We start from the raw sequence: 70,067 nt of genomic DNA, 5'->3' as shown, positions 1-70,067 counted from the left end.
GCGCACACGCGACCACACGGCGCACACGCGACCACACGGCGCACACGCGACCACCTGGCGGCCACATGGCGCACACGCGGCCACATGGCGCACACGCGACCACCTGGCGGCCACATGGCGCACACGCAACCACACGCGGCCACATGGCGCACACGCGGCCACATGGCGCACACACGACCACATGGCGCACACGCGACCACATGGCGCACACGCGACCACCTGGCAGCCACATGGCGCACACGCGACCACATGGCGCACACGCGGCCACATGGCGCACACGCGACCACATGGCCACACGCGACCACCTGGCGGCCACATGGCGCACACGCGACCACCTGGCGCACACGCGACCACCTGGCGCACACGCGGCCACATGGCGCACACGCGACCACATGGCACACACGCGACCACCTGGCGGCCACATGGCGCACACGCGACCACATGGCTCACACGCGGCCACATGGCTCACAGGCGGCCACATGGCGCACACGCGACCACATGGCGCACACGCGACCACCTGGCGGCCACATGGCGCACACGCGACCACATGGCGCACACGCGACCACCTGGCGCCACGTGTTTGGGATGTTCCTGGGCGTCGACTTTTATAAAGATGTAGCCACTATGTGCCAGATCGAAAGCATGCATCTAAGAGGAAGGATGAATGACGTTCCCATACAACCAAACTGCATTTAAAGTGACAAGGGAAACACATTTTCTCCGAGATGACGTTTGCTTTTGACAAATCACAATTAGGTTTCTAATTCAAATCCACAAGTCTGAATATGGAGGCGGTTGTGGTGGATGGGTCAAACAAAAACAGGATGTTCACCCAGCAGACCTCTGTGAGAAACGATTAATTTTAATCTAGACCACTAATTTAAATGACGTAACAAAGTACTTATTTTATGCCAAACTATGATGTTTTTAATCAACCTAACCAAGTAGTTTGGTTTGGTTTCATTCACAACGTTAATCACGTGTTTTATACATTAAAATCACGCGGGACACGGTGGAGGCACAAAGATCCTGATCTGGGGTCGGCTTCTCCCGGCTGGCGAGCTGTCAATGAGCAGAGGAGGAGGGGCCAATCATTATGCCTGGATCATTTGATTCAAGAAAAACTGTTTAACACCATTTCAATATCATTAAAAAGTATATTATACATTTAGGGTTCCTACTGTGATCATACTTCATACAAAGCCAAATGTATCGTAAAAATAAAGCAATTATCGTAGGCTTGGCAACAAGGGCTGTGACGTGACCAATCACAACAGAGCGAGACAACGGACCAATCACCACAGAGTGAGCTAACGGACCTATCACAACAGAGTGAGCCAACGGACCAATCACAACAGAGGGAGCCAGCTGACCAATCACAACAGAGTGAGCCAGCGGACCAATCACGACAGAGGAAGCCAGTGGACCAATCTAGGCAGAGAGAGGAGGGTGCTATGACAGAGCGTTTCAGACAGGGGGGAGAAGAGGTGCAGCAGGACAGCCAGCATGAGAAAAAAACAAGCCAGGTTTTGAGCATTAATGCATTGTAAACACGTAACTTGTAACAGTTACTTGAAATAAAAAAATGCTCCCGAAAATAGCAGAACAGGTCCCGTTTAATGTTGAGTAGACTACTTTCTGATCACCACACAGCCACACGATGTTCGCCCTCTGTGTTTTCTCTGAGCTGAACCAGCTGCTGTTAACCTCAGCAGAACAGAACGATGAGGTCATCCGTTTCATCCCCAGGCCACCTCGAGAGGGGTGTTTTCACCAATCGTACAATGCTCATTTTCAACCAATGGGATTGGGCCAAAACATGTTCTGCTGTTAATCTTGTATTCCCTGGGTTGCTAGGTCAACTCCAGACTTTTTCTTTTGTCAGTTACAAGATTGAAGAAATTCTCTTCTAAATCAGAAACAACAGCTGACTATTACAACAACCGCAAACATTTGGTGAATGTGGAACGTTATAGTCCACCTAATCGCTGACATTTTGGTGACTTTATAGAACAGTGAGCATGCACACTTCCAGCATAAATGGAAACTGGGCTGAATGTGTGGTTATTACTTAAACACATTATAACTATATGGTTTGGCCACTTGGGGGCAGTGCAACAAGCTGTAATCACAATGTTCTATGCCTTATGAAGTTAATTTGGTAAATGTGTTGTTTATAGAGTTGTACATTTACAAAAGGTGCTGTGCAGATCATTTTTCCCATAATTTGACCCATTATAAGTAAAACATTATTGACTAACGCAGCTTTAAAAGAGTAAGTATTTAACAAACTGATTCTTTAGGAAACAAACAGCTACAATGTGTGAGTGTGTGCACTTTGGTGATGTCATAAAAGGGAGGTACAGCAGGAACCTCCTCTGTAATGTAATCCTCCACTGGGGCCTCTGGACAATCCTGGCAGATAAGTGGAAGGAGATGGAAAAGGAATGCAAAGGGATCCCAGTACAAGCAATGATCGCAGACCGCAAATTAAATGTTAACTTATCGTGAGCAACTGAATCCCATTGTCTCATTTACCCTTTATACCTGGTTTGAAGTCATAAAACAATTACATTTGTGGAACCAGTTAAGAAAACTTAGATGGCTTGCATATGATACAGAATTTAAACCAAATAGTATAGACTCTAGATTCAGGTATTGGACAAAGCAAGGTATTACTGCATTCTGCATAATAATTCAATTAAATTCAGTTTATTAGTCCAATATCACAAATTACAAATTTGCCTCAGAGGGCTTTACAATCTGTACACATACGACATCCCTGTCCCAGGACCTCACATCGGATCAGGAAAAACTCCCCAAAAATAACCTTTCACAGGGAAAAAAGGGAAGAAACCTTCAGGAGAGCAACAGAGGAGGATCCCTCTCCCCGGATGGACAGAAGAATAGTTGTCATGTGAACAGAGTTACAGAGTTCCATAAACACAGACCATGTCCTGGGTGTAGACCGGCCCGATCTGTTCGCAGCATGGTACGCAAGCACCAATGTTTTGAAGCGGATGCTGCGGCCACCGGTAACCAGTGAAGGTCTACAGGAGCGTGTTGTTGCTGTGATGTTGGCAGTCAGGGAGGGTTGACTGTCGAGTGTCACACCGAGGTTCCTGGCAGTCGGAGACGGGGCCACTCACTCTGTGAATCGTAACTGACAGTAGTTACGGTAAGCTACTTACTAAATACGCCAGGAAATAATAAAGCCTCATATTAGTATTTCGTTTGGTCTCATCATTGATATGTCGACCCTGTTGTGCTTTGTAGATAGGAAAATGACACCAAAAAAGAAGAAAAAATATCCGAAGTTTGTTCACCACCCAGAGGGTAAGTAGCTATCAAAAAGCCCGGGTCGTTGTTAGGGTTAGCTAGTAACGTTAGCAGGCTAACTACCCACACAGTGCAAACCTGCATCCTTTTGAGATGCATTCAGGAAACTCAGTGCAGGTGTAGTGCAGCAGGAAGCAGCAGCTTGACCACCAGGGCTTCAGGTGAGGTCTTACATTGAAAAAGGTACTTTGTTTTGAGTGTGTCAAAGCATACACCATAAAAAAAAGTCCCAGATTTCTGCTTAAATGGTTTTAGTAATTGAAAAAATGCCATTGGAAGTTGTAATCGCCATCAAGAGAGTAAAGCACACCATCATGCTGTAGCAATAAATGCATTGGAGAAAACACCAATTCACACCCAAATACGACGTGCAATGGCTAACTGTCTAATTAAAATGATAGATTTATTTGAAATGTTCTAATTTCTAGTGTCCCTACCATTGCTGAGACCAAACCTAGGCCCTGGCTTGACTGCAGCGTGCATGACCTGCGGGACACAGCGACCTGGTGACCCGTGTGTTGCTCAGACCCTCCAACCACCTGTAGGTACGCTCATCTCACCACCGTTTGGGTTTCTTATCACTTGTGTTGAAAGCTACTGGAGTAAAACCACCAAAGTAAATACATTAAGGTCTGAGTACCTTAATTAATGCAAAATCCATGTATCTTCATATGTTCCCCGTTTTAGGGCCAGGGTCAGTCTTCTGGATCTTACACAACTTACCAATTGGTTCCTCACCAGTTTCGTGATGCTCTGTCACACAAGCACTTTGTTTTGGTTCCACAGATAACTTGGATAATTTTTTTTATATCCATGTCTATAAATCATCCAAATTTCCTCGAGCTGATTTCTTTAGGAAGTTTACTTTGTCTGAGCGATAGTCCAGAACCTAAATCACTCTTAATTATGTAATGCAGAGAAGCAGCACATTGACACAAAGAAGAGGGAACCAGCTAGTGTCCATGCTTGTGAAGAGATTATCAAAAACAGTATTTCTGTTGATTGTCTTATTGATCAATCTTTTCAGCACTGATCAATTGCATAAGTTACATGCGTGGAGAAAGACTCCACTCGACATCAAAGGTCCTGTAGATTGGAGGCTGTCTGCCTCTGTTAAGGGTTTCCAATGTTATTTTTGGGGATCAGCAATTTATAATATGTATGCCAATGCACATATTTATGCGAATATCTTGAAGTCACGGTATATCCTAGATGGATAGATTGTGCTGTGACATGGAGTATGTTGTTATGGTTTGTCTCTGACCCCAAGTGCACGACAACAAGCACGGCTCAGATTAGCCGAACACACGGCGTAGTTTATTTTGGAGCACAACAAGTCACACAAATAACAAAGTGTCCCCTCAGTCCACGGGTGATCGAACATCAAACACAACAAAACCAAAAACTCGCTTGTAATCCAGGGGAAGGTAAAAAGGCTCTCACCAGGTAATCCACTTGAATGTTGAACAGAAAATAATCCACTCGAAATGACCACAGAGATAATCCACACGGAGGAGTACAGCGTGTCACTGTGTGACCGGGCTGAGGGGGGAGCCCGGCTGGCTGAGTCCTGACAGTTTTCTTTCTTTTACTTTGAGGCAAAGTATTTCTTTAATTAAGCTTCTTTTCTTTTAAGCATTAAAATATATATATTTTAAATGTTTTTTCTTTTGACATTGTCCCAGGTGTCCCAGGACATCACCCAGCAGCTGTGCTGCCCTCACCCGGTGTCGCTGCAGCTCTATTCTCCTGGAGCCGACCAGCAGCCCAGACACGGGCTTTGGAGACTCCGATGCCCGTGACCTGGCCTATCATACACATCTGCTGGAAACAGACAGCAAACAGCCTTCAGGTAGTCCAACCTCCTTTTGGTTAAGACATTCGGGAAGTGGGGTTGATACCGGGGGAAGTCCTGTTTTTATTTTGTCTTTTTCAAATGAAACCTAGTATAATAGAGGGGTAGTGTGAATGTGTTACCATGAGGCATATGGGTGTTCACTAGTATTTCATTTATTATGGTGACTTATTTTTTGTTGCCCTCAGACTGTCCCGCCAGTGCCGGTCACCTGACTCCTACATCTACCTGATCACCTGACCCCCATCGTATTTATACCAGCCTATCTCCACCTGCTCCTAGCCAGATTATCAATGTCTCTGTCTCTACTTCTGTTTGGACTTGCAACCCTCTTCCATAAGCCCATGTGTCATCACCCCACCAATAAATCACTGAACTCTTCTTGTCTGCCCAGACAAAATGTAAATGGGTCCCTTTACTTGAATGAAAATAATCATTAGTTGAAATTCTAATCTAGTACTCATCGTCCAGATGTAACTTTGACTCACACGCTTATAAAGAACATCATGAAAACTTACACTCAAAGCCACCAGGAAATTTAATTAATTTAATTTATTGTCGAAAGCACATTAGTTTGAGGTTTAGTTTCATCTCATTGAGAGAATGAACTCAAACAGAACTGCCACAGACTTGTTCACCAGTTACTGAAGATACCGATTTCGTTATAAATATGTAATGCTTTAATTCAAAATCACGTAACATTATTGTGCAAGGGCTCTGTCATAATGTAGTGCGTAACACATAAGTGTTTATTTTAAGATACTGACATTACCATAGTTAAAATACTCTCCACAGATGATAATGTATATTCTATTTTTGTTGTTGTTGTTGTCATTTTAAACATATCTACTTATCTGTTCTTGCCTTCTACTGGAGGGATACTTCAATTTCCTTTGTGGGGTCATTCAACTTCATCCTATTTTGTGTTATCTCATCTTGTTTTATTTTAGATTATTCTATTCATGCTCATCACTGAGGCCGGTTTATTATACCAGGCAATATCATATGGTCCAGAGCTGATGCTATACCTTGCTGATATTGCCTGGTATAATGTATAGATCTTCAGCTTTTTAAAATCTCAATTTATGGGAACACATTGTTAATTTACGATGAATTGAAACAGAACTTAATCTGCGTCAATGACTACAATGGTTGATCAGCCTTTTTTCAGCCTTTAGGAATGTGTCTCAAATACATTCTTTTCACAATGGGCTGAAAAACCTCAGACTGGGATGCTTTGAGTTGTTATTGCTGGCTATATGCCTCTAAAACATCTGCATTTCATAAAGTAACAATTGTGGTAAAAGTGAAGCACAATAACCAACACTAGGGACACTATAGTGTGACTCACCAGACTGTGTATAAGCCTGCCATTGGTTGTGTATTTCACAAGGCATCTCTTTGACATTAACTAAACTGACTTGGTACAAAGATTGACACTAGACACTATATGAGAAATCAATCAGATATTCTCCTGCATTTAAGGGCATTTTAGTTGTAGACGGAGGAGTTTCTAGGATTTGAGGACATTCTGGGCTGAAGGTATTTCATCCAAATCACCCTCCGTGAGTCTGTTTTGATGCTTTTTGTGCACTTAGGCACCTTATTTAGATTAAACGTATACACAAATTACCATTGTGAATAAATGCATCTTCATTGTGAATTAGAAAATGGTCGTTGGACCACCCATAACCTTATATTGTAAGTTGATATCCGTGCCATGGTGCAATAAACAGGACTTGATCCCTCACTGGCTTCCCAGCAGTCTATTAGTGTGAGGGCTTGGCTTTTGATTTCAAACCAGATAGGCCTCCTGGATACTATAATGTCTTTAGTTTTATACATCTTTTTTGTGGTTTACTAATCATCAAATTTGTATATGTAAGAAAACACTACAAAATCCTAATGTAAAAAAACAGTGCAAAATATCATCCCTTATTACATAATATGTACATACATACAGTATATTATAAACTCACTGTGTAAGGGTGTTTTAGTTTTCATTATTTTACTCATATTTATTACATTAAGTGAGATAATTGCATTATGAGTGCCTGAAGAGGGAAAGAAAACCGGCTCCACATGCGCTGCCTTGGACAATGTGCTTTGATTCAAAATTGGACAGAGAGCAACAAATCCAAAATAATTTCCACACACACATCCTGTTGTTTCCTGTTGTCTTCACTCTCCTTTTTATTTCCTCTGGAAGCTGTGAGGATGTGCAGCTCTTTAAACATACTGGATTTGATGGGATTACTGGGCATTCTGGAGTGGCGTGCAAGAGGAGACATTTCCATGTGTTCATTGCGAAGCAGAGGAATGCTGTTTGTACTGGTACATACAGCAGCGTATACAGTTAGCAAAGTCCTCTAGCCCTGCCTATGGCTGAATACTCCAGTGTGTCTAAAGAGAACCCTTCAAGGGCTTTTTCTATTACGCTAAACTGTAAACAGACCAGAGTTGGTTTTCAGTGACACCGACATCATAACTCCCGGCATTGTGGAATGAAAGATGCATATGTGGAGGATTTCAACAATACGAAGACTGTAAACCACATTACCTTCCGAGGCAAGGGACCAGCAGGCCCGTTCAGTAATCCAGTCCCTCGCTTTAAAGAAGCACACTGTGACTCCGCTGGAGGAGCCAGTTCATGAAGTTCCTAAGAAGAGGATCACCAACAAAGTCTACTACGGCAAATCATTGATGCTGCAACCAAAGCCCAACCCTTTTAATTAGAATATCCGTGACTTGGTGACTTCCAGTAGTAATATTGCACATGCACGGTTTTAAAAGGCTCTTAACTCTCTGATCCAGTGATGAGTTAGCTGTCTGAACCCTTTTGTTTTAGGGGAGTTGTCAGGAACAGGGTAACAACCCATTGAGCACCTCTGACTCAACTCCATACTGTAGTACAAGCGCCTGTCAGGGGAACGGGCTGCAACGAATACCAAAGCAGAAAGAGTCAGATAAAACATACACATTGTATTGAAAAGAATGACACTTTATATTTAAAGAAGTGAACTACTTGAACTGTTCTGTATCCCATAAGGCTATTCATGTCCAATGGCTCCCTAACTTCTTCAGAAAGGAAAGGTTCCACTCTCTTGGTTTAGAGGACGAGGACACAGTGTACTTTTCAAACACGCAGCATGCAGATGGAGGGCCCAGTGTTGAGGAGAAACATATGTATGACGTATAGTCACTGCTGTTTGTGCCTTTACATGTTTATCATTTATTATTATAAGTTTCCTAATGCTGTAGTCTGAAGGGCAGCCAGTCATAACACTCAAAGAGTGATATTTGATATTGTCACTCAGATCCAAATTCCAGAATGGAAAAAGCTGTTGTGTTGGCGGTCTTTCAGACACAAAGATGTCCGTGCCTGTGCACGGCCTTCAAAGTGTGCACATGTGTCAACAAGGTATAGAAACCTATTCAGAGCAATTCCCTAACTCCCAGTCGATGCGCGTGCACTTGGAGGAACTCACGTCGCATTAGAAATGTGAAATATTTTTACGTATTTGAGCAGCGTTGGAGCAGTCCAGTGACGAGCACCATAAGTAGGAGTTCACCAACACACAGGGCCCACAATAAACCCCATTGGGACGGAAGCTGGAAGAGGCCCTCTCCGGTTGACTGCTACCATCTAGTGGCTATACAATAAAAAAAGGCTGCTTTATGTGGTCTAAGCTGGGAGCACAAAGAGCAGACAGTCCAAGTCGTAATAACCACAGGACAACCAGTTCATGAACATGGAAGGAGCTTCACAAATGAAACCAATCGATGCACATACTTGTGATTAAGTGCAATTATTAAACAATGTACCACCTCTGCCTCTGCTTTCTTACAGTTGTGCTGTTTTCTGATTCAATGCATGCAGAGAACGTGCAACTCCTAATCAGTCATAGACGTGAGTCACGTCAGTCCAAACTTGCTTTTAAGAGACGCTGAAAGAAGAACAAGCAACCACGCTGCTGGAGACCCAGGCCGTACTGCTAGGCCCGCTGGAGGGAAGGGAGACACGGAAGAACCGGATCCAGGACTACGCATAGCAGACTGTCAGACTTGCCGGGAATCTGGTGCTCGGAAACACTACTGCTTTCGTCCACAGGGGCCGTCATAATCGACATAAAATGAAAGTTCCCTTTTACCTAAAAAATTGCCACATCAGGGCTCAAAGAGGAACAGGTTAAATGTTAGGGACAAAGGTCACTGTGTGGTCACACAGATGTCTAATAGGATAAAGTGCTGAAGTGATGACATTATGGATGTGACATGATTGGTTGGTGAAGGCGGTAAACCGAAAGATTCTTCCTGTTATTTCTGGAACGGCATTTCATTGAACTGGAATCTGTGCAGAAAGATCCAACACGGTCAGATTTGACAAAGCGGCTGAATATGCAATGAAATAAATCAGGAGTTGAGAATTAAAAGGCTTAGTTATGCTTTACATCTTGTGGGTTAATGGAAGAAGTGTGGACGGTTTTCCTGGCTGAGACTCAGAGGGCAGTAGATGCTCAACAGGGGGCTCGCTACAGGACGAGAGACCACGGCAGCCTGTGTATGAAGACACATCCGGGTTTGAAGTTCTGTTCCCTGGTGTTATATTTTTGGACCGTTTAAGGCTGCTGTGTGATAAGTGAATATCACAAAGTTTGCCTGCAACCAAGATCTGATACTAATAATTCCTTTGACAATTTAGTGAAGATATAAATGAGGGGTTATCTCTCCACAGTCTGATGATGGACAGCTGAGAGGATCTCGTCGTCTGTTATAAAACCTGTAAAAATTAAAAAAGATTTGGCGACTTTTGCACAAAAGCTTTGATGTAACATGTTAGTCTTCTATCAATGACACAGTCAAATAGTAAAATATAATGAGATTCAATCCCAGCGTACCACATCCTCTGGCCCCGGACCATCGCATCGGAAAAGGAACAAGTCCCCAGAGAAGAAGCTTATTCCTCTTTGCAGTCTTGGTATCAGGAAGATGGAACTTTTAAAGAGTTTTATCATCATTGTCTCCTATTATTAGCATTACTTTTCATGGGATACATTGTATTTTTTTATTACGACATGTAATATATATACAATAACAAAGGAATGTGGTCCTTGTGTATTGGCTTTGTTGGCATTACTTTATCATTGTTGTGGTTGCTTTGTTCAAAACGTGTGTGTGGAACAATAATGAAGAAGGAACCCTTTCCTTTGCTACAAACTGGGCTTGAACATTTGATGATGGCAACAACGTTTGGTACGATGGCGAATAAGTGTATATGTTTGCCAAAAAGTCATTCATAGACAAAGAAATGCAGTATTATCCTGCACGGTGATATTTAATTAAATGTTAGGCGTCTCTATTGTTGAGCAATAAAACCCAAATGACAGAAATCTAAATAGCTTCTCTCTCTCTCTCACACACACACACACACACACACGCACACACACACACACACACACATGCACACACACACACTCACACACACACACACACACACACACACTTTCACCAAACTGAAACTACACTTCCCAGATTGCCTTTAGCCTTGAGCCCTTAGCCTTGAGCCTTTCGCCTTTAGCCTTTCGCCTTTAGCCTTTAGCCTTGAGCCTTTAGCCTTGAGCCTTTAGCCTTGAGCCTTTAGCCTCGAGCCTTTAGCCTCGAGCTTTTAGCTTTGAGCCTTTAGCCTTGAGCCTTGATCCTTGAGCCTTGAGCCTTGAGCCTTTAGCCTTGAGCCTTGATCCTTTAGCCTTTAGCCTTGAGCCTTTAGCCTTAAGCCTTGAGCCTTTAGCCTTGAGCCTTTAGCCTTTAGCTTGGAGCCTTTAGCCTTGAGCCTTGATCCTTTAGCCTTGAGCCTTTAGCATTGAGCCTTGAGCCTTTAGCCTTGAGCCTTGATTCTTGAGCCTTTAGCCTTGAGCCTTTAGCCTTGAGCCTTGAGCCTTGAGCCTTTAGCGTTGAGCCTTGAGCCTTGAGCCTTGAGCCTTTAGCCTTTAGCCTTGAGCCTTTAGCCTTTAGCCTTGAGCCGTGCTAGAATAGTAATCCAAAGTGTGCAACAGGGAATCTGCACACATTTACTCACTTGTTTTGGGTTGCCCCTTCAGAAGACATTTTCCATTTTTTGTTAAACATGTTTTTTATGTTACCTGCTTTGCAGGGAGGCCTCAGTTTGAGCTCATGATGTCAGCAATTTTAACAACATTTATTATTTAAAATCTATTTGTAGTTTATATGAAAGACAAACACTTGAAGCGGCACAGCCCAGTGGAACAATGCCACACTCTTTATTTTGGTTTCATTAGTAATCGGTTACTTTTGGAACACATGACCTGTCAGAATAGAAACAGCTCTTTGCAGTGTACACAAACAATAAAATGTGGTCTGTCTGTAGCACTCGATAATGCACCCGTGTCCTGTTTTACATTACGCTTCATTTAGCTGACGCTTTCATCCAAAGTGACTTATAATAAGTGTGTTTAGGCCTGTGCCAGCATAGGACACCACCACACCTCCTGGGGAGAAGGCATATCAGGTTTTCCAGTCTAGTTTTAGGCATTATGCCCCCCCACGCCTTTTTGTTACGTGTTTGGGTGAGATGTCTAGAAGACAGATTAAACCAGTGAAACCTGAACAGGTAACCTAAAAGCTAGAATGTAGGGAGCGGTACTTCTCTTTTTATATTTCATTCTTATTTTTATGTTATATTGCAACCCATTGTTTAGAGCAGCAGTGCAGATGGGCCAGTGGACACCAGTGGGCCTCTACACACACTCAACTCCTTCCATATGGTGTGAGATTAACAAGAGAAGCATTGTTCCAGTGTTTTTGGAATAAAGTTAACGATAGTTCGTGTATTCCCCTCCTGTCCTTCTCGTGTTACACCACCGGAGGTAGGGCAGTGATTGGTCGAGCGGGCGCCCCGCCCCCGCCCCGTTGGTTGTACACGTCAGCAGTCATTAAGTTGTAACCAAGATGTGTCACATCCCGTCATCCTCTTCCTGGTAGAGGAGCGTGTTGACACTCAGCTCCTCGTCTGGGTGAGTCACATGAAGCGGCGGAGCTTCCGGTTTTTAACGTATCTTTAATTTAATGTGTGTTCGCTTTGTTCGACTCTTCTCTCTCTCTCTCCAACAGGTGGCAAAAACAAGCGGCTGCAGCGACTGCTTTGGCAGATGGCACGGCGCGGGTTCCAGGTGGGGAGAAGCAGCCGAACACCGCGTTGACGTCGGGCTGTTGGAACCGGAGTTTGGGAGCTTCGCCGCACGAGGAACGCAGTTTACAATGAGGGCGCGCGCGAGACGAGGCGAATGAAAGCCGTTTCTGTCCTCTTCCAAAAGCTCGTTTCACGGAGAGAAAATGAGGTTTCGGCTGCTCCGACGGAACCTGCTCGCGCTGCTGGGTGTTTCCGTTGTAGTCGTGACTCTCCTGGTGACCACGCGCGTGTTATTAGTTCCCGACATTGACGCGAGCGTCCCCAATACCGACGTCGGTGTGACTGGTCGGATCGTGCATTGCGGCGACGCGGCGAACTTCGACTTCAGTTCGCTCCCGGAGTTGACGAAGTCTGTTTACAACGCCAATTACAAGCAGTGCGTGCGCAACGCGGACGCGTTCCCAGGGGAGCCTGGACTGGTGCTGGTTGTGCAGGTCCACAACAGGCCCGAATACCTCCGGCTGCTCATCAGGTCACTGGAGAAAGCCGCTGAGGTCCACGGCTTCCTCCTGATCTTCAGCCATGACTATTTTTCAGAGGAAATAAACACCATTGTGCAAGAGATAACTTTCTGCAAAGTGCTGCAGATTTATTTCCCCTTCAGCACCCAGCTGTATCCTGGCGGGTTTCCTGGGAAGGACCCACGGGACTGCCCCCGGGACACATCCAAGGACAACGCTTTGAAAACAGGATGCCTCAACGCAGCCCACCCGGACTCCTACGGCCACTACAGGGAGGCCTTCATCACTCAGACCAAACACCACTGGTGGTGGAAGCTGCACTTTGTGTGGGAGCGGGTGCAGGTGATGCAGGGCTACAGCGGCTTTTTGATCTTCCTGGAGGAGGACAACTACATCTTGCCGGACTTCTTCCATTACTATAAATCAATGATAGAGTTCAGGAGGAGCAGCTGCCCGGATTGCGACATGCTGGCGTTGGGAAACCACAACGGCCTGGCTGATTTTACCACACTGTCCAATAAGGTGATGACAACCGGGTGGATGTCCACGAAACATAACATTGGCATGGCCATCTCTCGGGAGGTGTACTACAAGCTGATGGGCTGCAACAACGAGTACTGCACCTACGACGACTACAACTGGGACTGGACCCTGCAGCACCTCTCCGGAACCTGCATATCGAAGCCCATCAAGGTGCTGGTGGCGAAGGGCTCCAGGGTCCTCCATACGGGGGACTGCGGCCTCCACCAGAAGGAAAACTGCAGGCCGGAGTGGGCCTCGCAGAAGGCGGAGGAGGGCCTCATCGCGGCCAAGGACGGACTCTTCCCTCCATCTCTGGTGCTCAGCAGCGCGGAAGTGGCGGAGCACAAGGCGCACATGAAGAACGGAGGGTGGGGGGACGTTCGAGACCACATTCTATGCAAGAACTACGCCAAACGTCTTTGAGCTATGACTTTTACCAAAGTGTCCTTGGTATTCCACGGATGTGCCACTCCTAGGTAACATTCAGGGGTTTCAGAGGATTGGGTGGGAGGTCTTCCAAGAACTAGGACCCCCCCCCCCACACACACACACACACACACACACACACCAAATCTAAAAGGGCTGCATAGACATAGCTAGACTTCAGATTTAATTTGTTTTAAAGTTTTTTATTTTGAATCACCAAAGTTACACAGTTGCCAAAGACTCCCTTCAAATGTGGGTCCATAATGCAAGCTCTGTCACGTCGTTCAATCTCATGCCACCTGCTCTGTTTATCTCTGGGTGTCTTACGAGCCAAAACATTAGATTAGATGTATGGCACAGTGATGGGAAATAAGAGTCAACTATATCAGAATGTGCACAAACGTGTGGACATTTTCATTTTTTGGGATATTAATTGATTTACTGGGAACATTGCACACAGGATGTTTGTTTACGAGAAGATCGATGTGTTAGTGTGTGAATGACTTGCATTGATTTTATGAACTGCAATGCATTTTACGTGTGCTTTTTATGGTACGATTTTAAGTGCAACAACAAAAGGGCACATGCACTGTACAGACTTCAGAATTTAACACATGTATGACATGAGGGGGGAACTTGTAGTTTACGCTGTCTCTCTGGGGTAGACCGTTGACTTGTATTGTTTCCTGCACATAATGGGATTTGTGTTACTGAATGTAACCTTCACCATAACCAGGGTTGTTTCCTGTTGAGGCGAGGTCAGCTGACACCACTTACTTATCCAGTCTGCTACTCCCCACCTGTATCGACCCCTGGATTACGACGAAGAGGGCTGGCTTGATATTGATTTTTCTTTCTTTTTTTTTCTTCTTCCTCTCCTTTTGATTGGGACTCGCTATATTTGTTTTCTGATAAGTGAAAAGTGACCCTTTGGAGTCTCGAGGGTCATCTGTGATTCCGCATTTCTGTATTTGCACCTTCTTTCGTTAGAATATTATTTGGGGATTTTTTTATTTTTTTTTGTGCAATCATTCAATAGTTGGTGAAACTGAAGAAAATGTGATAAAGTTGCCTCTTTACAGTGTAAAAATGAGAAAATGAACACAAGTATATTGATGCCATTATTGCCTTAAATCTGACCAAAAGTGCCTTTTTTACTTTGTGCCTCCTTGGTTTAAAATAGTTATATTGTTAAAGGTGCACTGATAACATATGCATGTATCAGTGTTGGGGACTTGTAGTTAGCATCTTTATTGTGAGAGGTGGACATAATGGAATGTGAATGTTAATTTCACAAACATCTTCAAAGTCTAATTAGGATAAATTATTGCATCACTTAGGAAAGATGCGATCAGAAAATTGGTTTAATCTGATATCGGTTCACCTCGGGGTGCCTTTTATGGAGATTCCTGTTTAAGAAATATGAAGTGAATGTGACGATGAAATAAATAGATCTTCTATTATATGTTGAAAATCACAATTAATTCTTGTATAACGCTGCAAAAATTAGCCCGATACACCAAGTTGTGTGTGTGTGTGTGTTTTATGATTCTGTAGTTGGTTGAGAACGAGACCAACTTCTTTTTTTTCTTTTTCTAGCATATTGCCTTTTCTTTCTGATAATCACTTGAAATATCTGTTTGTTCTTCACGTAATGTTTGCCAAATGGGGGCGGAAATAAAGGCAGCATTTTTATCGTTTGTCTCATTGTGGATAAAAAAAAAGTGACACTTTTTTTTTTTAACAGTTCCCATATTTACAAATGTTGTCGATATTAACTTGTTACACCTTCCGATAGAGATTTCCTGTGAACTTCACTTTTATTTTATTCGCAGTTAATTCCATTGATTTCCAGTTAATTCCATTGTCAATGTTGAGGGTTTAGGCCATCAAGCAGAGACTCTGGATCTGTCAGGTTCTTTAGTTATCCTTCATTTGAGCTGTTCAGTCAAGGAAATCATTCTAAAAGTCAACAGCTACATATGAACACAACAAACCAAAATTCACAACTCTTGAGAATTACCCATAATAATTAATAATGAGTTATTACCATGAAACTGTGGAGGTACTAATGAGGGAATTACAGGACCCGTCAAATAGCGCATCACTAAGATAAGTAGGCAGAACGCCAGTCGGAATATCGGGAGTGAGCTGGCGGCCGCTAAAAGCAGTCACATCGTGCCGCGTTCACGGTCTTTAGAGCCGCTCCTGTGGTGTTTTCCGGACACACGTCATGTGACTGAACCGTGTGCTTTCATTGGCCAGCTCCATTCCGTGTTTATTTCCGGAAGTAAGTTGTTGTCAGTGTCAGACTTTCCATAAGGACTATCTCACATCAACTCTACAGCACCGGACCGACAGGTACACACTCAAACGTATACTTTATTTAAACGAATTCAATAATGTTTTGTTTATTATCGTGAAGTCTAACAAGTCAGTTGTCAAATCGATTAAATTCCTCGTGTTTACGTTTCCACAAGGATGTAGCTAGCGTTAGCCGTTAGCTGTTGCTCTCGGGAGCTTACGTAATATACTTTTGTTTACCACAGACAGACAGATAATTGTCAAACACACCAATCGTAGCCACTAAAAGCAACGCCAGCGACTTAGTGCCGTTTCCTACAGCTCGGTCGTGAAGGGGCCGGTAGCGCCTCATGAGAGCGCTAACACGGCCGCTAGTTGGAGAGATACAATGGCGTTAGCTGAGATCACACTAGCTAGCTAGTAAGCTAGCTGATGCTGCCTACTTATTAAATACTGCACTCAAATGAATGAACTTTTCGGGAGGTTAGCCGTTCCGTCGTACTCCAAAAGAAAATGTGTTACTCCCAGAAGTGCAGCTCATTCATTAACCGCTTGTCATCCTGTATTTTCCAGCCTCCTTAAGGTGTGTCCTCGTGCATCACAATGGCACATTGGTTTCACAGAAACCCACTGAAGGCAACGGCGACCGTGTCCTTTAATTTCTACGGCGTGGCAGGGAGCCCCGCTGCCAATAAGATATGCAAGTATGTCTTATCTCCATTAAATAAGTCGAGAACGGTGACTGACCATGACAGAAATGCCGTGGTATAAACGTAATTATCCTGTGTGTATCTTGTCACCATGTCCTCTCTACCTATGACGTAATGTCCTATGGCATGCCACTGTTACTGCCGTTTGACCAGTCACCTCTTTGGCTCTCACGAGGTGGCACTGCCTTGTTGGACATAATTGCTCTGAATGCCATAATGATCGGGATATTTTTAGAGCGTCAATTGATGGCTACTGGTTTGACACATTCAGTGACCTGAGGACAAACAGGGTGAGACTGCTGGAGATGTTCACAGATGTCACCTGCAACCCCGAGATCATGAAAAATGCCACGGACGTATACTTCTCCCTCCTCCAAGGTGCGTTTACACCCCCAAACAAGTCGTTGGGTGTTCTCCCCTTAAAATGTTTTACTTGTCAATACGATTTCTCTGTTATGTCCAACGTTCTGTTGACTCACTCAATGTAAGTCAACACAACTTTACTTTAATTCAGGTGGAGAGCCTAAAGTTACATCTGGAAACTTGGGAGACTAAATTGGAAAGGTGTTTAAAATGACATGCAGTAAATAATGATACTCAAAGTACTTTTTAAACTGACACTCAACTTTATTTGCATAGAAAATAAAGTTGAGTGTCAGTTTACAGAGTAGATGATAACAAATACGATAAACGATACAAAATTAAGAAATTTTATATATATATATATATATATATATATATATATACATACATATTATATTAAAAAGAAGAAATTTGGTAAAATGAAATAGTAATAACAATAATAATAAAAAAATGCAGTAAAACACTTAAAAGCCAGTCTGTAAAAATGTGTTTTAAGAAGTGATTTAAAAAAAGACTACTGGTTCTGTGAGCCTTATCTCGTAGCGACTGTGGTGGGCAGGGTCGTCCTTCAATCAGAGTATTGGCGGTTCGATACCCGACTTTGCTAGGGTCAAGCCCATGTCAATGTGTCCTTGGGCAAGACACTTAACCCCATCTGTGCTTATGGTGTGTGAATGTTAGTTAGTTACTCCTGACGGGCAGGTCGCACCTTAGCCACTGCCACTAGAGTATGCATGGGTGAATGATGACCAGTAGTGTTAAAATGCTTTGAATGGAAGACTACAAAAGCACTATACAAGTCCAGGTCCATTACCATCTCCTCAGGCAGGTCGTTCCAAAGCGCTGATGGCAAAAGCACGGTCACCTTTAGTTGTTCGCCTTTGGAACTGCCAGAAGGACCCAACCTGAGGATCTACGGCTCAGTTAGTCAGTTGTGGGTTGTTGTCATTTTACATCTAACCCATTGCTTTATTTTTCAATACTGATGATACAATAGGCTTTATCTCGTCCTTGGATGGAACTACTCAGGAGAACAAGATGAGGTTCATCCAGAACTTCAAGTGGACTGACACCTTACAAGGAAACACACCAAGGTAACAACCCGACTGAATACTTCCAGTCTCATTGGAAGCATTTCATGTAGCGTTCAAGGTTGCATGCCGTTGGTAAGTGAATGGGCTGCAGTTTTAAGGAATAATCATTCATATTTGAAATGCAGAGTGTTGCAAGTGTAAGGATATTCGCCAGAATGATGAATTCTGGGCAGAGCCGACTAGTAAATACGTGAAACAAACTTCAAGACACAGTAAAAACACTAGTATTTTTATTCTTACTAATAACTTGAGTGAAAATCTAGTGAACACACCGATTGACATCTGTCATCAGTGCTATCTGCTATCTCATTGGATCTAACCCTGTGTGAAGTTCCTCACATTACCCAGCTCTGGTTTAGCTTATTCCATTTTTACCAAAAAGGCTCATAAGACATACGCATGTGTTAATGTTTAATCTTGGCATTGTTGACTTGTGTGCCTGTGTAACCCACCGTTTCTCCATGCTCTCCTCCAAGTGCCCAGCAGGATGCGGTCTTTGAACTGGTCTCCATGGCCTTCAACGTAGCCCTCTGGTACACCAAGTTCGCCTCGAGACTAGCAGGGAAAGAAAAGTACGTTTAAAAAAACCCATTTAATTAGTTTTTGGTCTGTATTGTTGCACTCATGTATGTTAAATCAGCCGTATATTGATGAATGCTAGATTTTTGTTAACATTGTGGATTGCTTTGTTACTATGCTAAATCTTTGTCACTGTCATGTTTTCCTGTAGCGTGACAGAGGCTGAAGCGAAAGATGTTCACCGGAGCCTGAAAGTTGCTGCTGGTATATTCAAAACCCTCAAGGTGAGGCACATCTACAGACAAGTCAAGTCTTCCCAGAAAACCCCACTAACATATGGCTTTTGGCTTTTTTTTTTTTGGGCGGAAAAGGTTATAATTGGCATTAATTCCTTGGAAAAAAGGACTGTGCCATAGTCGCGAGTATGAATCAGCTCCAGCTTCGATGTTGGAAACACGACACCCCGCTAGGCACGTTAAGTTTTGCCCCATTTACTTTATGTGATGGCCGTTGTATTGAATATATATATATATATATATATATATATATATATATATATATATAATAAATCAAATCTTATAATTTTATTAACCTAGAAAACATAAAGCCTCCTTAAAGCCACAGGTATCCATTGACAGAAACAGTCATTTTCCTTATCATTGTAAAACGCATCACAATTGTATTTGTCAGTCTGTCCAATGTTCCACCAATCCCCTACTCTGGTTTGGTGGAACCCAACCCTTAATCACAGAGTTAGATGTGAAAAGAAATTGCAGTGATAGCACTCCCGAAGGCTTCCAGACCCCATTGACAGAAACAGTCGTTCTACCTCACTGATCAATGAAAACGCACTGCGTTCAAACTCGACAAACAAAATAAATCTAATCAGAACCGTCTTGGTCAGTCTTTGCACTGTTCCAACAGTTTGCCTGATCCAGCGGCACCTCGTGTTCCTTTACTTCCACTGAAGCACACATGCTGATGCAGACTCCTAAGACACTACGCAAAAAGCAAAAAAAAAAAAGCTAAAATAGAAGAAGAAAACAGATTTGAAACTTGTTTGCTTCAGGAGGTCCACATCCCTCGTCTCATCACCCCGGCCGAAAAGGGCCGAGACCTGGAGCCCCGAGTGATCGACGCATACATCATCCAGTGCCAAGCAGAGGCGCAAGAAGGTAAAGCCGCTCTGCATCCGCGATGTAACCAGCATTAGGGGGGCGGGGCTCGCTATGACGGTGGCAATATTTGTGTACTCTAATACTCACACACTAGCACATCTGAATTCAATACCGAGCGTCCCCTTAAGGAGTTAGACATTTGATCTGAAACATTGTATCAGAACCTGAAATAATCTGAATATTCTTGGTTGCACAACATAATCCTAAGATTAGGTGAGGTACTCTTGTGTTCCATAGGAACTATAGACTGTGGCTTGTTTTACTTTGAATTTAAATATATATTGACATGTGACAACAAAGAGGATTACAGATCTGGAGTTAAAGAGCGATCTTTCCAATGACGTTAGATACTCATGAGTATCTGAAGATTCTTAATCATATCCATATTGTGGTTTTCTTTCTCACAGTGACGATTGCCAGAGCGATTGAACTGAAGCACAACGCCACACTGATCGCCGCATTGGCATTTGAGACCGCAAACTTCTATCAAAAAGCCGGTCAGTATTTTGGCACTTGTGGTTTTGAAATGTCGGCAGTTATTCCTCGTACTTAACCACGCGTTAGTTCTGTGTCGTAGTCAGAGATGTTGTTTTCTCACATGTTAACAGGGTACCACTGCATAGCACCACAACAGTTTTTTGCACAAGTGAGGGACCGTTCACATGTCTAAAATGAAATTCACCTTTTGATCCAAGGTGTTTGGGGCTTTGCGGCTGTCGTTGCTATGCAACCAAAACCTGTGCGCTGCAATGGCATTAAAGCTGCGTTAATTTAGCAGATAGCCTAACTGATTGTTCAGCACCGTAAATCCTCTCTCAGAGGTTAAAATAAACCTTTGGACATAAAGGGTGAACTTACATCCGCGTCTGAAAAAGTGAAACCAATGAGGAAGTGTCTTAAACCTGTATTCTCTCTAATGGCCATCAGACGGCAACTCTCTTGTTGCAAAAAGAGGTGTGGTTGTATAGAAGTGGATGAGAACACCGCCACTTGGTTCATTACAGTAAAAACGAGTTCCTGGTCTCAATCGATCGTCTCTGGTCACAGGCCGTAGAGCGCTGACATGAACAACTTCTTTATATTTACAGTAGACAGATATAGAAAGGGGGATATCTGCTAGCTGTGATTGGTTGTTCGTTGTCACACGATGCGCGGTGATTCCCAAACCTGAGCAATTATTATCTGGACCCCCTCCGCCATGCTCTGGCTTGTGAGCGTTTACATGGACACGGCGTGTGAACAGCCCCTAACTCACAGCGGTAAAGTCACACAGGCAGTGAGAGCATGATCAACATGACATTGGCATCATTTATAATACAATATATCTGGTGTCAGGGCTCACTCACTTGGGACCCAGCAAAAAAAATACTTATTTATTTTATGTGACCTCACTGGAAAAACAGGAGATTTGCTTTTATGGGTAACAAGATAAATGCATAAGCCAGAACACCTACATATGAGGTCATTCCCACAGACGGTGCTAAAGCCATAACCATTCTACTACAGGCTGTTAAAGGTCAGCATCTCTGTCCGCAGACCACACGTTGAACACCTTGGAGCCAGAGTGCAGTAGCAAATGGAGGAAGTACTTTCAGCTGAAGCAGCACTTTTACATGGCTTATGTAAGCATATCCTAATGCAGTTCACTCGTACTTTTGTTCATGTAAAGGAACCTAGCTATGCAAACATTGCCTTGGATGAAACATACTCTTCTTCACAGTAGACAGAAGAACAGCGACTCAACGGTACTTCTTACTGGTAACTGTGTTCACAGGCGTTCTGCTACCACGGACAGACGCTGCTGGCGAGTGACAAGTGTGGCGAGGCTATACGATCTCTCCAGGAGGCGGAAAAATGTATGTATATATATATATATATATATATATATATATATATATATATATATATATATATCTGTGTCTTAGCATTTGTTAAATCTTGTTCAACGTGTATTAATGTATTTGTACATTTGTTTAGTCTATCCGTTCATGACGTGGTGAAACTCTGCACAGGGTTTTATGTTTTTCATTTTTGTTAATTTATCCATGGAAAGAACTTTGTTTTTATTTATAGTACACAGTATGTAATCATGGATGCATGTATTGTTTCTCTTGGTTAAGTGCACAGGTGTTTCCTGTGTGTTTTGTTTCTTGTGTGTTGAACTGAAGAGTCCAACTCTCCTCCCCTGCCGTACTGTCTCCATATCTCTTTGTATTTACGCCACGGGGTCTCTGTTTAGGTTACTCGCATGCCGAGGTGCTGTGTAAAGAGTACCGTCAGACCAAAGGGCCCGGGACCACGGCCAAACCATCGGAGCAGCTGTTCTTCCTCAAACTGGGCGGCGTCATTAAGAACACGCTGGAGAAGTGCCAAAGAGAAAATGGCTTCATGTGAGTCGGGGTCGACTTATTCACTGTTATACGTTGTTGTTCTCAAGTGGAACCCTCTGAAGCGGTCTTGTTTTGGTGGAAGCATTTTAGGGTGGAACGTAGCATTTTACATGGACAGTTTTTAGTTGCATATACATATTGTGTTCCTCCCGGTTGTTACATTTTGGTGGCTTAACAGATCAAGCTGCAACACTAACCTCAGACACATTTCCTCAGATACTTCCACAAGATCCCAGTTGAGGCCCCCCAGTTGGAGTTGAAGGCGAGTTACGGCCTGGCTGAGCCAATCCCCTTCGAGCTGCCGCCCCTCAGTGAGCAGTGCACTCCTGAAGTCTACGCCACCTTTGACCTGACCAAGGGAGCCAAAAATGACAAGGTACTGCGGCTCGGCTCAAAGTTTATCGCAACATAGACTGAATGATGACAGCACGCACAAACACATAATGAGGTCTATATATATATATATATATATATATATATATATATATATTAGCGACCGGCCGACTGTTGATCGATAATAAAAACTGAATTTTATCTCTCTGAACGAGATCACGTGAGACAGATACAACCTCATTTCAAAATGGATCCAGATTTTAATAGTCCTGTGGTCTGAGTCCTGCTTTAGGAATTATCCATATCCACATTTGCATGCCAAAGCCACAAACGTCCTGTACTCCCTGATGCATTTTTTGTAACATCGCAAATTTGATTTCCAGACTCGAGACCTTGAGTTGCATGTCAGATATTTCGCTCTCTCCCATCTTTGCACTGTCCTGTCAAATAGAGGACGTGCGCAATGTGTTGCTTCACATTTGTGTTGTCTCTTAACTCCAGGCCAAGCCCAAGGAGGAGGAGGTGAAACCAGTGAAGGAACCAGATCTGAAGCCTCAGAAGGACACAGGCTGTGTCCTCTCCTAAACCATCGGCATTCAAGCCCTCATGCTTCAGTACCATCTATTGTAATGATGGCATCCATTCTTCTTTTCACGTAAACCCTCTCGTAGGAAAAATTTACATATTATTCTTATATATTTTTTTCATCCGTGGTGTTTTACGTTTGCGCTGAAACGTGCGTAGTGCATTTGGGTGTGACGGCCGTTATCCAGGGCCAGTCCTCAACAGCTCACAGCTGCTCATGAAGTCAACCTAAAACGTTTTTGAAAAGATCTGAAGCTCTTTTAGTAATCACTTGTCAGCTACAATGAAAACTTCAAGTGAAGGTCTTTACTTGAGACTTTAAAGTACAATTCTAAAGAAGCCTTATTGGTGAAGCTGTGTTACTAATGGTGCCTTTGGCTGCAATGTAAACCTCCTCTTACAGAAGACGTGTCTGGCCTGGTTAGAAGACCACATAATAACAACTGGCCTCAGGACATGGATCTCCACCACAACAAACAAATCAGTAGAAAAGAATATATATCCCCACTACATAGGATATGATGCAACCATCCATATTAGCGACCGCAGTAACTTGCATTCCCGCGGTTGTATTGCGTGCGTTTCATGCCGATATTAAAACACAATCAACAGGGTTGAAATGTAAATCAGTAGTGGACGGGCACAAAAGAACAAAAAGCGAACCAAACCGCACGTGTTCGGTTAGTTTTAGCTGTTTACAATCAGTACTTTTTATTTAGATCACATGACGTATGTGCTGTAGTTCTTTTACATAGCGGGGTTCTTTTTATTTTTACTATTCATATAGGAAAGCTTTTATTACTGGATGAATCATTCTTTAACAATTTTAGGGATTCTGTGATTTATCCCCGATAATATTAGTTTAATTTATTTCTATCATGTGACATTTTAGTTGAAAACACTCATGCAGGATTGTATGCAGAAAAAGGAGAACAATGTATGCATATTCAAACCTGTGTTGCTCATGTTTTCTGTGTTGATTTACATTTTGTTCTTTTTTTTTATATATATATATATATAATTATAATATTTCAATGGACGCACCGCTGATCCATAAACAGTGACATGCTTACTCTTTTTCAGTTGCTGAGTGCAGTTGACATGATGTGTGTGTGTGTTCCCCTTCCTTAAGGATAGAGCATCTAAAGTTATCTTATCAAACACACACACACTTGAAGTGTGACTGTCAATCACTTTGTAACAACTGTAATGTTGTTCACATGAACTCGTATATTAACTCTTAACATGAGAAGTGAATGAGTCCAAAACAAAGTGCTGTCTCACTAAATGTGATTAAAGCACATTGTATAGTCAGCTGTGCAGGAAGTTCAGTGTGGATTGAAGGGAAATGGATCGGCGAAGGCACGGAACCATTGGGCCTCATAGCTGGAACGGCCAGATTTAGATTGGTAGAAATGAGACCAGCGCTCGTTCTTTTCACGGTGTTCGCTCTTTATTCCTCCTCCACCGGTGTCCGTCATGTCAAATGTATTTCTAACGGTATTAAATCATCCCTACGAGTCCATTCTTCCACGTCTTGTGTTCATGTATGTCACCACGATTGAAGCGTCATACCTTCTTCTTGCACAGATATAATGAAGGAACAAAACCTACAACAATTCTAAATGCTGGTTATGGAATAAAAAAAGAAAGAAACTCCTGGGTTGTCCGACTGGAATAAATATTACAAAGGGAAATAGGATATGGACTTTTTTGAATAACAATATCATTCATATTGTAATATTATACTATCAGATTATTACTCATCCAGGTCCCGGATAGTGCAGCTGCAGTTGACGGATGTAGATTGAGCAGCCGGCGACTTACGCTTCTGAAAAGTGAAGCTTGCTGAAGTTCCTTAAAGCTGCATTCTCTTTACTGACCATTAGGGGGCGACTCCTCTGGATGTATAGAAGTCTATGCTTTGTGTTAAAGCTGCATTCTCTCTACTGACCACCAGGGGGCGACTCCTCTGGTTGTATAGAAGTCTATGCTTCATGTGTTAAAGCTGCATTCTCTCTCCTGACCACCAATTCAATTCAATTTTTTAATTCAGTTTATTTTGTATAGCCCAATATCACAAATTACAAATTTGCCTCAGAGGGCTTTACAATCTGTACACATACGACATCCCTGTCCCAGGACCTCACATCGAATCAGGAAAAACTCCCCAAAAATAACCTTTGACAGGGAAAAAAGGGAAGAAACCTTCAGGAGAGCAACAGAGGAGGATCCCTTTCCCCGGATGGACAGAAGCAATAGATGTCATGTGTACAGAATGAACAGCATTTACAAAGTTACATAAACACATTACATGAATATGACAATGTATGAATGGAACTCCAATCCATGAAACAGAAGGAGGTAGAGAGGAGGCGCATCAGCAGGGCCAACGTGGGAGACCGGCTCACCAGGCATAAGACACCTCCAGGTCCAGTGGACCCTATAAGATGTGAAGTCACAACGACTGCGGGGAAGAAGCAGAGTTAATAAGGTGCAATGGAGAGATGTAAATTCATCCATAAGGAGAGAGAGAAGATGAGATAGGTGCTCAGTGTATCCTAAAACATCCCCCAGCAGCCTATAGCAGCATATCAAGGTGCTCGACCAGGGCAAACCTGATTCAGCCATAACTATAAGCACTATCAAACAGGAAAGTCTTAAGTCTATTCTTGAATGAGGTGACTGTGTCTGCCTCCCGGACTGAAAGTGGAAGCTGGTTCCATAAAAGAGGAGCTTGATAACTGAAGGCTCTTGCTCCCATCCTACTTTTTAGGACTCTAGGAACCACAAGTAGCCCCGCATTTAGTGAGCGCAGCTCTCTAGTGGGGCAATATGGTACTACAAGCTCCTTAAGATATGATGGTGCATCACCAATCAAGGCTTTGTAGGTGAGGAGAAGAATTTTAAATGTGATTCTTGATTTTACAGGGAGCCAGTGCAGAGCAGCTAATACAGGAGTCATGTGATCTCTTTTCTTAGTTTTTGTGAGTACACGAGCTGCAGCATTCTGGATCAACTGGAGGGATTCAAGAGACTTATTAGAGCAGCCTGATAATAAGGAGTTGCAGTAATCTAGTCTGGAAGTAACAAACGCGTGAACCAGCTTTTCTGCATCTTTTTGAGACAAGATGTGCCTGATTTTTGAAATGTTACGTAGATGAAAAAATGCAATCCTTGAGATTTGCTTAACGTGGGAGTTAAAGGACAAGTCTCGGTCAAAGATAACACCGAGATTCTTTACAGTGGTGTTGGATGCCAGGGAAATGCCATCTACAGAAACCACATCACCAGATAATTGATCTCTGAGGTGTTCAGGGCCCAGTAAAATAATTTCAGTTTTGTCTGAGTTTAACATCAGGAAGTTGCAGGTCATCCATGTTTTTATGTCTTTAAGACATTCTTGAATTTTAGCGAGCTGGTTGGTCTCCTCTGGTTTGATCGATAGATATAATTGAGTATCGTCTGCATAACAATGAAAGTTTATGCAGTGTTTCCTGATAATATTGCCCAAAGGAAGCATATATAAGGTAAATAAAATTGGTCCAAGCACAGAACCTTGTGGAACTCCGTGATTAACGTTGGTGGTCATTGAGGCTTCATCGTTTACAAATACAAATTGAGATCGATCTGATAAATAGGATTTAAACCAACTTAGTGCAGTACCTGAAATGCCAATCGACTGATCCAGTCTCTGTAATAGGATGTCATGATCAATGGTGTCGAACGCAGCACTAAGGTCTAATAATACCAGTACGGAGATGAGTCCTTTATCTGATGCAATTAGGATTTCATTTGTAATTTTCACCAGTGCTGTCTCTGTGCTGTGGTGTTTTCTAACTGAAACTGTTTTCTGACTGAAACTCCTCAAATAAACTATTCTGATGTAGGAAGTCGCACAACTGATTTGCGACTACTTTCTCAAGGATCTTAGAGAGGAAGGGAAGGTTAGAGATTGGTCTGTAGTTAGCCAACACCTCTGGATTAAGAGTAGGCTTTTTCAGGAGAGGTTTAATTACAGCTACTTTGAAGGAATGTGGTACATGCCCTGTTAGCAAAGACACATTAACAATATCCAGCAGAGAGGTGCCAATTAAAGGCAACACGTCTTTAAGCAGCCTCGTTGGGATGGGGTCTAAGAGACAGGTAGACGGTTTAGAAGTAGAAACCGTTGAAGACAATTGGTCTAGGTTAATGGGAGAAAAGCTATCCAAATATACACCAGGGCATACAGCCGTTTCCAAGGCCACTCCTCTTGATGACAGATCGGCAGTAGTTGAGGGCAAGAGATCATCAATCTTGCCTCTAATAGTTAAAATCTTTTCATTGAAGAAGTTTATGAAGTCATTACTACTGAGGTCTATAGGAATACACGGCTCCACAGAGCTGTGACTCTCTGTCAGCCTGGCTACAGTGCTAAAGAGAACCCTGGGGTTGTTCTTATTTTTTTCTATTACTGATGAGTAATAGGCTGCTCTGGCATTACGGAGAGCCTTTTTATATGTTTTAAGACTATCTCGCCAAAGTAAGCGTGATTCTTCCAGATTGGTGGAACGCCATATGCTTTCAAGCTTTCGTGAAGTTTGCTTTAGGTCGCGGGTCTGAGGGTTATACCAGGGAGCAAACCTCCTTAGCCTCACTGTCTTTTTCTTCAGTGGGGCTATCGAGTCTAGTGTCATTCTCAGTGAGCCTGTAGCACTATCGACAAGATGATCAATCTGGGACGGACTAAAGTTAGCACAGGAGTCCTGGGTCACATTGAGACGTGGTATTGAATCAAATGCAGAAGGAATCGCTTCTTTAAATTTAGCTACAGCACTGTCAGTTAGACATCTGGTGTAGAAACTTTTGACTAACGGTGTACACTCCGGGAGTATAAACTCAAAAGTTATGAGGTAATGGTCTGACAGAAGAGGGTTATGTGGGAAGACCTCCAAATGCTCAATGTCAATGCCATATGTAAGAACAAGGTCGAGGGTGTGGCCAAAGCAGTGAGTGGGTTTCTGTACTCTCTGACAGAAGCACAATCGAGTCCAACAATGAGATAAATGCAGTACTAAGGCAATCATTGTCAATATCCACATGAATATTAAAATCTCCTACAATAATAACCGTATCAGTTTTAAGGACTAAACTTGATAAACACTGAAAATTCAGATATAAATTCTGAATATGGACCTGGTGGCCTGTACAGTATAACAAATAGAATTGGCTGTAATGTTTTACAGGTTGGATGTGAAATACTAAGAACAAGGCTTTCAGGGGGCGACCTCTCTGGTTGTATAGAAGTCTATGCTTCATGTGTTAAAGCTGCATTCTCTCTACTGACAACCAGGTGGCGAATCCTCTGGTTGTATAGAAGTCTATGCTTCATGTTTTAAAGCTGCATTCTCTCTACTGACCACCAGGGGGCGACTCCTCTGGTTGTATAGAAGTCTATGCTTCATGTGTTAAAGCTGCATTCTCTCTCCTGACCACCAGGGGGCGACTCCTCTGGATGTATAGAAGTCTATGCTTCATGTGTTAAAGCTGCATTCTCTCTCCTGACCACCAGGGGGCGACTCCTCTGGTTGTATAGAAGTCTATGCTTCATGTGTTAAAGCTGCATCCTCTCTCCTGACCACCAGGGGGCGACTCCTCTGGTTGTATAGAAGTCTATATAAATGACTCTACTTCTCTTTATTTATTCCCTCAGTAAACATTGTAAACATGAGTTTATGGTCTCAATCTCTAGTTTCAAGTCTTCTTCCATACAGCGTGATGTTCATTTAGTGAATTATAGTCCATTAAGACCATAAAGCAGAGTATGCTTCAGGGCGGGCTTACTGTGATTGACAGGTTTCTGCTACGACCGTGTTTTGTAAACTTTAACTGTAGTGTATTTCGTTAGTGAAAGTTAATTGTAACATTTTTGGTCTCCTAAAATGATCTTGTTTGTTTGGACTTGTGCTGAAGATGGCGAAGGACAAAATGCGGAGCTCGAGGCTTCAAAACCGTAGTCCACAAACCAATTGGGGATGTCACGGTGACCACGTCTACCAATGGTGGTACCTGTCCCAGTAACAAGTTCAGGGACATGTTTTATTTTTTAGATTTCGCTGCTACTTTAAACTGTTCAGTATTATAATAATAATAATAATAAGCACCCCCCAGAGAAAAGTAACTTTGAAGTTACATTAGATCTCAATGTTTTATCTGACATTGAGGCCTCTTAAAGGGACAAATAGAAGTGGTTTAAATGGAGAACATTTGAAAGCTAAACCAGCCCAGCCCCCTCAAACAAGAACGACACTGATTGCCTCACAGGGCGGCTCTGTGACGTCATGCTTGCTGTATTTGCACGTCTCGGGTTTCAAGTGATCCTGTATCCTGAAGTCCTGTTGGCCAACGAAGCAGGCTCGGAGTGGACAGACGGCAGACCAGCTGAGGCACCAGCGGAGCATTGGCTCATGAAGAAGGGCTTATGAAGAATGAACGACAGCCACCAGGAAGTAAGTGTTGTAAATATGAGGCAACACCAACATGTCAGCTTGTAGGCCGTGTTCAGGAACTGCGGAGGTGGAAGTTAACTTTTGACAGCTTGTGTGTGTGGTAAATATTCTCTGGGAGCCAGGTGTAGTTAAACACATTAAAATAATCACAAATAAAGCCTAAACAATGCTGACTACAGCATCACGTGACACGCAGACGACTTGTCAATACAAACAAAGGCGTCTCTAAAGACCTGTGCCATTTGTCAGCCGTCACCAGACGAACGGGAAACCGGCTTTGGGAGTCCTGCCCTGTCCAATCAGAGAAGGAGGATCATCCACTTCTCCAGCGGTGAAACTCTGGAGCAGGAGGAGGAGGAGGAGGAGGAAGAGGAGCCGTCATCAAACAGGCCTCCCTTCAGTGAACCTGCAGAGAGGGTGGGACACATGTCAAGAAGAGAAAGTCCACGTTGCATTTCATACCAAGTCATGTCATCTGTTTGTTTGGCTTTCCCTCTACTCTTCCTCAGACTAGAATGTCGTTCAAGAATGTGGCCCTTCTGGTTGGGAGGATCTCCCTTCTGAGTACGCAACGTGACAATTAATCAAATACATTCAAGCATACTAAATCAACAATAGGCCCTATTATCGCCAGGGAGAACGTCTCACTTCTTATGTTACTGTCTCTGACATTAGCCTGCGATTTCCTTGGAGAGAGGCTAGCTGGCGCACTGGGACTGAATGCGGCCAAATACCAGTACGCCATAGATCAACATCACCGCAACCACAAAGTAAAGTAAAAGTAACGAAACACGCACTCTGGCACGCAACTCTTGTTGTTGTTGTTGTTGTTGTTGTAGTGGGGTGTGGCCCTTCTCTTAATGACACACTGACAAGCCTGTTTCCTTCTCATAGACAACCAGCAGCCAGACCCAGGACACCCATGTCGGAGGCCAGGCAGAGACGATCCACCTCCACCCCGGACTGGGTGGGGGTCATTACGGAGCTACAGGAGAAGCAGGGCACCCTGCTGACTACCCGAGCTGTGAGGAGAAACACTTGGACACCAGTGAAGGACGTCACAACAGAGCCTACCATGCAGATGAGGATTAATTGAAATAAAACGGAAAAAGCAAAGATATGAGGGTTGTGATTTCAATGTGAAAGCTCTTGTTTGAAGTGCACAGAGTAGCAAATAATGCAATCACGCTTGGTTAAAGGGTGGTGACTACTAAAGGGGACGACAACATACGGTCAAATGAAATAATATGAAAACATCAAAAGCAGTAAGCATACTTCACTGAATTGTCAGTGCGTTGTTGATTCCTTAAGAGTAATGAGTGTAAAAGTATTTTTGCTAGAGTTAAGAGGAGGCAAAAGAGTCCGACGAGGATGGGATTCGAACCCACGCGTGCAGAGCACAATGGATTAGCAGTCCATCGCCTTAACCACTCGGCCACCTCGTCTGCGTAGCACACCACGGGACCAAAGGCAAATAAAAACACATCCGATGTTCACGCTTCTTTTTAACCTTCAATTTCATGTCTTTTCACAAACGGCTCTTACGTTGGTTCGGCTGTAGCTCCGGCAGGAATGAGCAATGCTAACACCTGCTAACTTGCCCGTGAGCCATGCTAATGAGCCGAGCCAACGTAACATCGGAAGGTTAAGAGCTGTGAATAACAGACACGGTGGGAGTTAACGTAACGTTCAGGGACCGCGGCGTAAAATGCGACGTTGGCGTCAGCTCGCGTAAGCTTTCTGCAGCAGCGCCAGCTGACGTTAAGTCCAAAACTGTTACAGTGTTACACAACGTGATGAAAGTAGTTACATGTAGCGTACACTGCTGCTTACATCGGACCGGATGTAACTACACTTCAGAATATGACATCCATATTATCCAAAGGGAATGCAAACTAAACAGCCACTCGAAGGTCCTTGGCCAAGTGTCACCCGGATAACATGTTGTTGTTGTCTTTAGGTAAGAGCACGGAATGTTGTGAACACGCAGTTCACTGGAACAGCTGTTTAAGAGTATCACATGATCTCTTCCTGTCAAAATATTGATCTACAACCAATACAAAACACTACACTTGGGGTCTATTTGACCTCCTATTTCGTTGAAAGACTCTATCTGCTACGACTTGTGAATAAAATAGATTTAATAACACACACCGGGGGTATTTGTGGCCATCTAGTGGTTGAATTCGCTCATTGTAAAACCAGCTGACTGACCCCGTAGCCTTCACTTGACCCCGTAACAACTTCTAATGACCTCATCAATTGCTTTCCGTGAGTCGCTCTAACGGCCTACATTTGCAATGTTGGAGAAGTTGGAGAAAACCTTGGGCACGTTGTAGGAACTCAGCAGCATCTCAAGGAGATGGTATTATGTCACATGAACATGTTAACATTTCTAAATGTAGGGTTGTTGGTCAGTAACACCGGAGAGCCAAAGTCCCTCAGTTACTCTTTGTAGCCGGCGTAAACTTCATTCGGGGCTAAAGGTCATCTTGTTAACGTTTAAAGCAAAGCGGCGGCGCTTCCCTGACACATCACGACGATGGAGCGAGCCCTGCTGTGGTTTGGTCTCGTGGCTCTAGCCGCTTCATACACTGTAAGTATGGATCCGTTCTCCATTGGGTACGGGCCAAGTGGTTACGGCCTTTAACCGGCTGACGACACTGGTTTTGTTTGTTCCTCCAGGTACCCGCTTCCCCTGGGGTCCACGGTATGTCAGAACTTAAACCATGTCTTCAAAGGAATACCGCTTGTTGAAAGGCTGTGAGGAGAGCCTGAGTGTCTGTGCTTGTGTTCCAGAGGTTTACGAGAATGGCGAGGACGAGAACCCCACCCTGAACCTGGGTGAGCTACACCATCTGTTCATCGCCCCGGATCCTGGAGCAATGTGTTGATTTCAGCTGTGTGTGTGTGTGTGTTTTAAATAAATGGCGTTGTTCCTGTGCTGCAGGATCAGGCGCCAACCTTCTTGAAGGGGACATTTTAATTCCAGTAAGTTAATGGGAATATTTTATTTTTACTGAGAAAAAATGATATTGCTTCATTTGGCCTTGAGCGGTATATATTGCTTCTGATATTGTGTGCAATCACATACTGTTGGCGCTCTTGAGTAATTCTAGTGCGATATCTATTCCAGATAACAAAATGGGCTTTGTTGTGTGTTCATGTTTTCTTTATGACCCTCGATTAGGTTTATGCTCACAATTTGTTTTGCTACTTTTTTTAAAACAACTCTCTTGTGCTACAGGAAGGAAAGAATGCCATGATTGACAAAAGATACAGATGGAAATTTCCAATTCCTTATATTCTGGGTGACGATTTGGGTGAGTTTCTTTTCTACGAGTCACTCTTCTAACCATCGGGAATGAAGGAATATTCGGTCCCGACTTCCTTTTTTGTTCCCAGATCTGAACGCCAAGGGCTGCGTCCACCAGGCTTTTGAAATGTACCGGCTGAAGTCTTGCATTGACTTCAAGCCTTATGAGGGAGAGAAGACGTTCATCAAGTTTGTAAAGAGAGGCGGGTATGTGAAATGAATCCGATAACTCTGTGCCCGGTTTTCATCGTGGGTTAGAGTTTAAGGTAACTGTCCCGACAGGTGTTTCTCCAGCGTTGGTGACCAGCAGACCGGCCAGATTCTGTCTCTGGGGTCCGGCTGTGACCACAAGGCGGTGATTGAACACGAGCTGCTCCACGCTCTGGGGTTTTACCACGAACAGTCCCGCACAGACAGGGACGACTACGTCGACATCTGGCTGAATCAGGTGACGCCGGGTACGTCTGGGAGCTGACCGCATGCGGCGACCTTTGACCATTCTTAAGGCATTTGACCTAGTTAGGAATGACTGAAATCGATGTGAAATTTCCCCCGCAGGACTCGAAAACAACTTCAACAAGTACAACGACGACTACGTCACCGACCAAAACACGGCATACGACTACGAGTCCGTCATGCATTACAGGCCCTTCTCCTTCAATAAGAACGCATCCATCCCCACCATCACCACCAAAATACCGGAATTCTACAATATCATTGGCCAGTACCTGGACTTCAGTGAGATGGACACCGTCAGGCTCAACCGAATGTACAACTGCTGTACGTATGTGCTGCAGGGTTCAGTTTCCTACTTTGATATGTTCAACCGTTTATCTTGAAAGTTGAAGATGGCCCAAACATTTTCAAATGAGCCTCTTCCCTCCCCAGCTGGTCCCCTCACCCTGCTGGACCAGTGTGCCTTTGAGTCCGCCAGCATTTGCGGGATGATCCAGGCCTCCTCCGACGATGCCGACTGGGTCCATACCGAGAGCAGTGCGGGTGCAGAGGATCACACCCTCCTGGGAAAATGCAGAGGTCAGTCAACTATTGCCTCCCAATTAAAAATCCCAATGACTGATTATTATCAGTTCAGACAGCATTAAAAGAAGAAGAAGAAAAAAGAGCAACAACTGAAGATGCATGCAGAGTATGTATGGATGCTGGTCTTGTTCTTTCCGACTCTAGATGCTGGGTACTTCATGCACTTCAGCACCATGACTGGGAAGCCTCTGGAGTCCGCACTGCTGGAATCCCGAACGCTCTACCCCAAGAGGAAGCTTCAGTGTCTGCAGTTCTTCTACAAGATGACCGGAAGCTCCAATGACAGGCTGGTGATCTGGGTCAAGATGGACGACGGCACAGGCGCCGTTCGTAGAATGAAGAAAATACAAACCTTTTACGGTAAAATATGTAGTGTAGCATGTTTACCAAAGACCTATTTCCAGCAGACACCTAAAGCCACCACAGCTTTGCATCCAGGCAAATATGTATTTGAACATTTGTTTAGCTGCCCACTAGTTTGAAAATGATATTCAAATCAAGTTATTTTAAGACACCATAAAACATATGCTTATTTGCCGAGAGCTAGATGAGAAGAACGGTACCACTGTCATGCCAGTATGCTGAATATCGAGCCACAGCTGGCATGTGATCATCTTAGCTTAGCTTTGCATAGAAATCAGACATCAGACACTGGCGGTGTCTGATGCTGGTGAACCGGCCTCCCGCGTTGGCCCTGCTGATGCGCCCCGCCCCCCCTCTCTACCTCCTTCTGTTTCATGGATTGGAGTTCCATTCATACATTGTCATATTCATGTAATGTGTTTATGTAACTTTGTAATGCTGTTCATTCTGTACACATGTTCAATGTGAGTATTAATATGACTTGGAGGAGTTGATTCATTTAGGCTGACATATTCTTCATGGCTCAGCCAGGTTCCAGTAAGACACAATAAATCAATGTGATTGTCTGATATTAAATCATTTACTAATACAGCTTTAGATGACAGATATCTAATATTTAGGAGTCCACATTTAATTATCCTGTTTTGTTGCACTGTTGCAGTAGTGATGTTAACCTGTATGAGGTTATTTTGTATGACTCCTCTTCTGGTTACTTTTGATTTAATTAATTTAAGTGGCCGTGGGACAGACACAGTCTCTATGGAGTTAAGGTTAAGGGTGGGTAACTGCTCGAATGGAAGTGCAGAGAAGGGTGGAAGACTACAACTCTGCTTCTGCTTCCTGATCTGAACTCTGGGTCATGGATTAAGTCCGCTAATCAACTTGGCCATGTTCACAGAAATGAGACGCGCTCCATCCCAAGTGGGATGAATGCCGTCTCGACTCATCAGATCAGGCTTTCCCCAGAAAGTCTGCCAGTTATCTATGTAGCCCACATTGTTTGCTGGGCACCACCTGGACAACCAGCGGTTGAATGACGACATGCATACATGTCATCATTGATCAGATTGGGGAGAGGGCCAGAGAAAACTACGGTGTCCGACATTTTCTTGGCATAAGTACACACCGATTCCACATTAATTTTAGTGACCTCCGACCGCCGCAGTCGGGAGTCATTACCGCCGGCGTGTATTATAATCTTACTGTAACTACGCTCATCTTTAGCCAGCAGTTTTAAACAAGATTCAATGTCGCCCGCTCTGGCCCCCGGGATGCATATGACTTTGGTCCCTGGCTTCCCTATCTTCACGTTTCTGACTATGGAGCTACCTATAACCAGAGTGGGTTTCTCAGCGGGTGCGTCGCTGAGTGGGGAAAACTGGTTTGAAACGTGAAGAGGTTGGTGGTGGTCAGTGGGCTTCTGTTCAGACTTAAAACCCCTTCGGACAGTCACCCAGCCATCCGGCTGCTCGGGGGCTGCCGGGGGACAGCTAACAGAGGCTAACGCTAAAGGCTCCGCAACGGCTATGGGGGGAGGTGGGCTAACTAGCTTAACTGTCTGAGCTTCGATGAAATATATCATCCAACTCTTGGCAAGAACATTTTGGTTTTCCCACTCGCACTTTAGTAAACACTATTAACGTGAAGGCTAACGGCTAATATTAAGCAAAACCTCACTATTTCACTATCCCACCACCTAACATACAAACAATATTGCCAGTCATAGTGATATTTGTCATCTTGTTCCTCTCCCTGTGACCAGCGGATTCTGACGAAACATGGAAGCTCGCCCACGTCCTGATGGAGGTCGGAGTGAAATTCCGCTATTCCTTCCAAGCGGTGCGCGGCGCTCCCGCCGCATCCGCCGATCCCGCCGCCGGTATCTACATCGACGACATCAGCCTGACCGAGACACGCTGCCCCGACACCGTGTGGAGGATCCAGAACTTCTCCAGGATCATGGAAACGGCCAACAGCAGCACCGTTATGGACAGCCCTCGTTTCTACAGCCCCGAAGGCTACGGCTACGGCGTCCGTGTCATGCCACTGTCGAGTTACACCGATTACACCGGGAACTACGTGGGGCTGTACTTCCACCTGGTCAGCGGGGAGAACGATGCAGTGATGCAGTGGCCAGCGGTAAACAGACAGGCCACCTTGGTGGTGATGGACCAAGACCCAGACATGAAGCACAGGATGTCCTCCGCACGCAGCCTCACCACCGATATGAGGAAGAGTAAGCGCGGCACGCATGTTCCATAGGACTGTGAAACATTATTTATAAATCCATTTAAACAGCCAAATGCTATTAAAAGAAAGTGCTTTCCAATGCATAAGCTAACAGCAAAAAGGTCAAGAAAAAATGTTTTGGTGCCGATCTTATATAACGTGTTCTTGGTGTGTTCAGATCTGTCTCTTTGTGTCCTCTAGCATCAGACGGACAGCTGTTTTGGGACAATCCATCCAAGACGGGGACGTTCGACCCCTCCTGCAAATGCTTCAGAAGCGAATCGTGGGGCTGGAGGAACTTCATCAAGCACTTTGACCTCATGCGGCACAATTACCTCAAGAACGACGACCTCTTCATCTTCGTGGACTTTGAGGGTAAGTGGCCTTCTGTGTGGTTTTGTGTTGCGTGCCCGGATGCAGGATGACGGTGACGACTTCCTCGTCCACAGATATAACATCACTGATCAAAACAGAAGTCCCCATTACACCAGCGGAGTGAGGTCACACAGGACCTCACATCGTGATGAACTGGAGGTAAGGCATCACGCCTTTTTCTATTTCCAATACTACATCACACTTGTAAGTTTACTTTTTCTTTCTTTTCATTTGTATAGCACCAGATACAACATCTGCAGCTGGGATGTGAAGAACGAAATGTGAAAATGAGCAACGACTGAATGGAATGGAAAATGATTTGAAAACAAACATTTTTTAAATGTAAAGTTATTGCATTTGGTACATAATCAATAAATAAGGGTTGCAAGAATGTGTATGCAAGGTACACTTTGAAACAGTGTCATCATTTTGAACAACAACGTTGTCTCGATGAAACCTATTAAATCAAGCTGTTAAAGAACAAGCTTGTGGTCTGTTTGGTTTAGCGAAACTTATCCTTTATGGTTGAAAATTGATAAACTAGTATTCATATTTGTTTTTTTACATATACTAAAAAGGATGCAATAAGTTGATACAATAAGGTTTCATTCAAAAGTAAAGAATGTCAAAAAAGTACTATCATAGAATGTCTTGAAAAATAATAAAGAAGTCAGTATTTAATTTTTTGTTTGATGTCATTAAAAGTCATAACGTCAGAGTATAGTATGTCAAAAGTAAAAGTATGTTATGTCATAGAAAAGGCATATTATATTTGGTAATAAAAAGTCACAAAAATGTCAGTGCAAAGAATTCAGTTCAATTCATTCTTCTAAAATTAAGTTTAAGAGCCACCTTTTTCAAAAGCTTTTTGTTGTATATTATATTCTTCGACACCGGTGTAAATATTTATAGTTACCCCACATACATATGCCTCATCACATTCAACCACAGTTCCTCGGGGTATTCCCAAACAGGTTTTATATAGTCGCACCTAATTCTACCACACTTTTTCAAAATTTAGGAAACTCGATGGAAGGTCTGTTCCAAATGCTAACAGGAACACCATGTCGGGCTGAATGAATGAAGTCCAGTCTGATTACCAGGCTAGGTGGACTCCTAATGGGGATTAGAAGTTCAGATATCTTCCTCTGCCACTTCACTTTTATTTTTTTTAAGTCCCTGAACTTTGTGCAGGTGCAATAAAAAATCATTCAAGTCCTCCTTTAATATTAACAAATTCTGCTGCATAGACATCTGATAGGTAACAGCACAGTTATCATAAATGTAATAAAGCACGTTATCAGGTTCTAGTGGTGTTATGGCACGACCGATCGAAGTTGTAAACAAAGATCACAAGTGCTGAAACATGCAAACTCTTTCATGCACACCCTGAAGGCACCATCACATCTCATTAGTCAGTGAAGGGGAGACATATTGTTTTATTTATAATGCAATTGTCAAGTTTGAGACTTTGGGCTATTTATCTTCCATAACATGTCTTCTTTCATACTAGTGAAAAGAAAACATCCAAACCACACATTTAGGTGTTTATTTTACTTTGTCCATTGGTGTGTGTAGATTTCTCATAAATTCACCAATAGTTACCATTATCACCACAAGATACCTCATTTGCATATTTAAGTAATTGTCTCAGTGTCAGTAGCCAGCTGGAGATGTTTCATGGTGATATCTATCAGTACAATTTGTTGACCCTGTTCACATAGTGTCTTTAAAATGTCTGTCATTTTACAAAACATATCTGTAAAGGCCATCTCCACCTCAGTACAACTCACATACACCAAACGTTCAACGCTCACTACTATCTATAGTCTGAAGGTTTTTATTGAGGGGCTTGTTCATATATTATTCACAGACTGATTTATAGAACATTGAATTACTAAAAAACATGAGAAAATTGATTTCTATATTTCTTTTGACAGTATTCTCTGCTTTATGGAGTGATACAAAGAGATATCCAAACCTTCACCTGCAATATCTCAACAAAGGGAAACAAGAATTATGAACCTGGCTTCATCCAATGTTCACAATAATGTTCTGGAAATCTATGCAAATCAGCATGTATTTATTAAGATAATGCCTCATTTGCATGTTTAAACTTACAATACAATACAATCATAAATAAATGTCCTTAATGTAAGCAATGGACCGGGGAAGTTCCATGTTGGTATCTACTAGTTGTATTGTTCCCTGTTCCCGTTGGTCTCCAACACAAAGAGGACATGGCTTTGACAGATAGCTAAGCCTCCTGTGGGTTAGAAGCAACAAAGGGTTTAGAGGTCCAACACACTAACAACATAACTGCCTGTTTTATAAGACTTAAGATCAGAGTTCATATTGTTTTACTGTTGATTCTGATTCATGGCTTATTGTGCATGCCTGAAAAGCAGTCAGTGGTATAAGAGCCTGTTACTCATTGAACACCGTAAGCCTGATCAAAGTTCCTCTGCAGACGCGGTCTTTATAGGCATGTTTCTGTAGCTTCAGAGAAACACCTTTGAGTCTGGACAGCGACATGGGCTCCGGGGACAGTTTGAGCAAAATTGCCGCGCTGATTGTCTTTGTGGTTTTGAAGGTAGGGAGGGGCATTTTAAATTCAATCACATTGAGAAACAGAAATTGCAAAAAGAATAAAGTCTCCATGGAGGGTTTTATATTTGAATGCATCTCTTTTTGTTCGCCAGGTGCAAGCTCTTCCTACACAAACCGGTTTGTTCCCGTTAACTTGACTTGATCAAAAACAAGCATTTTAAAAAAAATACAAAATATTTCTCACAGTTAGAATATATTTGTCTTCCAGGTGATTATGTAGATGCTGGTGAACTGAGGGACGACATACTCGAGATCAATAGAGGTATACTTTTTCCCACGCCCCGTCTCCTTTTGATACACGTGTTTGTGTGCTTTGTTGGCTGATATTCATATGTACTGAACCTGTGTTTAAGGGTTAAACCACCTGTTTGAGGGAGATATCGCTATTGATGTAAGTATCTTAGAGACGAGAAGATGTTTGTCAAGAACTCAAACGCAGACTCTGACCGCTTTCATTGTGTCCTGCAGCCCAGCAGGAATGCCATCCTCGATCAAACACGGAGATGGAAGTTTCCCATTCCCTATATCTTAACTGATTCTCTAGGTACACGTGCACATCAGAGTACATTTCCCTCAACAAATAATTTAACGACAAGGTAAATATACATGTGGTGATATGGAATTCCCTTTATTCTAGAACTGAACGCAAAAGGTGTGATCCTTCAGGCTTTTGAGGAATACCGTTTGAGATCCTGTGTGGACTTCAAGCCCTATGAGGGAGAGAGCAGCTATGTCTCCTTCACCAAGCTGTCTGGGTGAGCTGCGCTGACTCGGGTGTGATCGCGGCGGTCGCACAGCATTGTGGGAAGATGCCGTCAAGTCATCAAAAGTGTTACAATGTGGACATGTTGTGACGAAACGCACTAACGGCACCTTCGGTTCGTCACTTTGCCGTTTTACCAATGCAGATGCTGGTCGTATGTCGGGGATGATAGAACAGGCCAGAATGTGTCCATCGGGGCAAGGTGTGACACCAAGGCCATTGTGCAACACGAGCTCCTCCATGCTCTGGGCTTTTACCACGAACAGTCGCGCTCAGATAGAGACGGCTATGTCAAAATCTGGTGGGACCAGATTGAAGATGGTGGGTTGAACGGAAATTAGACCAAGTCATTACCAAAGTCTATCAAGACAGAAACAACACAAAGACACACTTATGATGAAATGTGAAAGGGGAAAACCACGAGAACTCCCATGGACGGTATAAACAATGGAAATAGTCACCGTGATGTGATGTCATACATTTGTTTGTGGATTTTTGGGCTTTTTTTTCCAAAAAGAAGTGTCAGGAGAGGGTGGAGCTAAGTAAACACTAAATAATGCAAGTTTAAGGCATTTCCACATTGGCTTCACTTTTCAGATCTTGGATGTTGGGCTTTCCTCAAATCGATCTGAAAGATACACTTTCCTATAAAAACACTCAGAGAAAACAAAGCAACATTACTCTTTATTCACCTTTTGTCAATGTGCCCCTCTTTGTCTGAGAGGGAATGGCCCCAATGTCTTCATTGGTTATGTAATCTAATCAAAGCAGGTCTAATCAAACTTAATTAGTGATGCATTGGCAGATTTGTTTTCAAATGTAAATTTACATCATTTGAAAAAATGAAATACAAGGAAGTGAATTCCAACCATTAACCATTCTTTTAAAAGGAAAGGAGGTTTTACAGCGTCTACATGTTTCACGTGGCCGTACTGTTTGAAGGCCTTGCTAAACCATCACTCGACTGTCTCCATGGCGATGTCACTTTCTCCTCACAGGGATGGAGCACAATTTCAACAAGTATGAGGATGACTTCATCACTGATCTGAACACGCCATATGATTATGAGTCCATCATGCACTACCGGCCGCTGTCCTTCAACAAGAACAACAGCATCCCCACCATCACCACCGCCATACCGTATTTCAATGAGGTCATTGGCCAGCGGCTGGACTTCAGTGCTGTAGACATCACCAGACTCAACCGCATGTACGACTGTGGTGAGTCTCCTTTCCTGTCCGCCTAAAGGTTAGCGAAGACATCCTGGCAAGGAAGGTGGTGAAGTGATGTGAAAATAAATAACTGTTGTATTGGCGACTGTGGCTCAGTGGTGAGCAGGGTCGTCCTTCATTCAGAGGATCGGTGGTTCGATCCCCGGCTCCACTAGCCCATGTATATGTGTCCTTGTGCAAGACACTTAACCCCAAAATTGCTCCCGTAGCTGTTCCTACTGTGTGTGAATGTTAGTTAGTCGTGATGGGCAGGTGGCTTCTCCCATCAGTGTATGAATGGGTGAACAATGTCATGTGCGAAAGTGCTTTGAGTGGTCAGAAGACAAGTAGAGGTCCATTTTTTTTTACCATTCGTCACACTAGATCTGAAAGCTGCACTAAAATAATATCACCAAACTCTGACGGCCTCCTCAGTGTTCCGCAAGTCGATGTTGAGCTTGTTCAGCTGACCCCGAGTGGCTTGAATAAATATAAATATGACTTTCTGTAATCAAATAAGAGCCACAGATGTTTTTTAAAATAGTACTTTGTAAATCCTCCATATTTACCACAGACATTTTGTTGTTGTTGCTAACTGTCCTGTTACAGCCAACACACACACTCTCTTGGACCAGTGCTCCTTTGAGTTCATCAACATCTGTGGAATGATCCAGAATGAGGAGGACAATGCGGATTGGGTCCAGACGCTGAGCGATCCTGCTGATATGGACCACACCGTGGCTGGGCGCTGCAGAGGTACAACACTTGTCTTTAAAGGAACAGTGCCTTGCAAAGGTATTCACCCCCGTTGGAGTTTTTCTTATTGTGTTGCGCTACAACCTGGAATTAAAATGTTTTAAAACATTTTAAATTTATGGAATGGACCTACACAAAATTATCAAAATTGGTGATGAAAAGAACTAGCACTATTAGCGTGACACTCCACAGCGGGGCTTTATAAAAGAGTGGCCAGAAAAGAAGAACAAAATACACATTCGGAGTCTCACACACGCCTTTTGGTGAACTCCAGACAACGTCATCCCTATAATTCAGTTGACGCATTATGTACTGATGGTTGTTCCCTTTCCAGATTCTGGCTACTTCATGAGGTTTGACACGTCTTCCGGCGCACCGGGAAGCAGCGCCTTGCTGGAGTCGCGTATCCTCTACCCCAAGAGGGACGAGCAGTGCCTGCAGTTCTTCTACAAGATGACCGGAGCAGCTGGGGACAAACTGGTAATATGGATCAGGACGGACGACGGGACCGGGACCGTGCGCCATGTCAGGAAGATCCACACAATCACAGGTATTCCGTTTGCCTCATTCTTACGCCAGCACAGAACGACAATACAATTGGTTGCTTTCTTGGTCTTTCAGGAAGTGGACATGCTGCCTGGAAAATAGCCCATGTGACTCTCAGAGTGACAGAGAAGTTCCGCTATTTCTTCCAAGGCGTCAGAGGATCGCCCGGCTCCTCGGGTGTCGTCTTAATCGACGACATCACCCTCACTGAGACCATTTGCCCCAGCGCTGTCTGGCAAATCCACAACTTCACCGGCGTTCTCGCCAACACTTCTGTTGGCGGTTCGTTAAAAAGCGAGTGCTTCCTCAACTCGGAGGGCCACTCATTCGGTATCAGCGTTTACCCGAATGGAAAGGAGAGTGACTACCCGGACTATGTCGGCATGACCTTGCACCTCTGCAGCGGGGAAAATGATGCAGTGATGCAGTGGCCAGCCGAAAACAGACAGGCCACCATAGTTGCCATGGACCAGGACCCTGATGTGAAACTGAGAATGTCTTCTACAAGAAGCTTCACCACAGGTAAGCCCAGGTCACCCAGGAGTGTTCTAGTCTAGTTAGCTGATTTACATCCAATAGTATTATGACACGCAGTTAGTTTGGCTTTTACTTGCTCAGATTTAGAGATTCTTGCTTCACCCCAAATACAGCGTCAAAACAAGAGATCACCTTGCGATGGGATCACTCCCATTTTCAAACCTGACCTTCATTGTGATCTCAACTACACACCTGGAACAGTTTTGACTACATCTTGCAGTGATGAACTCCCTTCAAGGACAGAAAGAAATATTAACGTCAGGAAAAGTATTTAGAGCCTCTTCAGTTCCTGCTACAGTTGGTATCTTCAGGACCACATTTTTGCAATGATGACCCAAACTCTCAAGGTGAAAACAATATCAGCATCGCTGTTGCTGCAGAATGTGCAGCCGTCACATGAGAAATAAACGATAGGTATTGAGAATGCATGGAGCTGTATGACAAATATATTCACTTTCCACAATTGGAAATCTTCTGCCAGCATTCCTCTTATTCCTTATGTGCAGCAACAGGGTTGCTTTTTGCGGTGATAATTATTTAATATTCTTCATAGACAGCGTCACATGACAGACACAAGCCTGAAGAAAAAAAACAGGAATCTCAAAGCCTGACTCTGTAGAAGTTGCATCATCTCCCACTCTCAACATCATATTGCAACCACAAATATGTGAAATGGAGAAACGGATAACGTTGTTTTTTCTCCACTGTTTCCCCCCTCAGACAATAATCCTCGTTGGAACAGACCAACAGCTACTTCAGCTGCAATGTGGGACGACAACTGTCAGTGCTTCCGTGGTCCAGACTTTGGCTGGAGCACTTTTATTTCTCACATGCACCTGCACAGCAGGAGCTTCCTCAAAGACAATGACCTCATCATCACTGCTGACTTCAATGGTGAGAATCAGAACACATCAGCTCCTCTACCCGGCTCTCCTAGAGTATCAGACAATTAGTTAAAACTCACTTTCTACATTTTTCAGAACATTTTCAGCATGTTAGATTCATATAATTAATTTCTGCACCTTCAAATGTGGTATCACTTTACTGCCACATATTCATACATTGCCATCTCTAATGAGCTAACACTTTATCGGACCTTTTCATGAACTTGTCGTTTTGTTAGATTTGACCCACCTGATTAAGACCGAGGTGCCGGTCAACCCGGCCAGACCGAGCAATGACATCACGGACGAGGACCCAATCAGCGAAGTGGAAATGAGAACGGAGGTTTCAAAACACAGAGAAGCTCGTGCTGCCAACCCCTGCCGTCCCAACCCTTGTTTCAGTGGAGGCGTGTGTGTGGAGAGTGAAGGGCAGGCCTCATGCAGGTGTGTGTGTTTGTTCATGCAGCACATGTTGCTTGCATTACTAAATATCTACTTTCTTTTTATTGTGGACATTTCGGATTTCTAGAGAATTTAGTATATTTTGAGAAATCGTCACTTACAAAAATGTATGGATTTAAATTAAATGTAATGAGGCAAAGGCTCAAGCTAGAAGAAGCACTTACACAAGACTTGCACCTATAGGTTTTTTAAGATTTGGAACTAGAGCCAGGTCTCCCCTAGCTTAGCTTATCTTAGCATAAAGATTGGAGGCAGAGGGAGAGAGCTAGTCTGTTTCTAGCTAAAGATTGAAAAGGCAGCACCGTATAAAGCTAAGTAATAAATAAATAACACAATCCCTCAGCACTGGCCAAGGTATAACATAATTAAGCTACTCTAGGCTAGGGTGACCATATTTTCTAACCCCCAAACCGACATCCTTAAGTGTATCGCGCGTGCGTACATGTACGAGCTTAGATGTTTTCATCAGGATGGGGGACAATAATGGGAAATAAAAAATAATGGGAAGTTAAATTGTAGTTTTTTCAGAATCCTTAAAGAAATATTGTTGTGTAATAATAAGATGTGTTGTTCAGGTGTGTGACCACGCAGACCACCTACTACGCTGGTAAGAGGTGTGAGGAACTGAATGTGGACAGAGGCATTGTGGGAGCTCTGATTGGCGGCGCAGCAGGGACCGTGATTCTGACACTCGCCATCTTCACTGTCATCAGGAGAGCTCAGTGAAACACGTGTGTGCTCTGCATTCATTCAGCAGAACACAATGGTGCCACAACCGGAGAGAAGCATTAGCATCCCTTTATCGGCTTATTTTTTTTTACACTAATTGCATTCATTCTAAATGACATGTAATGTAATGTAATTCCAAGCCCCATATCTGCTGCATCCCTAAATATGTAGAAATCAAGACCATGAGTTTGTTTGATTTGTATGATAAAAATAATTAGATGTGGTTTTGCTTAATAGATTCTGTTATAAAATGTATAGTTGAGATTAAAGTCCTCAATCATGCATGATATAATGAACAATAAAATACATTATATTATTTGTCTTTATTTCAAGACATATGATTATACATACAGTGGTTAGACACACATAGTATATAGGTTATAGTTCAAGTAATTTAAGACTTTTCTTTAAAACCCAAATATTAAACCATGATAAACTTCTATGTTCTTAACCTGGTCGCACAGAATGCAAAACATCCAATAATGTGATTTGAGTCAGTTAAAGCTATACAGTGACAGTTTAGTATTGTATTACACTTATTTGGCACTTATAATGGAACATAATCTGTATCTGCTAAACCCTTTAAACAAATTGCATGCATTAGCTTGATTTACATATTAATCCCTGTGTGAAAATGTAAATAAAAATACGATAAACAACTCAACATTTTTTTAGGACATTCATCTATATTATCAATATACCAATAGTATGTAACTGTCTAGGAACTATAATCAAACATAAGGCTGACTAAGAGTCGTTGGCTTCAAGTGGAGCTGCTGTGTCCATCTCCACGATCTGAAATGTAGAGATCAAGTAAGAGTAACTCACACAATACATATATTCTGCTTACATGTGGCGCAAAGGTGATTTGCTGCTTCTTAAACTGACAAACCCATTTCATGTAACTTAGCATAGCATGTTGGTTAAGATGCTATTAACTGGACACTGGACCTGGAAAATGCTGCATCACAAAAGCAGAAAACAGATACAAGTGGTCGCATAAAACTTGACTTTACATTGTTATTCTCCTGTTCCACGTAGTAGATTCACCAAACTGTTCCAAACAATACACTGCTGCATAAGTAAACAGTAGAATCATGAGAAATGTTGCTGCCTCTACTGTGTTCTGATTCATCCATCATGAAATAATGTTACTATCAGAGCTACCATGGAGCTAACTGCAACAATCTGATTTTCAAAAAGTTATCTGAAAAAGGTTTCAGAGCGTGGCAGACAAAAGGGTCTAAAATATGGGTCTGAAGAATGTTTATGCTATTGAAGATGCAGAAAATGCATGGACACCAGAGACTACCAATTATGTAACAAAAGACTGACCTCCGTCTTTATTTTTCTTTTGCGTATGTCGTTGAAGTCAAGTTCTTCATGCTCCCACTCTTTCTTTTTGTTTTTGCCTGAGGGTAGGATAAACCAGAGTTATAATGCATGTTTCCATCATTTATGGTGTTATTCTGGATAGACCTCATTGGTAAACTTACCATTATGAGCTTTAACATTTCCTCTCGAACCTGATAATATAGTAACACAAGTAACACAAACAAGTGACAACTGGACATTTTCAATAAATCAATAAACATGTTGACAGTGATAGAGCATTGATTAAACCTACCTTCTGGTCTGCAAAACACCCAGTAATCAAGAGGAAAAGACCCTGCAAGAGAAGACATGAAGAGCAACAGGCTTTATTTTTCATCAGATATTTTTTCAAAAATTAAGATTTGTAATACTACACTACTTGTCTTGCTTATGGACAATACATCCCATACATGTTGCTACATCTTTGTCTAAATGTGTTGTCTTTTTGTCTTTAGTACTGGAGCACATTCACAGAGACCTCGGCTTCCCAGACCAAGCTGCACTTGACGGGCTGACCACAGGGCAGAGCGAAGGACTCTGTTTACATCAATTATGCTTTGTGCTCAAATATAGTCAACAGTGTGTTGCATTATATCAATATATTATTTTACAACATATGCAGTAGTGAGCCTCAAGACCTTCGAGGTGTAAGTGGTGTTCCCCTTTAAGTTATGGCAGGCTGACTTAACTTTAGTGCCATGGCAATCCCAGGCTACTTCACATATAAATGATCACAAATGAAGATGAAGTATACAGATTGAATGCAGGTTAAATGTGTGGAAAAAAGAGCACTGGTATCAGGTTGGCAATTGGTATGTGTAGCTGAGCCAACGTATTTGTGCTGGGAGAGAAAAAGTAGGATTGATGCATCCCTAATATCAACATTCTGTTTGGTGTGTGGATTGCTTTCAAATTACCTGGAAGGAATTAAGGATGGTGAAACTGTAGTTAGCAACAGTAAACATGAGATTGTCCTTGTTCAAAAGGAGCAGGGCGAAGCCAATAATCCATGTTAGTCCAAAAACAGGCGTTAGAAAGACCACCACTTTAATGATGCCTTTGACTGTCTCCTTGTCATCCGCCTTGCTGCCTTCAGGGGCCGAGGACTTCACAAGAGTAAGAATGACGACCACCAAGGAAAAGAGATTTGTAAAAATCACAGCTCCAACAGGGAGCAGGAAAGCATGTATAGAACCCTCCAAGAGTCTTTCAAAAACCAGCCAGCATGTTTTCTTTTCATAGTATCGCTTGTCGGTGTACTTGCAATACATATAGCTGGATCCCACGATTAAGATTGGGCAAACATAGCCTACGATGCTGGAGAGGAACATGAAGACTCTTTTCCTCAGCGGGCTGAAGACGAAGATGAGCTGGTGGACGAGCATGACACTCAAGCACATCATCCAGCTGAACATAATCAAGAAAAACAAGTGTTTGCATACTGTCAGAGCAAAGCACCAGGTTTCACCAATTCCCTTGGCAGAGGCCAGGAAACTGCAGTCAGCGAGCAAGAGGAACGTGGCAATGTTCACGATGGCTGTGTGACGGAAATGTGAAAGGTTGGACTTGACCACAGCTGACCACACTAGAAACTCAACGGTGAGGAAGATCAGCAAGCAGCAGATGGACACACCCAGGCCCACATAGGTAATGATATCTAGGACTTCATTAGATATATCTTCTTTGGCAAAGAGGACAGAGAATGAAGTCAGGTGTTCACATTTGCAGAATGTGTGGTTACCATTAATAGGTTTGACAACAACGCATCCCACATCTGACCAGTCCTCCACTGTGGTGTTCCAGAAGACGCAGTAAGGCTTAGTGAAATTCAGCTCCTCCTGGGGGTACTGCAGTCTGATTTGCAAAGTCGAATCATTGTTGTCCTGAATTGTGGCCGATAATAGTAGGCTGATAGGCACCGTTTCGCGGAAGTTGTTTCTTAATTTATCCATTAGATTTTTCACGGCAATGGTTTTCAGTATTCCGGTGGTCAGGTTCAGACTCAGGTCGATGCCAAACAAAGACACATTGCATTCACGACTCGAGCAAAAATGGAGCTGTATATTTTGATTGTCCAAAATATTTTGAACGCTCTTGTTGACCTTGATATTCTCCACCAGACCCTCAACAGACTCAAGGTAGTTTGATGACATCTGGTGAATGACAGATTGGTTGACCCCAAACCAGGAATTGTTCAACATATTGCTTGCTGTGATCATAAGATCCTGAAACAAAAGAATAAAAGGAGAATCAAGGCACTAATATCGGCTAAAATAAGCAGATCATAGTCCAAACCTTTCTTTACTGTGATGTGTTTTGTCAGCCTACCGTGTGAGCATTTCACTGCAAATGGAATACAAATTACAGTGTGTGGAGGTGGAAATTAATCTGGGAGAACTGGCGCGAGTTCTGACAATTAGGTTGCCAAAATGCCCAGATTTGCCTCAGTGCTGATGATAATTATCGTTAGTAAAGAGCAATGGACTTCAATGGATTTCACTTTCACCAGTTACAAAGATGTCATTCGTAGGACATTGCGTTGCTGCTTCATGTTTTAGGGGTCACAACCTCCAAATTAAACTTCCATTATTCATTGTATTTTTAAATTAGGACCTTGATTATGGAGTCACTTGTGGAAATAATGTGTTATATTAAGTAGGCAACAGGTGTTGGATTCAATGTGTCGGATACATATTTAACCAACATTTTAATAAATATTTGGTATCAGATTGGACTCTCTATCATCAGATACCCAACATTTCCTCACTCATATTGGGATCAGAGCCAAAAGACAAGTCAAAACAATAGTTGAAACATTAAAATGGTGTTTTTTGCATCCATTTGTGCCTGTGCATTGACTTTGTATGTAAACTACTGGCGCAAAAAATGTGCAACCTTTTTGGCGTGAACGCAGCATTAGGAGTAGTTTTTTTCAAACTGCTATTTCCAAGGTCAAGCAGGAACATTCAAGGTTAGAATTCCACATGTATTACAGTGAACGTGTTAATCAACAGGGGCTTACAGGAAGGACGTCAGCTTGCAAGGGAAAATATTCTGATGCATTGTCCATCACATTAAGAATATTGATGGAGGCGTTAATGTCGGCCATATAGTCACTGTGATCAGACGTGATTAAAGAACTGTTCTTAAGTCCTGAAAATATATTCATGGCCATCTCCTGGGTAGCATTCAGTCCCCTCAGGAAGTTCTAGAAACAAAAAACAAACAAAAAGCAGCTTCATGTAAATATCTACAAAAGCACACAAATTCAATTTCCACACAAGATGTATACAATACACAAAATAAATACACAATATTCAGAAATTAGCTAGCTAGAAACAAGAATTTATCTCAGATTCCGACATTCCAAAATATTGACCTACTTCACAGTAGCCTAATTTCTGGAGTAGTCACAGTAACTTAATGGGTTACTAAATCTTAATTTACAGCATGAGATATGTATACATTAGCATGCTAGCTGTGTAGTATGGTGTGTTCAACAAGTTCAAACAAGATTACGCCGAACAAGGTTGGCATTTGTAGCAGTATTAATCATATTGTTTTTGATAGAGCCATACAATGAACATTTGAATGATCCAGTGAGGTGACAGGATTAAGAGACAACACTTGATTGGTCATCTTTCTGAGCAGTGATAGTTGTTCTGCAGGTCGAACGTCATAGAGATTTTGGAGAATAACTTTGGAGAAAGAACTTTTCTCTTGTCAAATTTGAGGACAATCAATGCATACAATTCAAAATAAACATACTCAAAATGTTATGAAACTTCATAATTTTGCCACACTTACGTCTGCCTCAATTCCAACTCTTTCCAACTCTTGGTTGATGCAGTAGTAGAACACAGGCTGCCAGGTACTGCCTTCACAAGTGCGTGACTTAAAGCCAACCCTGCCCTTTGCACATGTGGTATTAATCACTGTGTCTCCACCTGGGGCATCTGGCCAAATATCTCCATTTAAATCAGATTCTCCTATACAAAATATGTCACCCTCTTGGACAAAAATATATGAAATTATTAGTTGATGCATGAGACATTGCTAATAAGTGTAACTATATACAAAGTAATACAGCAGCATGAGAATGTAAGAATATAGTATATGATGCCAGAGACTAAATTAAAAAAAAATTAAAAATAAAATTACAATAATTTACCATAAATTACTGGGATGACCACTTCTTCAACTTTTATTTGTTTCATGATATTCTTAAAAGAGACAGAAACCCTATGTGCCTCTGGGATTTTCTGGCAAACGACATTAGCGATGAAAGTGTAGACCAGGTTATCTCCATCAGCTGTAAAGAAAGAGTAGTTATTGGGGGTTAGGTTTGGGGTTGTGGAAATCCGTCATTTTGCAGAATTATTGTGAAGAAAAATGTGCGTTGATGTTACTTACAAATGTTAGAGGGATTACTTTCCTGGTTCTCCATATAGCTCCACGCAACTTCAAAGTGCTCGGAGGTGTTCAAGATGGTGGCAGTGACCGTCACAGGAACAGAAACTGTGCTCAGCTTTTCAAAACAGTCCACACTGAGAGGGTCGGTTTTCATGGTGATTACATCAGGCAGGAGTATCACACTCAGCGGTGCCTTGGCTGTGTGCCTGACTGACCCGCTGGTGAATCCACACTGGTATAAGCCTGCAGGGCACATGTCGGAAAAATGCAAAGATCAGCATCAGTATAAGATAAAATAAGATCATCTTTATTAGTCCCGCAGTGGGGAAATGTACATCAGCACTGGCTGAATGTGACAGATGACTCAGGTCAGAAGTGTCGCCAGCAGATTTGTATTGTAATTAAACAACTCCTTGAAAGCAAAAGTAGTTGTTCTGCCCCTGACTGATGTATTATTATGTATGACATTGTTAGCACTGATCCATACAACATATGACCATTAGGATATAAGACCATAGCTAACATAGGAATGACCCCCGCTCCGTGACACTCCCCGGGACAGGCTCTACAGAAAGGGGAGGGGTCTAGCTCAAGTGAGCTGTCTCTCTTTCATGGGTTGAGTTGATGACCAGACCAAAACACACGGCAATGAGTAGCTTTGTGCTTACTGTACACATCCCGCACACTACTCTGCAACGTGAAGCGGGACGCGGTGTAACTAACGTGCGTGAGTCATGGAGCTCTCAATTCACACATGGGGCTAAGCAACGGCTACCATACAAATATTGCACCAATCCCTATTACCAGTGCAGTAACTGTCAACAAAAATGTGCACCCAATTGAATTAATGAAGCATGCTCTATGATAAAATACAAAATCTTCTTGATAGGGATTACGATTTGTACCAAAACAGTAAAAAGTAGTATATCTTAGCTTTGTACTCGCCTGACCAGATGCCTGTCACACCCTGGAGTTTAACTATGACACAAGACTTGTATTCCACTGTGGCACAGTTGTGGTCCAGTTTAACCACGCTGCCAGCGTCAAGCTCAAAGTTCCCATACTTTGTGCTCAAGTTCCAGCCAGCGCTATCTGTCGCCTCATCCAACGTGCATTTCAGTACTGGCTCCGACTTGTAGCACACTGGAGCCTCTGGGGCCTCTATGGTGACCAATCCTGTGTGAAGAAGGCCATATCAATACACAGCAATACAATAATTATGAATAGAGTACAAGTAGGAGGTATAGTCTTTCAATGACAACCTGAGTCCGTACAGATATGTCTATGCGAGACTTCTGGTTCAGTGTCCATGATGCATTCTCACTCCTCTCAGTGGATGATTGGTAATGATTTTAATGTTAGACGATCATTTATCTTAAAAAATGCGAAAAGTAAGGATGGAACTCGCAAAGCAAACAAGTTAACCACTTAGAAGAAAAGAAGCCTGGAAAGTGAACAAAATACGTGAAGAAATATAAAAGAGAAAGGTAAGAAGGTGTGGCTGGGGATGATACCAAAGCTCAGTAAATTCACATATTTACATATGTATTGTGAGCATTTTATCAAAATGTTGACAGGATATGGTGCACGAGTTGGAATCGCGTTAATGAAAATGCTCACAGGGAAAACTACTTAATGCTAGTGTACTAAACATTGTTGGTGTTACTTGATATCACAATACATTTGGCAATGATAGCAATTATGCTGGACTTTAAATGCAGTGTTTATGGTTTGGCACAGGCATATTTTGAGTTCTGGTATTGGGCTAGTTGTATTCGTAATTGGGCTGGTTTTGTCATACAGAGGTCAAAACTCATCTGTTCTCATGTGTTTTATTGATGCCTCCAAAGCTTTTGACTGTGTTAATCATGGAAAGCGGTTTGTAAAATTGAGTCAAAGAGGTGTCCCCAAACAAATTGGGAGAGTACTGGCTTACTGGTATGGTATGCCCACCAGACTACGCAAGTTAAATGGGGCCAAAGTGTCTCAGCCCCATTTTGGGTTACCAATGCTAAATGGAAAATGGACCTCTACTTGTATAGCGCTTTTCTAGTCTTCCGACCACTCAGTCCGACAAGAGGGGATTTAGTCCCCAGTTCTTTTTGATCTATATATTGATGATCTGTCCAAGCAGTTGAAAGCCCGTAATACTGGGTGCATGATTGGTAATACTTTAGTTCATTATATTATGTATGCAGATGATCTTGTGACTCGTAGTCCATGTAGTGCTGGTCTCCAGCAGCTCCTTACTGTATGTACTGTATATGGTGTGGAACATGATATAAAATACAATGCCAGAAAGAGTGCTATCTTGATCTGTAGAACCAAAGAGGACAAAAGTGTGACATTCTCTGTCTTCAAATTGTCTGTGATAAGGTGATGAAGATATCTATAGGCAATGTCGTAGGACGTATGCACAAGCAAACATCCTCTCACGCAAGTTTCGTATGTGTAGAGATGGAGTGAAGATGTCTCTGTTTAGAGCATATTGTACACCTCTCTACACTGCACACTTGTGGTCTAATTACAAAAAAGTAGCTTATAATGATGCCATGAGAATATTACTGAAGAGAGTGCCAGTGAAATGTTTATGGCTGTAGGAGTTAATAATTTCCAAGCTGTTTTAAGAAATTCTATGTATGAATGTATCTGCCGCGTTAACATAAAGTTCAGTACTACACGCTACCAGTCACAGCTGTGGTGTGTCTATTTATAAGGTATTCTTAGGTCTGTGTATTTTACATGTGATTTTGTATGTATTTTATTCTATTTAATGTTTTGTACTATTTGGACCTTGAGTTTGAAATAAAAGTGTGATTGATTGATTGAATCAACTCTTTTATACTGACCTTCAGTGTCGACCCAAATCACAGCTCCAAGACTGGTCTCCAGATTGTTGATGATGGTTTGAAGTTTAGAAGTGGTAAATATGGCATTGACAACTGCCTCAAAGTCAACAACTTTGTCAACCAGCCTTTAAGATTTGGATCAATGAAAGATTATTGATTAGTGAGAAAATATCGTTGTATTATTATGAGAATTGAAGGTGTGTTCAGACTGAATGCAAGGCAAGTTTCCACCTCGCTTTATTCACGCAAATCTCCCCGCTGAAATAATAGCAAAAAAATGTACCAAGTGTACAGATGTCGAGCATGCTTATGATATCGAAACTGCCCTTTTTTAAACTGTCTTTTCTAAATATATTTTACAGGAAAAAACTTTAGGAAACGTACGCTTGTTGCGCATGCTAAGTAAACTTGTTACATATGCTAAGTAAACTTGTTACATACACCAAGTGCGCTTATTGAATGCACTAAGAAGCTTGTTACATGCCTTAAGTACGCTAAGTATACCTGTTACATAATTTAAGTAGTGCTTCTTAAGTACGCTTAGTATGCCTGTTATGCAAGTTAAGTACTAGTTGGTCTCTGGTCTCTTGGGTAAAAGTCCTGAAGTGCAGGGCCACTGACCAAGCTGTCGTATTCGATGACTTGGGAGTGAGGACGTGCTGGGACGAACACATTTTCTTGTCCTGAACTCAGCTTCTAAACCAGTGTATCCCTCCACCAGTTGTACTGCCCCTCCCAAAAAGCTCCACCAATTATCTAGGTGGAGACTAGTCAAAGGTGCACTATCCATTTCAGTGAAATATCTTCTTTGATAAAAACAATAAAAAATAGAAAGCACACTACAATACCTCTGACCGGTTACATTCAGGGACTCAAAGCCATTCAGTTCCTCAAAGTTAGTTTGAAGCTTTGAAAAGAAAGAGCGTTGATTTATTTATATTTGTTTCAGTAAACATCTCAAGGAATGTATATGTAGATATTCTTGATCAGAGAAAGAGATGTACCGTGGTAGTTTGGGTGGAATCCCAGGTGCCTGCATTCATTATAATCAATCCATTGATGGAAACTGAATTGATTACAAACATTTTCAGCTCAGATATCAACAAGCATATTTTTCCATATAGAAACACAGTAAAGTGTAGTATGCAGGAACAGTTTGAGATTACAGTGACCCTTGTTCCATTTACAATGGACAACAGTCATTGACAAAATACAGCAAGACAGAAAAGACTTGTACAAACACGACAAAAAAGGAGAAACATTTGGCAGGCATAAGGATTGTTACCATTGACTTTGGCAATGCAGAGTGGCGTGACGTCGGACACGTTTTGTACACAGGGAGTTTCCCGGCAACAGTTGAAGTTGGAGCACACTAGGTTGCTCCAAATGTAGCCGGTACTGCAGCTGCAATTCGATTCATCTCCAATAATCAGGCAGTCTAGATTGAGAAGCACAATAGTCATTAAGTCCCTGAGAACTTGGTTTTCAAGTATTTCTCTACAAAAATAGATGTAAGAGAGAGAACCTGAAAATATTGAAATGCTCCAATCCGCTTTATCAGGACAATGTGGTTTGTTTACATTTAATAGAAAGTTACAGCCCATTCTCACTCCTAACTCCTCAAATATGGCGGCCCTACTTGTAAAACTATGATGCAGTACGTGGGCGTGGTTAAATTGTAAAATAGTAAAGTAGGAAGTCAGGTTGCACAGTAGAAAGAGTGTAGGGAGGTTAGTAGGGAGGTCTGGGTGGATTGAATCACTGAGCAAGCTTTTCCACCGAAGTACACTTGATTTTCGTGGTTGTAAATATAATTTTTTGCCTTATATTGGAAACTACAGGGAAGTTAAGGTACAGTCAACGAGAGAGAAGCACAAACAGCTGTTTCTGCGCCTCCCCCTACTGATTTTGACAGTTGGTAGGCACTGTTTGTGGTTACATTGTCACACACAGCTCCACGCAAGCTCCTGACCATAGAAGTGGATGTAGTCATCGTGATGTTATCCATTGGTTTGTGGACTGCCGTTTTGAAGCCTCGAGTTCAACAATTTCGCTGTCACCATCTTTGTTTACGACTGTTGCCATGTGGTTTTTGCATGCCAAGTGACCATATTTGGAATGTAAAGGAGTGAAGTAGAGACGTCATATAAGGCTCCGGTAGCTGAAGCCACCTGTCAATCATAGTACGCGCACCCTAAAGCATACCCTGCTTTATGGTCCATCGTTTACTAAATGAACATCACGCTGTATTGAAGAAGACCTGAAACTAGAGATTGAGACCATAAACTCATGTTTACAATGTTTACTGAGGGAATAAATCAAGAGACAATCAATCAATCAGACTGACCCCGTCCATGACACGTCCTAAATTAACACTAGAGAGGGACGTAGGGTGCCATAATTTGAAATTTAGGGCCACTGACCAAATTCCGGTATTTGATGGGTTGGAAGTGACAATATGTTGGCCAAACATAACTTTACAACAATGACAGGCATACTGACTAATACCAATAATTAATTATGCCACGTGCTAAGTGTCCTGGTTTTTCAAAACTCCTAAGATATGTAATACTCATTGTCTCTTTCTCCTGCTGAAATATTGATTTGCATGATGTACTATGTTGCATGCTGCCGACCTCAATCTATACCGTAATCACTGTATTACGGAAGAACTGATTGTAAAAATAACCAAGGTAAGACGAAAGAGCGTCAGCGCAATACCTGCTACCAGTTCACTGTTGGAGAGGGTCACTGTGTGTCCGATTGAGTTGGTGTCCAACACTTGGAGGTCAGTTGTCGAATTAAAAACTGACAGGATAGTATCGGCCTCCAGAGTGACATTACTTTCCACCGTCAGGTCTGCAATGTAGACATCTTCAACTGCAACATAATATATTGGATGTGTTATCTTTTTGTTTTTTGAGCAACTTGATTTAAAAAGGGATTTAACAAGAGCACATTAACTGAAGTTGTTAACAGTGAAGAATATCATTATGAAGCACACAATAAATTTCTCAAACTGGACCCCATTTTACCAAGTTTTTCTTTCAGTAATGAGGGAGAATGCTGTAACCACAGCAGCTAAACGGGCTGCGAGGGCAATTTTGCAGAGTCAACGTCGCTAAAGGTTTTTAGATTGTTATGAGAAGTTTCTGACAAACATTATGGAAAGAAGCCGACAGAAAGTTGAAAAAGCTTTTCTTTTAAACACATTTTAGATAACTTTCTGTACTTCAAAACTGCCAACGGCACCACGTTTTCAGCTCCATGGCTCCCAGTGTTTGTCTTCCGGCAACACGTCAACTAATAATGAATAATGAGACTTCTCCTTGATTAAGACACTTCACTTAATGTTGTAATTATAGAAGCTTTTAATGAAAATCAGAGCCTCTCATTGTCCAAAACAAGCACTTTAATAAATGTGAATTGGCCGTGCCAATTTGCACCAATATAATATCATTGAGGCTGCCGTCTGCAGTGCCCTTGCTCAATAATGGACCAATTATTGAAATTATTGTTCCTATTTGTCGATTAGACACAAAAAAAATTGGGAGATAGGGTCCAAGTTAAAAAAAATACCAAAGTTACCCTTTAACTAAAGGATACAATGTATCATTTCACTTTGGAATTTCATAACTGCATGGTTTAAAAATAAATTAATAAGAATTTGTTTTGCGGTAAATCTAAATTTAATTTTAAAGCATACAGGGAAAAAGCCCTGGTATGTCGAAATGAATCTGCTAGTCATTGCAGAACTATTTGGTTTTAGAAGCCTGGTGAGTTCTCACAGGGCTAGTTAGTGAACAGGTGTAGCTGGAAAGCTAACCGCTAACCTGCTTTACTCTCTCTACTGTTCTGTTTTACTTCCCCTGGCAGTTTGTCCACCATTTCACAACATTCTGTTCAATAAAAGAGTCATTGAAGAGGAAAAATAAATAAAGATCTCAGAGCTCCTTAGCTTAGCTAGGTTGCTAACAGTAGGTTAGCTAGGTCGGGACACTGAGTTCTCATAACTGTCCACAAACCATTGCTCTGTAGTGGGAGAGTTTTCACTCTGACAGAGGAGGTTAAGTAAATGCAGCCACACTAGCTAACTCCATTTCAGACTCTGGTTCCCGTCCCCTCAGAGGTCAGCACTATCAAGACCCTGGTGAGACCAGGCCTTTAATCCTGGCCCAGTTTTTTTTGGTGGTATTTTACAGAAGTATCCTATATGACAATGTAGTCAAGCGACTCACCTGCTGCAATGACCTGCAATGACAAGAACAGGCAACAACATAATTAGCCTGGCTGTCATGGGTGTAATTCACTCTTATGTTAGATTACAATATATAAATTGTATCTTTTTAGTGCTGAATAAACACGGATTAAGATACAAGATGTTTTTTGTCATTTTAGATTTTTTGTCAGTGAATGAAAAGTTGATAGACATGCAACTAAGTTATGTGCATTTAAATAGTATGATAGAATATAAGATACATTAGAAATGTGAACAATGTTCTCATAGTTCTGTCTAAAAATATACAACATGTGACTGAGGAGTATCTTTACCTGAAAGTAGATGTGCACAACTCCAATCAGACACACACACAATCTGGAATACATTGTTATTCTGGTGGAAGAAAAAACAACATTAGAAGCAACTATTGATATTAGAGGAACAAATTGACTGAAAATGCACACCCTCACAAATGCACATGCATATATTGTAAAGTGATGCACTTATATAAAGGAACTCTAAACAAATAGTCTTCCCAACTTATGAACAATGTTGTTACCTCGCACAATGTTCTCACAGTCTGCAGTCAAATTATCAGAATTCACCGATAATTAATGAATTGCTTCATATTATTGCATTTGATCAGGATATACGTACATGTTCCTCAGAGCACGATTCCTAATTATTTTGGTGATACCCTGATCTTTTGTTTTCGATCAAATTGTTCAGGCGGTTCTCACACAGCGTTTGTCGCTATATCTACAATGAATGCTCTGTAATTTGTGGATATACCAATTGGTATGTAACCCATGTAGTCATGAAGGAAGAAGTATAAAGACATCCGCCTCTAAGAACTGAGAAATGGTTCATGTACTATCTCTTTACGGAAGTAGAGAGCAGCCATTAAGCCGGCACTCGATTGTACTAAGCAAATGTAAAAACAAATGAACCCCCCTTTGCACTGAAGCCAATAATAGCATTTGAATATTGCTAATTCCACAGTTTGGACGGACAAGACAAAGGTTTCAGACATAAAAGACAATGACATACAATAACTTTCATAGAAGCAGACTTCTTTTTGCAACCAGAGGAGGCACCCCCTGCTCGTCAGTAGAGAATGCAACTTTTAAGACACTTCTGCACCGGAGGCATGCCAGTTAACATTTTCAATCATGTTTATTCGGTAAATACTCAAAATACAGCTTAAACAACCTCACCATATATACTTTGCAATGCAAGCTGTTCCTGGCTATTCACACAGTATCTTATTTAAAATAATCTTTCAGTCATATTTTGTCATATTTGTGTGTTAGCTGTTTAAACGTCAGTTGTAGACGTCAACTGTATTTCTACACTACTATAACATGATTTATTCTAAAACTTTCACGACACTTCTATATGCTGCTGTTTGTTTTTCCTTCCAACATATGGGAAGCACATATTTTTGCCTGCCAAATTTGTTTGCATCACTTTGAATTTGAACTAAGAATACAAATGAGGAGTTAACAGTGCACAGTGGGTTCAGAGGCCTGTTGCTGTGGTACAGGTCATGCCCACCTCATTTTCCTGTTGGGGTTGGACATGGTTTCTTTGTATCCTTCCATCATTACACTGTGGTTATATAACACTGGACCACATGTTGGCACTCAATAGCTGCTTTATTTTCAAATCTGTACAGCCTATTGCAATCTAAAAGGACAGCTTCCCGTCAGCAGTCAGGCTCATCAACCGAGCCCGGATCTCTTCCATCCCCGGGTCTATTTAACACCCCTGGACTATTTATTTACTACCCCTGGACTCTTTCATCTCTTTCATTCCTTGGACCATTTTCCACCGGTCACTCCTCTGCACATACCAGCACACTTATATAACACGTCACTTTAACTTAAACATTACATACACTTTATAATTGCACTTTATCTTACACCGTACATTTTACATTTTATTCTATGTCTCGTCTGCACTTTGTTGATTGTTTATTTGTTGTCTACTGTTGTTGTTGCTTGTTATGTCTGATGTCCTATGTTGCACCACCCACCACGCTAAGTTCCTTGTAGGTGTAAACCTACTTGGCTATTAAAAGTTTCTGATTCTGATTCTGATTTACAATACGTTCTACCATTTCTAAGTTTATAATGTTTTTGTTGGCATTTTTTTAAAAGGTCTAAATTCAATCATAGGTTTATGTTTGAATGTTGGTGTTGTACTGGATGACAATACATTTTGTTGTATTACCTAATTACATACATTAGGGGAAGAACAATATAAACATACTCAGTACAACAACACTAACCGAAACCTCAGTGCTGAAACAATGACAAAATAAAAGTTCATATGGCACAATAAAAGTAGACTTTGTAGCCGTCTCAGACAAGAGAAACTGCCCAACTTATATGTGACTTGTGTCGTCAAATGCGTACGGGGAAAAGCACCTCTGGCTGTTGTTGTGTTTGAACACGACTATGTTGAAACAGTCAATAAGATGCACTGTCATTCTTAGTTTTTAAGCTTACAATCTTTGTTGAGATTGTTGTGTTGTCATGGGGGTTTGGGCTTTTTAAACCTTAATTTGATTTGCACATTTTCAACAAAGTCTGCAGGGCATTATTCAGTCAGCGCATTACCTCAATGTCTGCAGGAGGACACAGTAAATCTGTTTTTATTCAGTCCGGCTTGAAAGGGAGAGACACTCATATTTCCCCCATTCACTTACTTGTGATTCTCCGCGGCAGTCACTTATTCCAGCAAGTAGAGAAAAATCCATGCAGTCCACCTTGATGGTATCAAAATGACAGGTGTATGTAAAATGTCTATTGGCTCTCTGTTCTTTGGCCTGGGAAAGAGTAGATTTCCTGTTATTCCGGTTAGGAAGTTGCTTATCATTTATTGCAAATATAGCATGTGCATCTTTAAAGTAAAAACGCCTTTTACTTTGATTTTGAAACGCTGACGGTTTCTATTGCAACAGTTTAGACTTGACTACGTTAATAAAAACACATGAACACATTAATAAAAAGCTCTTACCTGGGCTTTGCAGCCAGAGTCATAGAGACATCCGACGGTACTCCATATCGTTCAGGTACGCATCGAAAGTAGAGTCAAAGTGAGTGAGTACATCTGAACTATGGGGCTATGGGACACACTTAAGTCATGACTTTGTGCTGGGAAGCCATTTGCATTGATGGCATGTCTCCATGTCAACTGGAGTGGTCAGGATATGCACACAGCCTTTCAGCTTTCCATGGACATTTGTCTACCAAATCAAGTGATCTTGTCTCCTTAAACCAGGAGAGTTTGTGCCCTGTTTGAGTCAGCCGGTGTCATGAAACCCAAATATATCCTTGATTGTCATAAAGCTGGTTGTTTCTTGACTCAAGCTTTTGTTCAAATTGAGCAAAGAAGTTGGGTCACTAAGCACACGCCACATCTGATCAGACTCATAAACAGAGGTGGAAAGTAACATTATTCAAGGACCGTGCTGTCAGAAAAAGCAGTATAAGACAGGATACAAGAATTTTGTAAAATACTTGAGCGTATTAAATAAATAATTACGGAGCCAAGTGGAGGTAATGTTCCCAGAGATTAAAGATGTAAATGTACGATAAAGAGAGATTCAAGTGAAACATTTGCAGGAAAATGTCATAAAAAAAACCTAATACTGTTGTTATGTATAGGAACCACGTGGTTTCTTCACTTCGTAAAGTCGAATCATGCCATATGTCTGCAGTGGATGATCTGCTCCAGACTATACTTTGAAATCACATTTAGCAATAAAGAATTAAGCTCAGAATTACCATTCTGTCATCCTGACTTTGAAGAGACATTGCCATGAGAAGAAAACAACTAACTGATTTAAAGTTGGTTTTCTGATATATGTTTGAGTTTTTGTCCCATAAATTTATAACTTTAATTTTGTATATTCCAAAATGTTTTCTGAGTATCATCCCCTTCCCTCTGTATATATATATATATATATATATATATATATATATATATATTATATATATATATAATTTATTGTTTTACCTTCGATGGCCCTAATACACTGTTTGCAAGACTTTCACTTGAAACAGAATATTTTAAATGGTGGCATTGCTACTTTAAACTTTAAACTTCCGAATACTTATTTGACTACACCTCATGATAGGACAAAGAAATCATTGACCACTGTGGGGGCAAAAGTACGAGATTGAAATTTGACTACAACTAGTTCATGAAACACAACATAAGAAACAAAGCAATCATAACACTGCTATGTTCTATCTAGACTACAGGTGTCAAACTCAAGGCTCGCGTGCCAAATCCTCATTTTATGTGGCCTGCGACGGCTTGAAAGGCTCACCAAAAAGTGGGTCGTGGACCCGTTTTTTTTTTTTAAAGGGAATTTGTTATGCTTCATTTTCTTCAAAGCACAATGATTTTTAGTATTTACCTACTAATAAGATAATCAGAAGAAATGTTTATGTTTGTATGTATACTTGAATCTTTTTGAATTGCACTTTGTTGTTGTTTATTTTGAGTTAGTGGATGAAAGCTGCTCCTCAAGACACTGACTTGTTTCCATAGTGCAGCGTTGGTTGTCATATATTCAGTAAGTGAGTCATAAGTTACATCATTTGAGTTTTTTTAACTACTTCTCAGTAGTTGGACTTTTGTATTTCATGTGTGTGCATGAAAGCACTGAGTATTTTTAAAAAGTCTGCAGTCATTGAATAGTTATATGTTGTATTACGTGGTGTCCTTAAGATGCACTTTTGGTTTATAATTGACTGTAAAAGAGAATATGTCTAACTAGGTTTTTTCGTGTTGGCATACTGTGATATTCTTTACTATCTCAGGTTTAAACTGCATCTTTTCATTAAATCAATTTGAAAAGTTGAACATGTTCCTTGATTGTCATTCAGGGGTGATGGGGGGTCCCAGCCAGACCAGTTGAGAACCACTGGTCCAGACCACGTATGTCACACATATTCTTAGCAGCTCACAATTATTTGTTGGACGTGTCTTTGATCTTTGAGTAATGTGGGTTTCTTAACCCTAAATTAAATGGATTAATGTTATAATAACAGAGAAATTTGTTTACATATATATTTTTAAATTTATATAAATACATGTACATTATTTTTAAACTTGAATAAACAATAATCAAATGCAAAGACAGTAATTTAACAATATATTCGGGAGTAGTTACATTTATACAGTGTTACAGTTACAACCGGCCCTTTGAGGGCAGCATGAGGCTGATGTTGCCCACGGTGAACATGAATTAGACACCCCTGCTCTAGATCATGTAACTTAAAATGAAAAGTTATGAAGAAATGTATGTTAAAGACATTTTTGACAAAAAATAGAATGAAAACAAGGAAAAGTCTACTCTTAGGCTTCCTTTATTTCAATATCTCTAGTTGAGTCACACATTAGGTCAGGGCCAGACAGAAGTGTTTGGAGAGCAGTTAAATGGACTAACTCTTTACTATGTGTCCTATGACTAGACCAAACAGACCATCTGTCTTTTGTCGACTTTTTATATAATCCATTATTTACGTCGGAAAACAAACACATGTTTTGCATAGAGGCAAAAATGATGTCATGATCCTTGACGCCTTGAGCTCTGCTACCAGCAGCTGTGTCTTCGGCCTGTGCTTTCTTGGCCAGTGAAACCGTGGCGTATATTTTTAAGGAGGCAGAAATGTTCAAAGGATGTAAATGGATTAGGGACATATGCATTCATGTACAGGAGTGTGTCTGTTTCAAGCTGTGCTGTTTTTAACCTCTGACACATAATTTTCAATGTTTGTGATGTTACTGTCATGCCACGATCCACTGTTACTTGGTGTCAGGTTGAAACACCTAAATGATCAAATCCTAAAACCACAGAGGTGTAACGTAACTGTATGTAAGATGTAAGGCATAGTCTAGACAGAGCTTTTATTAACTGTTTTTTTTTAAGGTTGGTGCAAAAGAATGTGCGAGACTAACAATAGAGAAGGAACTGACAGATGTGTTTTTTGAAAGGGTTTCATTTTATAATCTAATGCATTTCCATTCATCACAAATGCATAATCTTTTGAACAAAGTTCAAAGCTTTTTAATAAAGAGAATTCCCTTTACCTGTTTGGAATTATATTTGACTGATAGTCCTGTCCAAGTCAATTTGTCATTGTGATGCCACACCTTGAACAAACAAGTTCAGTGATCTGTGTAAGACAGCCTTGCTTTGTCGAACTGATTTGATTGGCAAAGTAAATCAAAACCAAGAGCCATTTTGCATCTCCTTTCATCACAATGTACTGAATACTTTTAAATGTCATATACTGTATATATTGTAGCGTAGGCTTCTCTTCAACCCGTTAAAGGTAGGCGTTGGGCGCCAGACAGGGGAACACTAGTCCTTCTACCTAAAACAATTTGTGGATTAGCCCAGATAGCTTGTTAACCCGTGACAAAAGATAGACAAAATACATTAATTGTTCATCCACTTTTTACTCTTTGCAGATAAATGCTCAAATCCAAAGCGCTTGGGTTATACCCGATACAAACTTAGTACAAAAAAATGTCCATGACCATCAGAAACAAAAATAAAGAGTCCGTAGATTATAATAAAATGTCATTAATCAAAGTAATTAACTAAATGACTCCCGAGAAAGGCCAATTGTCTTGGGTCAGAGGGGAGATGTAAGTGTGTGAGTGTGTTGGGAAGGGAGGGGTTGGTAAGTCCTTTAAATCTAAAATGTTTGACTAACGGTAGATAGGCAGTGATGTCCAGTTTGTATGTGTGTGTGTGTGTGTGTGTGTGTGGTTGTTTGTTTGGGGAACAGAGAGGGCAGGCCTGGAGAGTAGGGTTTGCAGGGACTTATCCTGACGATCCAATTCAATTCAGTTTATTTTGTATAGCCCAATATCACAAATTACAAATTTGCCTCAGAGGGCTTTACAATCTGTACACATACGACATCCCTGACCTTTGACCTCACATCGAATCAGGAAAAACTCCCCAAAAATAACCTTTCACAGGTTAAAAAGGGAAGAAACCTTCAGGAGAGCAACAGAGGAGGATCCCTCTCCCCGGATGGACAGAAGCAATAGATGTCATGTGTACAGAATGAACAGCATTTACAAAGTTACATAAACACATTACATGAATATGACAATGTATGAATGGAACTCCAATCCATGAAACAGAAGGAGGTAGAGAGGAGGGGGGGCGGGGCGCATCAGCAGGGCCAACGCGGGAGGCCGGCTCACCAAGCATCAGACACCTCCAGGTCCAATGGACCCTATGAGACGTGAAGTCACAACGACTCCGGGGAGGAAGCAGAGTTAATAAGGTGCAATGGAGAGATGTAAATTCATCCATAAGTAGAGAGAGAAGATGAGATAGGTGCTCAGTGTATCCTAAAACATCCCCCAGACGCCTATAAGCCTATAGCAGCATATAAGGGGCTCGACCAGGGCAAATCTGATTCAGCCCTAACTATAAGCACTATCAAACAGGAAAGTCTTAAGTCTACTCTTAAATGAGGTGACTGTGTCTGCCTCCAGGACTGAAAGTGGAAGCTGGTTCCATAAAAGAGGAGCTTGATAACTAAAGGCTCTTGCTCCCATCCTACTTTTTAGGACTCTAGGAACCACAAGTAGCCCCGCATTTAGTGAGCGCAGCTCTCTAGTGGGGCAATATGGTACTACAAGCTCCTTAAGATATGATGGTGCATCACCAATCAAGGCTTTGTAGGTGAGGAGAAGAATTTTAAATGTGATTCTTGATTTTACAGGGAGCCAGTGCAGAGCAGCTAATACAGGAGTAATGTGATCTCTTTTCTTAGTTTGTGTGAGTACACGAGCTGCAGCATTCTGGATTAACTGGAGGGATTTAAGAGACTTATTAGAGCAGCCTGATAATAAGGAGTTGCAGTAATCTAGTCTGGAAGTAACAAACGCGTGGACCAGCTTTTCTGCATCTTTTGGGACAAGATGTGCCTGATTTTTGGAATGTTACGTAGTTGAAAAAATGCAATCCTTGAGATTTGCTTAACGTGGGAGTTAAAGGACAAGTCCCGGTCAACGATAAAGCCGAGATTCTTTACAGTGGTTTTGGATGCCAGGGCAATGCCATCTACAGAAACCACTTCACCAGATAATTGATCTCTGAGGTGTTCAGGGCCCAGTAAAATAACTTCAGTTTTGTTTGAGTTTAACATCAGGAAGTTGCAGGTCATCTATGTTTTTTAAGACATTCTTGAATTTTAGCGAGCTGGTTGGTCTCCTCTGGTTTGATCGATAGATATAATTGAGCATCGTCTGCATAGCAATGAAAGTTTATGCAGTGTTTCCTGATAATGTTGCCCAAAGGAAGCATTTCAATTCAATTCAGTTTATTTTGTATAGCCCAATATCACAAATTACAAATTTGCCTCAGAGGGCTTTACAATCTGTACACATACGACATCCCTGTCCCAGGACCTCACATCGAATCAGGAAAAACTCCCCAAAAATAACCTTTGACAGGGAAAAAAGGGAAGAAACCTTCAGGAGAGCAACATAGGAGGATCCCTCTCCCCGGATGGACAGAAGCAATAGATGTCATGTGTACAGAATGAACAGCATTTACAAAGTTACATAAACACATTACATGAATATGACAATGTATGAATGGAACTCCAATCCATGAAACAGAAGGAGGTAGAGAGGAGGGGGCGGGGCATCAGCAGTCAAACGCGGGAGGCCGGCTCACCAGGCATCAGACACCTCCAGGTCCAATGGACCCTATGAGACGTGAAGTCAGGAAGTTGCAGGTCATCCATGTTTTTATGTCTTTAAGACATTCTTGAATTTTAGCGAGCTGGTTGGTCTCCTCTGGTTTGATCGATAGATATAATTGAGTATGGTCTGCATAGCAATGAAAGTTTATGCAGTGTTTCCTGATAATATTGCCCAAAGGAAGCATATATAAGGTAAATAAAATTGGTCCAAGCACAGAACCTTGTGGAACTCCGTGATTAACGTTGGTGGTCATTGAGGCTTCATCGTTTACAAATACAAATTGAGATCGATCTGATAAATAGGATTTAAACCAACTTAGTGCGGTACCTGAAATGCCAATCGACTGATCCAGTCTCTGTAATAGGATGTCATGATCAATGGTGTCGAACGCAGCACTAAGGTCTAATAATACCAGTACGGAGATGAGTCCTTTATCTGATGCAATTAGGAGGTCATTTGTAATTTTCACCAGTGCTGTCTCTGTGCTGTGGTGTTTTCTAAATCCTGACTGAAACTCCTCAAATAAACTATTCTGATGTAGGAAGTCGCACAACTGATTTGCGACTACTTTCTCAAGGATCTTAGAGAGGAAGGGAAGGTTAGAGATTGGTCTGTAGTTAGCCAACACCTCTGGATTAAGAGTGGGCTTTTTCAGGAGAGGTTTAATTACAGCTACTTTGAAGGAATGTGGTACATGCCCTGTTAGCAAAGACACATTAACAATATCCAGCAGAGAGATAGATAGTACTCAGTGAGAAGAGTGAGAAAAGAGATACCCTATGAGACAGAGAAAGGCTCCAGAATACTTAAAGGAGTACCAGTGTAAAGCTGAGTGTAATAATGACAAAAGTGAAAATGTTGATTATTTCTACAGAGTGTCTTATGATGTACCTAAAACACTTAAAGATGCAATGGACTCTAAGAAGTCAAAAATGTGGGCTGACGCGATGAAAGAGGAGATGAACTCTTTGACAGAGAATAATACTTTCACTCTGACCCCACTGCCAAGAGGCAAACAAGCAGTGGGAGGTCGCTGGGTATATGCAGTGAAAGAGAGCCCAGATGGATCTGAGACTTGTAAAGCCAGATATGTCGCAAAGGGGTAGTCAAGTTGAAGGGATTGATTATAAAGAGACTTTTTCACTGACAGCCAACATGACCTCTGTACGAGCATGAATGCAGGTGGCTGTACAGGAGGATCTTACCCTACACCAAATGGATGTGAAGACTGCTTATCTCCATGCTCCAATAGACTGTGAGATATATATGGAGCAACCAGAAGGTTTTGAGATCAAGCCAAAAACAGGTCAAAAAAAACAAGTCATTGTATGGTTTAAAACAGTCCAGGCGTAACTGGAACATGTTACTGCATGAATGGTTTTGTGCAAAATGATGCTGATCATTGGGTCTACAGCAGAAAATCTGAGAACGAGAAAGTGATTCTGTTAGTATGGGTAGATGACTTAATCATAGCAGCGAGTAACAACACCTTACTCAGTGATGTAAAATAAATGTTGAAGAGAAGGTTTAAGATGAAAGAGATGGGTCCACTTAAACACTTCCTGGGTATCGATTTCAGACAGAGTGAGGGAGAGATCAAAATGACTCAAAAGAGACACATAGAGAAGATATTAGCGAAATTTGGAATGTCTGAATGCAAACCGAGATCCACTCCATGTGTTAAACTTTGACAGTGAGGGTGAAGTTATTGATTCAACAGGAAATAGAGAGATAGTAGGTAGCTTGATATACATTATGACATGCACCAGACCTGACCTGATCTCAATACCTAGCAGAACCAAAGCAACAGCATTGGGCTACAGCAAAACACATACTGAGGTACTTAAAGGGTACTATAGATCAAGAACTACACTACCAGAAATGTTAGGAAAGCATACTACAACTGGAGGGATATAGTGATGTTGATTGGGCAGCCGATAGGATGATAGGAGGAGCACAAGTGGATACTGTTTCAGCTTAACTGAAAATGGTCCAGTTATATCGTGAAAGAGTAGGAAACAGCCAACAGTGGCATTATCCATCTGTGAAGCTGATTATATGGCACTAGCAGCCACTACTCAAGAGAGTATGTACCTTGTACAACTACTTAGAGGAATAGATAGTAGTAACCAGCATCTACCAGTCAAGATATATGAGGACAATCAGGGGGCGATAGCTTTATCTAAGAACCCAGTATGCAGACAGAGAAGCAAACACATAGATATAAAGTATCACTTTGTACGGTCTGCACACGCTGGAGGGAAAGTATCTATAGAATACTGTCCTACTGAAAACATGGCAGCTGATGTCCTTACCAAGCCAGTGACAAGGGCTAAGTTTGAGAGTTTCAAGGGGTATTTGTTTGGAGAGTAATGTGAACTGACAGATGTGAATGTTTTTGAAGTCTTTAGAACACTGCCAGTATGCAAAATGTTTTATTTTGGAGTTATGTATTTTTGGTTTTTATTTACCACTATAGAGAGCTATACACATGTCTTTGCATATTTGTATATATGAGTAGCAAAGCCATGTTAAATAGCCTATGCAGTAACTCACATGAGAACGTGTGGGCCTGCGTGCACTGGGATGCTATTGTGCACATGCGCAGAATAAACATTTTAAATTCAAGCTTGGATATGTGTAGTTTACCATGTGATAGTTCATTCATTACTCTGTAAACAGTAGCTTTACAAAATAATAAACTTGAAAAGGTACTATACTGTGGAAATTGAGCGAAGGTATTTAAGATTAATATGTTACTAAATCATATTTAATTAAATTAAATTCAGTATACTATTATACTATTGAAAATATCAGTATATTTTAAATACATTAAAGTATATATTTATTTTG

At 41.9% G+C, this 70,067-nt stretch overlaps 6 protein-coding genes, 1 long non-coding RNA gene and 1 other non-coding gene across 10 annotated transcripts; 5 read left to right on the top strand and 3 right to left on the bottom strand.

Moving 5' to 3' along the window:
* Positions 1–12,122: 12,122 nt before the first annotated feature.
* Positions 12,123–15,510, top strand: LOC117727466 (alpha-1,6-mannosyl-glycoprotein 2-beta-N-acetylglucosaminyltransferase). Its single transcript, XM_034527798.1, has 2 exons — positions 12,123–12,225; positions 12,323–15,510. Exon 2 carries the CDS (start codon positions 12,545–12,547, stop codon positions 13,805–13,807), a length of 1,263 nt encoding a protein of 420 aa, XP_034383689.1. The 5' UTR covers positions 12,123–12,225; positions 12,323–12,544; the 3' UTR covers positions 13,808–15,510.
* Positions 15,511–16,041: 531 nt separating this feature from the next.
* Positions 16,042–24,945, top strand: brox (BRO1 domain and CAAX motif containing). Of its 2 annotated transcripts, XM_034527770.1 has the most exons (13): positions 16,042–16,171; positions 16,688–16,818; positions 17,096–17,202; positions 18,185–18,281; positions 18,758–18,853; positions 19,012–19,084; positions 19,870–19,975; positions 20,386–20,475; positions 21,515–21,600; positions 21,753–21,834; positions 22,218–22,368; positions 22,585–22,744; positions 23,203–24,945. In XM_034527770.1, the coding sequence occupies exons 2-13, from the start codon at positions 16,718–16,720 to the stop codon at positions 23,284–23,286; spliced, it is 1,233 nt and encodes a 410-aa protein (XP_034383661.1). In that variant the 5' UTR covers positions 16,042–16,171; positions 16,688–16,717; the 3' UTR covers positions 23,287–24,945. The 2 variants fall into 2 exon arrangements, with proteins under 2 accessions (XP_034383661.1, XP_034383662.1); XM_034527771.1 differs by lacking the exons at positions 21,515–21,600; positions 21,753–21,834.
* Positions 24,946–29,568: 4,623 nt separating this feature from the next.
* On the top strand, positions 29,569–30,897 carry LOC117727420 (protein FAM177A1). 2 transcript variants are annotated; one of them, XM_034527711.1, is made up of 5 exons: positions 29,569–29,777; positions 30,027–30,194; positions 30,287–30,341; positions 30,453–30,552; positions 30,672–30,897. In XM_034527711.1, exons 1-5 carry the CDS (start codon positions 29,757–29,759, stop codon positions 30,871–30,873), a joined length of 546 nt encoding a protein of 181 aa, XP_034383602.1. In that variant the 5' UTR covers positions 29,569–29,756; the 3' UTR covers positions 30,874–30,897. The 2 variants fall into 2 exon arrangements, with proteins under 2 accessions (XP_034383602.1, XP_034383603.1); XM_034527712.1 differs by having other exon boundaries at positions 29,572–29,777; positions 30,453–30,547.
* Positions 30,898–31,140: 243 nt separating this feature from the next.
* Positions 31,141–31,222, bottom strand: trnas-gcu. Its single transcript has one exon. It is a non-coding gene; the product is annotated as a tRNA-Ser (tRNA).
* Positions 31,223–31,404: 182 nt separating this feature from the next.
* mep1a.1 (meprin A, alpha (PABA peptide hydrolase), tandem duplicate 1) lies at positions 31,405–37,505 on the top strand. The gene is made up of 15 exons (XM_034528389.1): positions 31,405–31,737; positions 32,286–32,373; positions 32,463–32,487; positions 32,577–32,621; positions 32,728–32,768; positions 33,025–33,100; positions 33,183–33,300; positions 33,376–33,551; positions 33,652–33,873; positions 33,982–34,128; positions 34,279–34,494; positions 36,260–36,733; positions 36,928–37,101; positions 37,176–37,260; positions 37,341–37,505. Exons 2-14 carry the CDS (start codon positions 32,320–32,322, stop codon positions 37,223–37,225), a joined length of 1,818 nt encoding a protein of 605 aa, XP_034384280.1. The 5' UTR covers positions 31,405–31,737; positions 32,286–32,319; the 3' UTR covers positions 37,226–37,260; positions 37,341–37,505.
* Positions 37,506–39,627: 2,122 nt separating this feature from the next.
* On the top strand, positions 39,628–45,750 carry mep1a.2 (meprin A, alpha (PABA peptide hydrolase), tandem duplicate 2). Its single transcript, XM_034528388.1, has 14 exons — positions 39,628–39,694; positions 39,804–39,828; positions 39,920–39,973; positions 40,065–40,102; positions 40,180–40,255; positions 40,349–40,466; positions 40,620–40,795; positions 41,473–41,694; positions 42,295–42,441; positions 42,776–42,991; positions 43,063–43,509; positions 44,245–44,418; positions 44,648–44,852; positions 45,446–45,750. Exons 1-14 carry the CDS (start codon positions 39,635–39,637, stop codon positions 45,594–45,596), a joined length of 2,109 nt encoding a protein of 702 aa, XP_034384279.1. The 5' UTR covers positions 39,628–39,634; the 3' UTR covers positions 45,597–45,750.
* Positions 45,751–46,056: 306 nt separating this feature from the next.
* adgrf3b (adhesion G protein-coupled receptor F3b) lies at positions 46,057–51,595 on the bottom strand. Its single transcript, XM_034527775.1, has 9 exons — positions 51,387–51,595; positions 51,145–51,285; positions 50,781–50,983; positions 49,996–50,181; positions 47,891–49,198; positions 47,227–47,268; positions 47,096–47,125; positions 46,935–47,011; positions 46,057–46,394 (listed from the first exon to the last, which is right to left on the bottom strand). The coding sequence occupies exons 1-8, from the start codon at positions 51,538–51,540 to the stop codon at positions 46,943–46,945; spliced, it is 2,133 nt and encodes a 710-aa protein (XP_034383666.1). The 5' UTR covers positions 51,541–51,595; the 3' UTR covers positions 46,057–46,394; positions 46,935–46,942.
* Positions 51,596–58,823: 7,228 nt separating this feature from the next.
* LOC117727874 lies at positions 58,824–61,547 on the bottom strand. Its single transcript, XR_004609066.1, has 3 exons — positions 61,479–61,547; positions 61,168–61,287; positions 58,824–58,847 (listed from the first exon to the last, which is right to left on the bottom strand). It is a non-coding gene; the product is annotated as an uncharacterized LOC117727874 (long non-coding RNA).
* Positions 61,548–70,067: the final 8,520 nt, after the last annotated feature.

Source organism: Cyclopterus lumpus, chromosome 24, assembly GCF_009769545.1.
Source record: "Cyclopterus lumpus isolate fCycLum1 chromosome 24, fCycLum1.pri, whole genome shotgun sequence".
In the NCBI taxonomy this organism is placed as follows: domain Eukaryota; kingdom Metazoa; phylum Chordata; class Actinopteri; order Perciformes; family Cyclopteridae; genus Cyclopterus; species Cyclopterus lumpus.
Note: the sequence above shows the minus strand (reverse complement) of the source record. Positions and strands in the feature narration are given on the sequence as shown.

Bases quoted from the DNA above. Each gene is read 5' to 3' on its own strand.
- LOC117727466 (XM_034527798.1), top strand. From the start codon at position 12,545: ATGAGGTTTCGGCTGCTCCGACGGAACCTGCTCGCGCTGCTGGGTGTT.
- brox (XM_034527770.1), top strand. From the start codon at position 16,718: ATGGCACATTGGTTTCACAGAAACCCACTGAAGGCAACGGCGACCGTG. The intron at 19,085-19,869 runs GTGAGGCACATC...TGTTTGCTTCAG, and splicing joins GTATATTCAAAACCCTCAAG to GAGGTCCACATCCCTCGTCT. The intron at 21,601-21,752 runs GTAAGCATATCC...CTGTGTTCACAG, and splicing joins AGCACTTTTACATGGCTTAT to GCGTTCTGCTACCACGGACA.
- LOC117727420 (XM_034527711.1), top strand. From the start codon at position 29,757: ATGAACGACAGCCACCAGGAA. The intron at 30,195-30,286 runs GTGGGACACATG...ACTCTTCCTCAG, and splicing joins TCAGTGAACCTGCAGAGAGG to ACTAGAATGTCGTTCAAGAA. The intron at 30,342-30,452 runs GTACGCAACGTG...CTCTGACATTAG, and splicing joins TGGGAGGATCTCCCTTCTGA to CCTGCGATTTCCTTGGAGAG.
- mep1a.1 (XM_034528389.1), top strand. From the start codon at position 32,320: ATGGAGCGAGCCCTGCTGTGGTTTGGTCTCGTGGCTCTAGCCGCTTCA. The intron at 34,495-36,259 runs GTAAAATATGTA...CCCTGTGACCAG, and splicing joins GAAAATACAAACCTTTTACG to CGGATTCTGACGAAACATGG. The intron at 37,102-37,175 runs GTAAGTGGCCTT...CCTCGTCCACAG, and splicing joins CATCTTCGTGGACTTTGAGG to ATATAACATCACTGATCAAA.
- mep1a.2 (XM_034528388.1), top strand. From the start codon at position 39,635: ATGGGCTCCGGGGACAGTTTGAGCAAAATTGCCGCGCTGATTGTCTTT. The intron at 42,442-42,775 runs GTACAACACTTG...TTCCCTTTCCAG, and splicing joins CGTGGCTGGGCGCTGCAGAG to ATTCTGGCTACTTCATGAGG. The intron at 44,419-44,647 runs GTGAGAATCAGA...TCGTTTTGTTAG, and splicing joins CATCACTGCTGACTTCAATG to ATTTGACCCACCTGATTAAG.
- adgrf3b (XM_034527775.1), bottom strand. From the start codon at position 51,540: ATGAAAACCGACCCTCTCAGTGTGGACTGTTTTGAAAAGCTGAGCACA. The intron at 50,182-50,780 runs GTAAGTGTGGCA...TTTTGTTTCTAG, and splicing joins GAGTTGGAATTGAGGCAGAC to AACTTCCTGAGGGGACTGAA. The intron at 47,126-47,226 runs GTAGGTTTAATC...CTATATTATCAG, and splicing joins GGTGTTTTGCAGACCAGAAG to GTTCGAGAGGAAATGTTAAA.